The 72,089-nt window shown below is 33.0% G+C and overlaps 2 protein-coding genes across 2 annotated transcripts; one reads left to right on the top strand and one right to left on the bottom strand.

The window, feature by feature from the left end:
* Nucleotides 1-19,160: 19,160 nt before the first annotated feature.
* LOC139482633 (rhomboid-related protein 4-like) lies at nucleotides 19,161-36,783 on the top strand. The gene is made up of 5 exons (XM_071266564.1): nucleotides 19,161-19,513; nucleotides 24,979-25,337; nucleotides 29,275-29,424; nucleotides 32,596-32,658; nucleotides 35,840-36,783. The coding sequence occupies exons 2-5, from the start codon at nucleotides 24,983-24,985 to the stop codon at nucleotides 36,235-36,237; spliced, it is 966 nt and encodes a 321-aa protein (XP_071122665.1). The 5' UTR covers nucleotides 19,161-19,513; nucleotides 24,979-24,982; the 3' UTR covers nucleotides 36,238-36,783.
* An 18,376-nt stretch (nucleotides 36,784-55,159) lies between these two features.
* Nucleotides 55,160-65,507, bottom strand: LOC139482626 (uncharacterized). The gene is made up of 5 exons (XM_071266553.1): nucleotides 65,398-65,507; nucleotides 59,359-59,491; nucleotides 59,052-59,173; nucleotides 57,793-57,940; nucleotides 55,160-55,551 (listed from the first exon to the last, which is right to left on the bottom strand). Exons 1-5 carry the CDS (start codon nucleotides 65,459-65,461, stop codon nucleotides 55,434-55,436), a joined length of 585 nt encoding a protein of 194 aa, XP_071122654.1. The 5' UTR covers nucleotides 65,462-65,507; the 3' UTR covers nucleotides 55,160-55,433.
* Between the last annotated feature and the right edge of the window lie 6,582 nt (nucleotides 65,508-72,089).

The following is a 72,089-nucleotide window of genomic DNA, read 5'->3' as shown; positions in this document are numbered from 1 at the left end:
ACTTTAATTTTTTTAATAATTTTTTCAAATCAACTTGGATTTCATCAAACTATGTAGCTATCTTAAATGTATACTAAGCTTACTAAATCCCAGGTCATTTTGTTTTTTGTTGCATTGCTGTCAAATTTAAGAATTAAATTAATCTAGGTCAAAAAAGCTAGAATTTGCAGTTCGAACAAAATAGAGATAGTACACTTTAATTTTTTTTATAACTTTTTAAATTCAACTTGGATTTTATTGAAACTATATAGCTATCTTGGTGATGTATTCTTCTTACTGAATCCCAGGTTGTTATAAAGTTTGTTATATTGCTGTCAAATTTAAGAATTAATTTAATCTAGGTAAAAAAAGCTAGGATTTGCAGTTTTGACTAAATAGAGATGGTACACTTTAATTCTTTTCATAACTTTTTCAAATCAACTTAGATTTTCATCAAACTCTACAAATATCTTTGCATATATTGATCTTACTGAATCATAGGTTGTTATTTTGTTTTGTGTATTTCTGTCAAATTTAAGAATTTAATTAACCTAGGTCAAAAAGCTACGATATTAGAAATATATCTTTTCTCATAATTTGGGAAAAAGTATATATAAAATATTAATATAATTGAAGAATTGAACAATAATTTTAATGAATATATGATTATTTATATCAAATAAACATAATATAAAATTTTCATTTTTTTGCGAAGTTTCCCTTTAATGTTTTATTCCTTTTGATATACACTATATAAATATATCAAAAAGGGATGAAACATTAGAAATTATTAAAATAGTTCTTCTGATTTGTGGTGATTTATAAAGCAATACCTTCTGCTTTGGGCAAACTTATTAAAAAGATCACATCTACCAGAGAGTTTTAATTTCTAAATAACATTTATTCAAAGTTGCAACATCCTGTTAAATCTAAATCACAGGGCTTTTAATTCACTAGATAAGTAATACACGAGAGTAGGCCTTTCTTTTTACCTGTAAAACTCACGTGTACTGATGTAATTAAATCATGTATAGTGTCATGTCATTAAATTTGACCAAAAAATATTTTAAAACTTCATAACTACCTGGGATTTAGTAAGATCACAAAGGTAGCTAAATAGTTTTAATAAAATCCAAGTTGATTTGAAAAAGTTATTAAAAAATTAAAGTGAACCGTATAACCAAGGCCAGTACTATGCTCGTTCCTGACCTGGTTACTCATCTTGCTAGGTTGGGGGAACTAGCTGGTAGCTTTCATATGAATACATGTTAACGTAACACAGATTCAAAGTTCAATATATAATGTTTATTAAATCAGCATTCAGTATGATAGTTTATCAATCACAATAATCACAATAATCACATAAGTTCATGAGACATAATAAAACAGTATGTCTAATATAAATCCAAGTCTATAACACAAGTGTCCAATACGTGACTATAAGGCAAATCTGCCAAACTGCATGGTCAACTAATATATATTGTATGTTTTATAATTCAATTTACATAACATTAATACTCATTTATCTAATTTACATAATAATGCTATTTTATCTATTTTCCCAAATATCAGGTCTTTGTGACATAACCTAAAATCTTAAAAAGTAAGAAATCCCTTTTGTATATATAGCACTTCTCTAATCCTTAATTCTCTATTGTTATTTAGGCCTCAGGGGATTACATAATAATTTGCTTTACACTTTATCTAAAATTGTGAAGATTTATATTAACTATTTATCAAGTAAATTAATTCTTAAGCTAGTGCTAAATATCTTAACTAATACTAAATTATAACAATTATTTGAATTCCACATTTTAACATTCTTGCATCTAAAATATACTGGTTATACCCTTCCCTTCGTCGCCAAGATTGCTCCTGCAATCTTCAATTAAAATACAAAATGTATCATAAAAAAATATATAATATTTTACACATACTATATATAGCAACAATTGAATTACTGATTCCTGTTAATAAAATATAACAATATATTGTGAAACAATTGAATCACTGATTCCTGTCAATAAGACATTACATATAAAAATTTAAAAAAATAAAAATATGGTGAAAACATTAATTAATTTATGATTCCTGTAATAAAACATTACTAAGTTTATATATACATGTACATGTTCCTGGGTGGGGAATGGTTTAGATTGTCCATATCAGGGAAGTTCTCTGAAGTTCACTAATATTGACAAGTCCAATTCTCACATTATTAATGACAATGAGCTCATTGGCATACTTCATGAAGTATTTCTAGGTGCATAAAGGGGCATAAAAATAGCAATATATAGCTGAAATATAAGATTATTAATATATTATTCATATCGGTCATCATCTGCAAGTTAAACACATAATTATTCAAATTATATCATCTTCTTATATAATGACCATAAGACATATTTAGACATATACATTTTTATATGATTAATCTGTGAATAATCTGGAAAGAAAATATATAATTAAAACAACAATAAAGCAATAGTAATGATCTCTATCAAAACAAGCAAGCATTTAAATAAGCAAATATAAGTGTCTTCTGTACACATATTCAATATAGACCATTAATGTTCAACAGTACAATCTTCACATTTTTCACCATTGGTAGTCAAATAAAAGTTACTAGTTTTCAACGATATTGTTTATACATCATGATACATGTCCACCTGGTTTCTTCTTTTGTTTGATCGTCATAGTAATTTTCCAGATATTACTACAAAATTTCATATCACATTGTCTTTTACTCTTCATCAATATTCATGTTAGGTTAATAAAATGTCACTTCAGGTCACAAATCTCTGCTAATAAGTTTTATAATATCAAATAAATTTTCACTAGGTAATATGATATGTTCATTATTGTTTGTCTTTCTTTAATTTTAAATGCACAATTTGGTCACTTCTATGGGTCCACCATTTCTTTATCTGTGTGTCCACCATTTCTTCATTTTGTGGGTCCACCATTTCTTCATTTTGTGGGTCCACCATTTCTTCATCTGTGGGTCCACCATTCCTTTATCTGTGGGTCCACCATTTCTTTATCTGTGGGTCCACCATTTCTTCATTTTATGGGTCCACCATTTCTTCATCTGTGGGTCCACCATTCCTTTATCTGTGGGTCCCACCATTGGTAGGTTACTTCATGAATGTAAGTGCAACCAATATAATAATCATACATGACACCAATTAACCCTAATTTATCTCTTATCATAATTAATTCATTTGAATTGGGGAATTTTTATTTATTTATCTCTTAAATATTCACTAGAATACTACAATTTTAGGTCAGTAACTGAACTACCTATTTATAAACATTACAATAAATAACATACTACATGTAAGAATTTCTAATTCTCTTCCTTTTATATTTTATCTTAATTCCCTATACTTTCTCGTCTTATTTCTATTTATTTAGCAACTGTACGCCAGTTTATTTTGTACTTTCTTATTTAGTACTCCTAAATTATTTTATCTCTTTAGTAAAAAATCTTTAAGTCATAATAATAAAAAACACAGCTCAAAAATAGTGATGCCTTTATACAATGTATGTATAGGGACCACTTGATAGTTCTATTTGTATCATTGATAAAGTACATTTTGTATAATCTGATTAAAATTGGTTTAAAAGTACATCAGTAGATGTGCCGTCTACCTGCAATATTTAAGGATCTAATAGAAAGAACTACTAATGTATTGAATACATTTGTCCAGCAGGATTAAATTAACAGACACTATAACTTCTGAAAATTGTGTACTTTAACCAGAAATTCAGAACAAAAATAACACTTTTCAACGATACAAAAGAATAAGCATTGTCACATTGCATTTATGAATGCTTATAACACTACTTGAATATCTTTAGTTATAACATCTCATCCACTCATCTTCATATTTATCTTGAAAAATTTTAAGAAGTCCCGGAGGACAAGTTTCAAAAGGCACCCATTCTGGATCATATATATGTCTTTGCTCATAGTGTATAAAACATTTTGGGACATTATTTTCTATTTTAAAATGTGTAATGTGTGAGCCTGTAACAAAACATGCTGGTCCCATATCTTTTGTTTGTGAATTCCCTGTAAGGGTCAACAAAATGTTATAAAACTGGTCACCATAAAAATAAGCAAGCAAATTTGTAAAAGCATGCTGATCTTCCCCATTTACTCTGTTTAAAGGTTGATAATGTGATATTCTATTATTTCTCAATATGGTTTTGACAAAAAATCTGTTATTTTCTAGTTTAACAGCTTGCACTGGAAATTTATCCCAATTTATTTTCGGTCTTTGTTTATATTTTACATCATTGTTTTGGTCTATTGCAGTTACATTTTGTGGTTCATTTGAAGGTTCAAAAAATTTATGTTTGTTTTCTAGTAATGGTCTTTTTCTCTTTTTACCAGTATGCGTTCTGTTTTCATGAAATTCTCTTCTCATATTTTCTGGAATTTTATCTTGGTGTACCCATTCTGTTTTTGACATGTTTTTAATTTTCATTTTGTAGCATAGTTTCTTGTTTACCCATGCCGATGATATAATTTTTTCAACACCATCAGGTGTAATTTGTATTTCTGTTGTAGCTTGTTGAGCAGTTTTATTTGTATTTTGCTTTTCATTTAAATTGTCAGGAAGCACTTTTTTACTTTGCTTTGAATTTTTAGATTGATGAGTTTTGTTTTGATTATTCCTGGGTGCATGTTTGGGTTGAGAATTATACATTGTGTCTTGTGTTCGATTCTCTGTGTTTTCATTCTGGACTTGTTGATTTTCATCTTCAGCATCCTCATCTTCTTCAAATGGATCATCATTATCATCTAGGAGGTAGTCAGGGCGGTCTGTTTTACTGTTGAATACTTTTAGACGACTTGCATTAACTAATTTCTTTGAGATTTTGTTATCGCTGTCCCTTCTTAGCTTAAAAGTATTACAGTCTTGGGGTCCAAGGTTTGTTTTTGTAAATGGGCCTGTCCACCTAACTTTTAATTTTGGACTTTCACCTTTTTTAACCTTTTTACAAAATAGCATTACTTTGTCACCAGGTAAATATGTGGGTTTTACTGCTCTTTTGTCATGCTGTGTTTTGTATTTTGCTTGTGCTCTTTTTGTGTTTTCTGCAGCAACATCCCTTGTTAATAGGAGGTCCTTAATAAATTTATTGAGGTATTCTCTGTGGTTTTTAGGCAATGTTGACTTTGGAATTAAGGCAACATCAATAGGTGCTCTCATTTCTTGTCCAAAGAGAAGGTGAAAAGGTGAATACTGAGTAGACTGAGTAGCTGGTGTCATTCTATAAGCCATCATTATAGGTGCTATATAGTTTGGCCAATCTGTCTGTTTTTCCAGTTGAGTTCTCAATGACTGGACAATAAACGAGTTCATCCGTTCACACGCTGCATTTGTTTGTGGATGATATGCACTTGTATAGTGGCGTTTGATTTGGAGAAGCTCACATAAAGCTGCAACAAGCTTCGAAAGAAAATTGGCTCCTTGATCAGACACAATACAGCGGGGTGCACCAAAACGAGCAATTATCTCCCTAAAAAGGATGCTGGCTACTTCTGTTGCTTCTTGTGTCCTCATGGGAAAGGCTTCACACCATTTGGATCCGCTATCAACCACTAACAGCAAGTAACGATATTTTTCTGGAGTCTCTGGGAGTTCTAAAATATCCATGTGCCATCTGGAAAAAACTTCTTCTATTGGCATTGGTTTTAATGGCACTGGATGGCTGTGTGTATCTCTTTTAGATCTTTGGCAGATTTCACACGTCTTAATGTATGTCTTGATATCTGTATACATGTTTGGCCAGTAGTATCGTTGACGTACAGCTTCATATGTCCTTTCTTCTCCTTGGTGACATCCAACAATATTATCATGGAAAGCTTCTAGTACCTCCTTCCGTAGGGTTCTTGGTATTGCCAGCTGCTTAACCATGTTCTGGCCTTTTGGTAGACTTCTTGACCTTGCATTAAAAAAATGATAAAGTATGCCATTATCAATTTCATAATGGAAGGCTTTCGCATCCAGTTGTCTAGCTTTCTGTCTTTCTTGAGGTAATTGGCCTTCTAATTTGTAACTAAAAATTTCAACAAAATCTGGGCAATGTCTTTGAAGGTGCCGAAATGTTTTACGTTTCTTAAACTGTTCTGGGTCAATGTTTTCTAATGTTTCATCATCCTCATTACCAGTATCTGTTATTGTAAGAATGTTTGGTTGCTGTTCGTCATCTCCTTTATAATCAAATGTTATGATTTCGTACTTCTTATTGCTCATGGCTGCAACTGTTTGTTCAATTTCATTCTGCGGAAAATTTTCTGGGCCTATCTTTTCATACTCTCTTCTTGACAGGGCATCTGCATTATTTTTCTTCCCAGGTCTATGCATTATTTCGAAGTCATATCCTTGAAGTTCAAGTGCCCATCTACCCAGTCTCCCTTGTATATTTTTAATTGTATCTATCCAACGAACTGTAATATTATCTGTATAAACTGTAAATTTGTTTGTGGCCAAATATGGATTAAAATGTTTAATTCCCTCTTTTAGTGCTAACCCTTCTTTTTCATTCATGTGCCATTTTTGTTCATTTTTGTTTAAAGATCTACCCCCATAAGCTACGACATGTTCAAGTTTTGTGTTTGGATTTTGTTGTCCAAGAACATAGCCAATAGCATAATCTGATGCATCCACTGACAACACAAATGGTTTTTCAAAGTCTGGGAACACTAAGATTGGAGCTGAGACAAGGCTGTGCTTCAATGTTTCGAAAGCTGCTTGACAATCTTGTGTCCAGATAAATTTCTTATTTTTCTGAGTTAATTGAGTAAGTGGAGTTACAATTTTTGAGTAGTTGTGCACAAATTTTCTGTAATAATTACATAATCCTAAGAAACTGCGAAGCTGTTTTATATTTTTAGGTATTGGGTATGTTTGCACAGCAGATGTTTTTTCAGGGTTTACTTTAATACCATTTTTGGACAAAATATGACCTAAATAGTGTACTTCTTCTTTTGCGAAATGACATTTTGTTGGATTAAGTGTAAGATTTGCTTGTTTTAATTTGTCAAAAACTAATTGTAAATGTTTTAAATGTTCTTCAAAATTTTTACTGAAAATCAAAATGTCGTCAATGTAGACCTAAGCTACTTTCCAGTTCAATTCTTTTAAAACTTTTGTCATGAGCATTTGAAAAGCCATTGGTGCATTTGTTAACCCGAAACTCATTCTTTTGAATTGGTAAATACCTTGATGTGTTACAAATGCAGATTTGTGTTTTGTTTCTGGATCTAAGGGTGTCTGAAAAAATCCACTCATGAGATCCAGTACTGAATATATTACAGCTTTTGAATTAGCAACTGTGTCAAAAACATCATCTATGCTAGGAATACTAAATTTTGCCCTTAATGTGCATTTGTTAAGCCTACGATAGTCTACCGCGAACCTATACTCTTGTTTTGCATCCATATTACTTTTCTTTTTGCGAACTAATACAATTGGGGATGACCATGGAGAGTTTGATTCCTCTATAATGTCATTTTTTAACATTATATCAATATGTTTTTCTGTTTCTTGCCTCATTTGTGGTGTTTGCCTGTAGGGCATTGATTGTACAGGTGGTTCATTACCTGTATCAATTCTGTGGTAGTGGTAACTAGTTTTACCTAACTCTGTAATGTCTTTAGCAAAAACCTTTCTATTCCTTGATAGAAGCTCAGTTAACTGTTTTCTTTGATTTGCATTTAAGTTTTCATTTATTTTTATTCCCAACTCTTTTTCAACATTCTGATATTTATTAACTTTAATAGATTTTTCTTTTGAATTATTATCATTTAAGGCAAAAATACCATTTTTGTCTACTTCAAAAGCCTTGGCTACTTTCTTATTCCTATATAATGTTATGCTTAATCCAGTAGGATTTAGAATTCTGTACAAAGCCTTTCCATTTTGTACATTAACTACCACTTTTGAACCAACCAAATTTTTAATATCATTTGAAAAGTTTGGTTCAAGAATTACTGTACTGTTATTGCGATGCCTTACAGAAAGCCTAACGGGTATAATCATTTCACAGTGTGGGGGAATAACTTCTACTGCTATAGTTTTTACATGTGCATAATGTTCATCCATAGTCTCTATATTATTTAAAGGTACATTCAATAGATTTTCTTGAATTGCTAAGGTATTATTTTCAAAATTTATGTGAGCTTTATTAGCTTTAAGAAAGTCTATTCCTAAAATTATATTAAAGGTAAAATTCTCAAGCACTGTTAATTCTTGATATAGAATTAAATCATCTATATTTAATTCAACATCTACTTTTCCTAAAATTGGATAGCTCATTCCACAAGCAGTAAAAATTCCAGATTGTGTACTTTTTTGTATTTTGATGTTTTTCAAACATTTTTGTAAACATTTTAATGATATACAAGAAATTGAAGCACCTGTATCAACTAACGAATCAACTGTTTTATTACCTAATTGCAAATGTATAATATTTTTAGAAAGGGGGGCTATTAGAGCTAAGGAGGGGTCAGGATAAACTGAATTAGACATGTTGAGTCTTTTTTTAGAGGGAAAATCCTAATAATAGATCTTGACAACTTTAATTACAAAATAAAGTAAAATTTAAAGATTTGGTGTCATATAAGATCATAAATAAAAGGTTGACTCACCTCTGCACACTCAGGAAAATGCACTGTTTCCTATATGGAGATATGCTGACTCTTGTCTTCAGGTATTCAGGTTTGCATCCTACGTGTATCCCTCCTTAGTACCGGAAAGCTGGGTCACTCCGCCACGTATAACCAAGGCCAGTACTATGCTCGTTCCTGACCTGGTTACTCATCTTGCTAGGTTGGGGGAACTAGCTGGTAGCTTTCATATGAATACATGTTAACGTAACACAGATTCAAAGTTCAATATATAATGTTTATTAAATCAGCATTCAGTATGATAGTTTATCAATCACAATAATCACAATAATCACATAAGTTCATGAGACATAATAAAACAGTATGTCTAATATAAATCCAAGTCTATAACACAAGTGTCCAATACGTGACTATAAGGCAAATCTGCCAAACTGCATGGTCAACTAATATATATTGTATGTTTTATAATTCAATTTACATAACATTAATACTCATTTATCTAATTTACATAATAATGCTATTTTATCTATTTTCCCAAATATCAGGTCTTTGTGACATAACCTAAAATCTTAAAAAGTAAGAAATCCCTTTTGTATATATAGCACTTCTCTAATCCTTAATTCTCTATTGTTATTTAGGCCTCAGGGGATTACATAATAATTTGCTTTACACTTTATCTAAAATTGTGAAGATTTATATTAACTATTTATCAAGTAAATCATTTCTTAAGCTAGTGCTAAATATCTTAACTAATACTAAATTATAACAATTATTTGAATTCCACATTTTAACATTCTTGCATCTAAAATATACTGGTTATAACTATCTCTATTTTGTTCGAACTGCAAATTCTAGCTTTTTTGACCTAGATTAATTTTATTCTTAAATTTTACAGCAATACAACAAAAAATAAATGAAATGGGATTCAGTAAGCTTGATATATATGTAGGACTCTAAAGTGCGATGGGGACGCTAAAGTACGATGGTCACGCTAAAGTGCGATGGTATACGCTAAAGTGCGATGCCTTCACACGCTAAAGTGCGATGGTCCGCGAAAGTATAGACGTAAGAAACGCATTTGGATTATGACGTTTACAGTCTTTTATACAAACCAAAAATGTACATGCCGTAAGATAAATTTTAAGAATATTAAGTTTGATTAACATCTTGTAGACCAAATGTCCATGACTTAATCATTTTAAACCAAATCGGACTTCGTCAGCTGAAGCAAATATATTTTTTGTTTTAGGGTTCTGGAAGAAGGACTTATATCTTGCAGTCGACCATTTTACTATAAATACAAAATAGTATACAAAAACGTATGTATTTTGCTTCTGTTTGAAGTGAACGGATACATATGAACCAGTATATATGTTGCAGCTTACTTTCCGGTTCACGTTAAAATATTGTCAATTTTATTGAAAAGTGACGTCGGTAAAATAAATGGTCATGTTTTCATCTCATGTGTAAATTGTAAATTGTCGGCTAAAACTTAGGTTGTACATTGCAGGAAAAATAACAAGTATTTGTACTCGATACGAAAATGGAGAAAGCTCGGAGACAAATAAATTTTACGTATGCCGACAAAGAACTTTTTTTTGTATTTGTCATTTACAATGACGACTGTAAGTGGAGGTGTTCACATCAGGGATAGACTGTGTGGACGGCAAGCGACACCAATTATTCAAATATTTTTTACGCCCGACTTTAAAAAAATTATTTAAAGGAAATATAGATTTTTTTTACACTCAACTAAACTTTTTAGTAGAAATTACGTGGTTGGTCTTCTAAACTTTGTAAGTCCATCGCACTTTAGCGTAATACACCATCGTACTTTAGCGAACAAGCAACCATCGCACTTTAGCGTGAGACACCATCGTACTTTAGCGTAGACCATCGCTCTTTAGCGTGACCATCGCACTTTAGAGTACCATCGCACTTTAGAGTCCTACATATATGTAAGATAGCTGCATAGTTTGATGAAAATCCAAGTTGATTTGAAAAAGTTATTAAAAAAGTTAAAGTGTACTATCTCTATTTTGTCCGAATTGCAAATCCTAGCTTTTTATACAGAGATTACTTTAATTCTTAAATTTTACAGCAATACAACAAAAAACTAAATGAAATGGGATTCAGTAAGCTTGATATATATGTAAGATAACTGCATAGTTTGATACAAATCCAAGTTGATTTGAAAAAGTTATTAAAAAAATTAAAGTGTACTATCTCTATTTTGTCCGAATTGCAAATCCTAGCTTTTTATACCAAGATTACTTTAATTCTTAAATTTTACAGCAATACAACAAAAAACTAAATGAAATGGGATTCAGTAAGCTTGATATATATGTAAGATAGCTGCATAGTTTGATGAAAATCCAAGTTGATTTGACAAAGTTATTAAAAAAATTAAAGTGTACTATCTCTATTTTGTCCGAATTGCAAATCCTATCTTTTTATACCAAGATTACTTTAATTATAAAATTTTACAGCAATACAACAAAAAACTAAATGAAATGGGATTCAGTAAGCTTGATATATATGTAAGATAACTGCATAGTTTGATGCAAATCCAAGTCGATTTGAAAAAGTTATTAAAAAAATTAAAGTGTACTATCTCTATTTTGTCCGAATTGCAAATCCTAGCTTTTTATACCAAGATTACTTTAATTCTTAAATTTTACAGCAATACAACAAAAAACTAAATGAAATGGGATTCAGTAAGCTTGATATATATGTAAGATAGCTGCATAGTTTGATGAAAATTCAAGTTGATTTGAAAAAGTTATTAAAAAAATTAAAGTGTACTATCTCTATTTTGTCCGAATTGCAAATCCTATCTTTTTATACCAAGATTACTTTAATTCTTAAATTTTACAGCAATACAACAAAAAACTAAATGAAATAGGATTCAATAAGCTTGATATATATCTAAGATATCTGCATAGTTTGATGAAAATCCAAGTTGATTTGAAAAAGTTATAAAAAAAATTAAAGATGCCTATCTGAATTTTTATATAATAATTTTTTTTTTTACATATTGTAAAATTAAATTCTTTCATTTCACAGCAATAAATCAAACTAGCTAATAAGCTTGAATTTTGTAAGATCAATATTTAATTTAGTTAGATGGGCTGATTTACACCAGTCAAAACTAAATTTGAAGGTCAAGACTAGTCGAGACAGGTCGAGATTAGTCGAGACAGGTCAAGACTAGTCGAGACAGGTCGAGACTAGTCAAGACAGGTCGAGACAGGTCGAGCCTTGGTCAAGACCATTTCAGACTACACAAAGATCATCAAGTACTGAATCAGACTAATTAAGTAAAGTCGAGACCTAGTCGAGTACACTTAAGTACAGTTAAGTACAGTCGAGACAATGTCGAGACTAGTCGAGTAAAATGTGTGCTCGATTTTACTGGTCGAGCACAAAAACTGGTCAATTCAGACTCTGAGGAGTTTGTAGTGTATTTATTATTAATTCCAAGTTAACGATATTTCAGTGAACGCCGTGAATAGTAAACTTGTAATTGATATTGAATAGCAAATACACTTTATTAATTGTATGGTCAGAGTATACAAAAAGCGCGAAATAATTGTCCTGTTCCGAAGTATCGAAGAAATTATGCTTCCTTTCAGGAAGTAACTAGATAACAACCTTTGAAACCATTTGCGTACGAATCTACTTGTTAAAAATAGAACGGCTTCCCCGTATTTATTTCCGGTGCTCTTTTTGAAAATGATCGCTCTTTTTGAAAATCAAAGTAGAACAGGAGGGGAGAGAACAGGTAAGCTAAATAGTAAAAACATGTAGAACTAGAACAACGCAAATATGGAACAACCCCCACTCCAACAAACACAGGATACAAACAGGTTTTACAGGTTTGTATCTTCTGATGACTAACCTGTGGAGCCTGGTTTTATTGTAGACAGACACTTATAGATCCATCTGTGATCTCCAATATAACCACATAATGGACCAGAAATACTCAAGACACCAAACAGATTTTACAGGTTAGTATCTTCTGATGACTTAACCTTTAGAACCTGGTTTCATTGTAGACACTTGTATATCCATCTGTGATCTCCTTAAGGATCACATATATAATGGACCAAACATTCTCAGATACCAAACAGGTTTTACAAGTTAGTATCTTCTGATGACTAACCTGTAGAACCTGGTTTTATTGTAAACAGACACTTATAGATCCATCTGTGATCTCCTTAAGGACCACATAATGGACCAGTAAATGTGTTTTGAAAAATAATGAAGGTCCATATCAAAATAATGTAACCCTCACCTACATCTTATACATAATTGACTTAGATTAAGACCTGAAATGAGGTTCTCGACTTAGACACATTAAATCCTACATAATTGTTATTTCATCAACCAAAGAGTGTTTCAAAATAACAGATAAACATTTATCTGTGCATTGAGGTAGTGGTAATACACAAACATTGTATAAGTTTTGAAAGATATCACTCAAAATTTCATACAAAACTCTTCAAATATATACTACATACATGTATTTACTTTTTGTTAATTATCCCATCGTTATTTCAAATGCATGATTTGTATAGATTATTTATTGACACAAAAAAGGGAGCAACACTTTGATTAAAACAGCACATCATTTAGTAAATTGGTAAATTGCTATGAACTTAATGTCACTATCTTTATTAAATGTTTCTAATTATATATTGCAGTTTGCTGAGAAATATCTGGCTGGACAATCTCTGCTTGGTATAACTCAGGAAGAAGTAAATAATAAAAGGGTAAATAGTTATCAAAAGTACCAGTTAAGATAGCCCACACACTGATGATGTTTGAAGGTATTATAAAAATAACTATATAAATCAATACTGAACATAATAATAAATATATAAATAACAATATTTTACCCTCTCAATTACATATTTAATCCATTAGAGGGATGATTATTCTCATTGTTGAATACCACAACACTGACAGAGAAATTATGTTTTGCATTTGGATATTGTGTGAAGTAGAAATCAATGTTTCAATTGAGTTTACCACATATATTCTTTCAGTATCACATATTTTGAAGGAGTATCTTAAATATTGTTTTGGATAATATATAATATAATAAGTGCTTTGTTATTATTTTAATATCTCACAAATTTTAATAAACTCCTTTCTTTACAGGACACATGGTGGGATGCTGTCCATGCTGTGGATTTCGAACAAATGCTGATGAAAAACAATTGGTAATCATTTATACTCTATATATTATTCATATTCTTGTCTGATCTTTTCAAATTGATCATGCATAGAGATCAACATAATATTTTTTAACAAAAGCTTTTACATAATTATCTATTTTCTATTTTTTAAAGACACATTACTTAAAGGCTTTACGTTAATATACATGAACATTATTTTTTACAGATTCAATGCAAAATATGCCAAAAATTGGTCCACAGAAAAACCCATTGTGTTGGTGAGGCTTTTGCAGCTGGCACCAGCAATGAAGACTTTGTTTGTGAAATAGACAGAACAGTTGAATAAAATGAGCTATTTTGTAAATAACAATCAATTTTGAGATATTTATACAAAGGGATGGTCAACCATGTAATATGAGTTTTGTTTTACTGAGATCAATTGTTGTACAGTTATATTTCTGTGTAGACCATACTGCCAGGTTACTGAAGTTAGTCTTATGCCTGAACTAGCCTCTGTACCTGTTTATACATAAGGGAGAGTCAACCATGTAATGTGAGTTTTCTTTTACTGAGAACAAGTGTTGTACAGTTATATATCTGTGTAGAACATACTGCCAGGTTACTGAAGTTAGTCTTATACCTGAACTAACCTCTGTAACCTGTTTATACATAAGGGGTAGTCAACCATTTAATGTGAGTTTTTTTTTACTGAGAACAAGTGTTGTACAGTTATATTATGTGTAGAACATACTACAAGGTTACTGAAGTTAGTCGTATGCCTGTACTAACCTCTGTAACCTGTTTATACATAAGGGATAGTCAACCATGTAAAATGAGTTTTTTTTTACTGAGAACAAGTGTTGTACAGTTATATTTCTGTGTAGAACATACTTCCAGATTACTGAAGTTCGTCTTATGTCTGTACTAACCTCTGTAACCTGTTTATACATAAGGAATATTTAAACATGTAATGTGAGTTTTGTTTTACTGAGAATAAGTGTTGTACAGTTATATTTCTGTGTATAACATACTGCCAGGTTACTGAAGTTAGTCTTATGCCTGTACTAACCTCTGTAACCTGTTTATACATAAGAGGTAGTCAACCATTTAAAATGAGGTTTTTGTTACTGAGAACAAGTGTTTTACAGTTATATTTCTGTGTAGAACATACTGCAAGGTTACTGAAGTTAGTCTTATGCATGTACTAACATCTGTAACCTGTTTATATATAAGGAATATTTAAACACGTAATGTGAGTTTTGTTTTACTGAGAACAAGTGTTGTACAGGTATATTTATGTGTAGAACATACTGCCAGGTTTCTGAAGTTAGTCTTATGCCTGTACTAACCTCTGTAACCTGTTTATACATAAGGGATAGTCAACCATGTAATGTGAGTTTTTATTTTACTGAGAGCAAGTGTTGTACAGGTATATTTATGTGTAGAACATACTGCCAGGTTTCTGAAGTTAGTCTTATGCCTGTACTAACCTCTGAAACCTGTTTTTACATAAGGTATAGCTATAGCCAGCCATGTAATATAAGTTGTTTTTTTTACTGAGAACAAGAGTTGTACAGTTTTATATCTGTGTAGAACATACTGCCAAGTTACTGAAGTTAGTATTATGCCTGTACTAACATCTGTTACTTGTTTATACATAAGGGATAGTCAACCATGTAATGTGAGTTTTTATTTTACTGAGAATAAGTGTTGTACAGTTATATTTCTGTGTAGAACATACTGCCAGGTTACTGACGCTAGTCTTATGTCTGTACTAACCTCTGTAATTTGTTTATACATTAGGGGTAGTCAACCATTTAATATGAGTTTTGTTTTACTGAGAACAAGTGTTGTACAGTTATATTTATGTATAGAACATACTGCCAGGTTACTGAAGTTATTCGTATGTCTGTTCTCACCTCCATGAACTGTTTAAAAGTAAGAGATAGTTAACAATTGTATATGCGTTTTGTTTTACTTAGAAGTGTTGTGTGGTTACATAACAACGTAGAACATACTGCCAAGTTACTGAAAGAGGGGCGAAGCATACCAGAAGGACATTCAAACTCATAGATCGAAAATAACCTGACAACGCTATGGCCATAGTCGTATGTCTATACTAACCTCTATAGTCTGTTTATACATAAGAGATAGAAAAACCGTGTTATATGAGTATATGTGTCTGCTGTCCGAAGTGTCTGTTAATCAGTCCTCTGTGGTAGTGAGTGACAACTATAGTACCTGATTATGGTGGTTGGTTCTTAGAAGACAACAATCTGTAAAACCTGGTCTGTGTCTATGGGGTCTTATAATCAGTCATCTGTGGTAGTGTGTGACAACTATAGTACCTGGTTATGGTGGTTAGTCCTTATAAGATACTAACCTGTAAAACCTGGTCTGTGTCTATGGTCCAAAGGGTCTTATAATCAGTCTTTTGTGGTAGTGTGTGACAACTATAGTACCTGGTTGTGGTGGTTAGTCCTTATTAGATACTAACCTGTAAAACCTGGTCTGTGTCTATGGTCCAAAGGGTCTTATAATCAGTCCTCTGTGGTAGTGTGTGACAACTATTGTACCTGGTTATGGTGGTTAGTCCTTATTAGATACTAACCTGTAAAACCTGGTCTGTGTCTATGGTCCAAAGGGTCTTATAATCAGTCATCTGTGGTAGTGTGTGACAACTATAGTACCTGGTTGTGGTGGTTAGTCCTTATTAGATACTAACCTGTAAAACCTGGTCTATGTCTATGGTCCAAAGGGTCTTATAATCAGTCATCTGTGGTAGTGTGTGACAACTATAGTACCTGGTTATGGTGGTTAGTCCTTATAAGATACTAACCTGTAAAACCTGGTCTGTGTCTATGGTCCAAAGGGTCTTATAATCAGTCTTTTGTGGTAGTTTGTGACAACTATAGTACCTGGTTGTGGTGGTTAGTCCTTATTAGATACTAACCTGTAAAACCTGGTCTGTGTCTATGGTCCAAAGGGTCTTATAATCAGTCCTCTGTGGTAGTGTGTGACAACTATAGTACCTGGTTATGGTGGTTAGTCCTTATAAGATACTAACCTGTAAAACCTGGTCTGTGTCTATGGTCCAAAGGGTCTTATAATCAGTCATCTGTGGTAGTGTGTGACAACTATAGTACCTGGTTATGGTGGTTAGTTCTTAGAAGATACTAACCTGTAAAACCCAGTCTATGTCTATGGTCCAAAGGATCTTATAATCAGTCGTTTGTTGTAGTGTGTGACAACTATAGTACCATGTTATGGAGGTTAGTCCTCAGAAAGTAACAAACTATAAAACATGATCTGTGTCTGTGCCCTGAAATGGTCGTTCAAACATTCCTGTTAAATAGAGTTCAACAACTACAGTTCCAAGCTTTGGTGGTTATTATCCGTAAGAAGATACTTATCTGTAAAAACCTGGTTAGTGTCTATGATACAAAGGGATCCAACTTTTAGTGTCCTGAAGTGTCGGACATAAGTAGTTACAAGACTTTCTTTTCAATTTCCTATATTGTTTTTTTTCAATCATCTTTCTCAGAGTTAAAACGATTTTTTATTCGTTTGATAAAGAATAAATTGTAACTGTGTTTATGGGACAGAGATGATGCCCCTGCTTGCATATACAATGTAACTTATTAAGGCATACCTCAAGCACAGTAAAGTAGCACTACCCAAATTTGTACTTGATAAAAGTTTTGTTATAATAACCACTTTGATTGATTGATTGTTGGTGTTTTAACGTCTCTTTAAAGCTCCACATGTTTGCTACTTCATGGCGGTCAGAAACCAGCTGAGTGTCCGGAGAAAAAACCACCGACCTTCAGTAGGATGATAGTTGAAAAAAATGCAGGACAAGAGTTTTGAGTAACGAAATAGGCAGAATGAGAAACTTTGCTCAAAAAGGCAAGATGACAATATTAGTAAAACAAGTCAGGGTAAACTAATAAAAAAGGCAGTACAGAATACAATGAAAAATAAAAAGGCAGTACAGAATACAATGAAAAATAAAAAGGCAGTACAGAATACAATGAAAAATAAAAAGGCAGGTCAGGGATTACAACTAAAACAAATCTTCCTCGCACCAACTCCCCCTTATTTAAAAATCAAATGTTTTCTCCCTAATAAGTAATGAACACTTGTTTCATAATATGTGTTCGAGACAAACTAAAGTTAGAGAACAGAAACGAAAAAAAAAAATGCTTATTTGTTTCATTTGTAAAGGGGTTATAACTTTACAATAGTAAAAGTGACACTTCCCAAATTCAAACTTGATCTGTGTTTTGTGGTTTAAAGCATGGAATATTTGAATTTGGGGGGTGGGGGGGGGGGGGGGGGGCGGGGGTTATATATCTGGCCTGTATTTTGACGGAAAAAAATGATCTGGCCTATTCTGTTACTAAAAAAAATATTCTGGCTCCATCTTCAGCAAAAATGACAAGTTTGATGCATTTTTATTCTGTGCTCGGTAAAAAGACCACCTACATAATGTAGTGTAATAGTACCTCACTTTTAGTTATATGGACAAACCGACAGGCAGGACGGAACACACTTGGTTAATCATATATACATCCCACCACACCACCAACTTCATTTGTGAGAGGTTTTATATATATACAACATCTAGTAACTTACCCTGTGTTTCACTTTAAATTTGTCTCGTTTTATATTAATGTATAAGTGAAATTGTCGGGCAATCTATGAGAGATTTGTTAGATTTCTTTGCCAGCTGTTCATATTAAATTGTTCATATTGCCTCGCATCTGTGTGACTTCTATGATACAACTGTGACGATATTGACTAGCTAACAATTCTGCTCAAACTGGTGCTACGGGCTGTCTTGCAACTTTCATTGAGACGAAAATGATTTCTCTGTGTTGAAAATCTCACTGTAATTTTCAAGATGAAGAGCAGCTGTTTCTTTGCTGCAAATTTATTAGGTAAATGTCTTGATTTTGTGCCAGGCAAATTAAACTTTTAAAAGTAAAAAAACGGAAACGAATAAAAACAGTATATTTTTAATTGTTTAGGCGCATAACCCTAGAATGGTATAAATGTAAATGACGCCACAAAAATTCAAATGTGATCTCAATTTTGTTGGTAAAAGGGGTTGTGTATAAGTTTCATAACATTTTGTTGAGGCAAACTCAAGATAAAAGAACGGAATTTAATTTAGTGACGTACGGACGTACACACGGACAAGGCCGGTAAAACTTAATGCCCCTCCACTTAAAGTCAAATTTCATTGAGTAACTCGATGTTTTCTTCACTTAATAACGATAATTGCTATCCTATTCTTTTTTATTATAAAATTCCGGAAAAAATTCCCCTAACCGACATTAACCAGAGTCTTAATAAATAGAAGGAATTCCGATCTAAATAAAGAAAATTATTGACCTGGCTACCGAGGTTGTTATTTAGTCAAATTATGTGTAATTTTAAAGTCTAAAACGGAAGTTTTGCCTTATTGTTTAAAATTATAAATACATAATGGGTAGGATATCATGAAAGACGTCTGGCGTACTAAATTATAATCCTGGTACTTTTGATAACAATTGAACACTTTCGTTTCGCAAAAACAGTCACTGACTTGAAAAAGAAACTGAAAGTAAATGTGCATTATTAATAGCCTGGGTTTTCTTAACTTAGTTTGATCGAGACGACTTTCTTCCATTGACAACAGACAAGGCTCAGTGACAAGGTAAGAATCGAAAAGATCATGAGAGCAATTAGACAATTTTTAGTGGAGTCAACTTTTATATATAAAAAAAACCGTTATATAAGAGATGCATATCAGTGGCGGATCCAGAAATTTTCATAGGTGGGGGCCCACTGACTGACCTAAGAGGGGGCCCGCTCCAGTCACGCTTCAATGATTCCCTATATAAGCAACCAAATTTTTTCCCAAAAAGGGGGGGCCCGGGCCCCCTGGCCCCCCCCTAAATCCGCCTATGCATATATATACAGAGTTTATATGCATTTAAACAATGATTTATTATTGAAGATTAATAATTTGTAGGTCATGACAGTCTTTTAAAATTTACAATATATTATTTGATAAGATATGTTTCAAAAAATGAATGGATAACCAAAGATATCCTTTTTGTGGTATTATCGAAATTCTGAATCACTATCATTTATAATAAAAGTAATGATAGTGTATATATTTTGTAGGAGATTTGTAAATGCCGATCGATTTGTCCTATATTGATATATACATGTAAATACATGTATGTAAGGGAATGTTTATAGATACAAAATGCGTATCTAAATTTGGGTATACTATATACATACATATATACACAACTCGTCTAAACATCAACCCAACAATGTCAGATCTGTTAATTTGCTTTTGCAAATTGTTTGTTCTTCCCTCGCCGGGATTCGAACCCATGCTACTGTAATATCGTGACACCAAATCCGTATCCGGTGCGCTAGACCACACGACCACCTTGGTTCACAATAATAAAGCTTTCGGTGGCCGCGTTTTACCTTTCCTCGTCAGTTTTAATCTAGCGTCATAATACAGTACATGATATATAAGGCATGAAGATGTTATTGTTACATATCAGCTAAATTATCTATAGTAAAGGATCCTACAAATTAATGCAAGATACAGTTACAGAAAATAATTATATTTATAAGTATGTCTGAGTCAGTGACAACTCTACAACAGATTTATCCATCGGATCACCAGCAATGATGGTAATACATGGCTGTGTACATAATGTATATACAACTCGTCTTAGCATATATATATATATATATATATATATATATATATATATATATATATATATATATATTTGGACCCCTCTCCAACGAAATTTGTTACATGACTATAAAAAATGCGATTTTTATCCAACGCAATCATAGGTTTAAACGTTGTTTTCAATTTAGACTTGTCTATTAAAAAAAAAGAAAAATACTTTTTTTTATTTTAAAACATCTTAGAACAATCATGTGTCCCTAGTACACGGATGCCCCATCCCCACTATCATTTTCTATTTGCAGACCGTGAAATGGGTAAAACTCTCATTTGTCATTTAAATTAGAAAGATCATACCATAGGGAACATGTGTACTAGTTTCAAGTTGATATGACTTCAACTGTATCAAAAAGTACCTCGACTAAAACTTTAACATGAAGCGGGACAGACGGACGTAAGAACGAACGGACGCACTGACCAGAAAACATAATGGCCATAAATGGTGCATAAAAAGCTAGTTATGTTCAAATTAAATTGCAATATGAGTTAAATGTTTAATAATTCAATATGAAAACAAAACAAATGTTTTCATCTATAGATTCTATTTCTTTATCTAGCTGGAATGTTCATGGATTGGGACAAAAACACAGAGACCCTAATTTCTTGGAATTGATAAATCATGATATGAATATAGTGATAGAAACTTTGAAAGGGGTGGAACCTCATATCCAATTATCTGAATATAATTATTATTGTAAGCAAAGAACTAAAGCTATTGATGACGCAAAAAGAAAACGAGGGGGAAGTAATGTTTACTATAAGAAAAAAATGAAAAAGGGAATTACTTATCTTAAAAATGTAACCAAATCTCAGAATATATTGTGGATGAAACTTCATAAGTAATTTTTGGACTTCACGAAGATATATACATATATGTGGCAATCCCGGCGAGGGAAGAACAAAAAAATTGCGAAAGCAAATTTACAAATCTAACATTGTTGGGTTGATGTTTAGACGAGTTGTATAAACATAATGTACACAGCCATGTATCACCATCATTGCTGGTGATCCGATGGATAAATCTGTTGTAGAGTTGTCACTGACTCAGACGTACTTATAAATATAATTATTTTCTGTGACTTTATATACCTACATATATGTAGTTGTTTTCTTTCAGAACGATAGGTCATTCTTTTTCAGAATCACCCCGGACGATACCATGTTTCAATGAAATATGCTCCAAGGCATTAAATAATGACCTGTGTGAGGTCATTATTTTCCTTGATAAAAATGCAATCTATAATCTACTTCAAAATCATATTCGTCTGATAGTTTTTCGTTGCCGAGTTCAGAATTTACTTTTTGAAGTTCAATCAATGATAGGTGTAATAAAACTGTCATTGCCCACATTTTAATTTTTCAAACAAATAACGTGAAGTTTTGTTAATTTATCGCTCCAATACAGAAACATTCTCATATATGAGATATAGAACTTTACTGTAAACTATCAAAGAATAAAGCCAGATTTAACATAATTTTTTGTAAGATTTTGAAAATCTTATTGAGTCACACTGCATAGGTTGATTGATTGTTGGTTGCTTAACGTTCAGTGGCAAATATTTCATGCATGTTCAGGACGATACACACTGAATGGGAAATCATGATGTGACCTATATGTATTTGTATTCGTCTTCGTGTCAGTTGTTAACTTTATTTAATTCATGTATACCTTTTACTCTATCAAATTATCAACTTATATAAGAATAACGTTCACGTAACTCACAAAAGGGGTGGATGACCACTTTTCCGCGATAGAAATATCATTACAAAGATAAAATAAAAAACATAGCCCCCCCCCCTTGCCCCTAAACTAAGTTGGTACAATAAATTACTTATACTGTGTTTTGTATTTGTCATTCACCGTTATCGAAAGGAAACAACTTATTTTTGTCTTTCTTCATGCAGTTACAGTAATACTTTTATTTTATACGGATGATAATTTTAAAGGTTTATATCTAGATTAATAAGTGAGTTTTATTTCACATTCTAAATGAGCCGTAGGGCGTATTAAAACCTGAACGAATTAGAAAGGAATATCCCACTTTAGTGTGGTCGGTAAAATAGGATGCTAAATTTTGCAAATCTTTATAAAAAAAATGATATTTGTTGACGATATATACTAGTAAGTCAGATAATGTATATTTTAAAGTTTTTCTTGTCGTAGAACACACCTCGTCTTTGGGCAATCCTGACACCCCGGGGTGTGTTCTACGACAAGAAAAACCTTAAAATATACATTATCTATAACGTATCTTGCATTAATTTGTAGGATCCTATACTAAAGACAATTGAGCTGATCTGTAACAATAACATCTCCATGCCTTATATATCATGTACTGTAGTACGACGCTATATTACAACTGACGAGGAAAGGTAACACACGACCACCGCAAGCTTTATTATTGTGAAGCCCAGGTGGTCGTGTGGTCTAGCGGGACGGCTACAGTGCAGGCGATTTGATGTCACGATATCTCAGTAGCATGGGTTCGAATCCCGGCGAGGGAAGAACAACAAATTTGCGAAAGCAAATTTACAGAACTACATTTGTAACATTGTTGGGTTGATGTTTAGACGAGTTGTATATATGTGCATATATAGTCCACCAAAGAATTCCCCCCATTATAATAATGAATATGAAGATTTGGAATCAGAAATAAGTTTTCTTTCTAGTAAAGGAAAATGTATGTTATGGGTGATTTTATCTCAAGAGTACCAAATTATTCTGATTTTGTAGCAAAGGAGGAAAACAACATAAATTTAACTCATATATACTACTAGTAAGATTTTCAACTGTCTAGAAAAAGTAAAGATAAAATCATAAATTCGCAAAGGAAGGGATTAACTAGACCTCTTTGTTTCTGTTCAACTCTGTATTCTAAATGGGAGATTTATTGGAGATTTGTTAGGAGATATGACATTTTTAGCATGAAAGAATGCAGTGTAGTTGATTATACAATTACTAGTGAAAGTCTTCTCTCCTCAGTGAATTATTTTATAGATAAAACTCCGTCATACTTTTCCGATCATATCCAAATTGTTACCCATTTAAAATGTGATTGAAAACTACAGACTCAGTAATTTCGGACATTGATATAAGTTTATCGCACAAATATATGAGAAAAAGATGTTTTAAAAAGAAAAAATGAATATCCTACTGGACAGGCTCACTTTTTAATGACTGAAATACTTCTTTTGTTCAAAACAATAAAAAAACCCTTCTAAACTTAAAAAAGAGAATTTCAACTCGATGTTTTAAATAAAGTAGACAACATGTCACAAAATGAAAGCGAATAATTTTGGAAACTTAAGAACAATAAAAGAAAAAAATATAGGACAAGAATGAAGATAGTATGCTCGATTTAAGTCAGGGTTTTCATCCCTTTAAAAATCAGGATCAACCTGAAAAGATTGAGAAAAATGATAAGAAAAGTATTTTTGAAGAATTATGTAAAACAGACATGTTTTACATAGAATCATATTCAAAACAGTGTGGCTGTGGCCATTGATTGACGACCTAAATTATCCCATTGACTGGGACAGATTATGTGAACGTTTGTCTGTAACTACCACTGCTCATGCACTTACTATTACTTATTATAGAATTGAAACTGTGGGGTCACCAAAGGTTCTTAACGCCTTTAATAATAAAATAAATCGAAAAACTAATCAGGAATAACCTTTATGTTTTGATTTATATTATTGATATAATCAAAACAAAAAAATCATCGTGTTATTCCTGAATAATTTAATTTTGGGTGTAACGCGTCTTCTGATTGGCTGACGTTATTTTGTTATCAGCCCAAATACATAATTTAGTCATGTGATCGTGACGTCATCAATGTTTTTTAGTGGTTTTCTACGGTTTAAAAGGAATAGAATTAGATTATAAGAAATGACTGTAATATTTTTTCTGTCTTTTCGAAATAACATAAAAAATGTGGTGCACACTGTTAAATAACCCGCTACGCGCGTTATTCGGTGTGCACCATATTTTTTATGTTATTTCTTCATAGACAGAAAAAAAATATTACAGTCATTCCTTAATTAATTATTCGAATTACTTTATTTAGGTGTTGAGAACCTTTGGTGACCCCACAGTTTAAGTGTCTTTAACAAGTACATAGTGAACAGTGGTCGTTACAGACAAACATTCACATAATCTGCCCCAGTCAATGGGATAATTTAGGTCGTCAATAAATGGCCACAGCCACACTGTTTTAAATATGATTCTATTAATATCAATTTTGTCATTAGCAAATTAAAACATAACTAAATTGTATCTTCTTTTGAGGCGGGATGTATAGAGACACATACACGTTAATATTTATCTCTATAGAAGTCGCTCCTCACTATCCTACAACTTGTCTTAAATAATAAAGGATCTTATTTTTTTTTAGCACAATGATTGTTGCGACTCTGGCAGTAGGGCTACACTTGGCCGTTTATATTCAGCTAAATGGTTGGTTTCCGACCAAAGAAAAATTGAGCGTAGTCCATGTCATATACCATCAAGAATGGCACCTACTAGTACTGGCAATATTTTCCCATTCAGAACTGATTCAATGGTCGATTCTCATGATATCGTTCGTATGGAAAAGTCTCATATTAGAGCAGATATTTGAGAGTACAAGCTTTCTTGTCATATTAGCAGTATCTAAAGTGTTGACGAGCTTAATCTACATTGCAGTAAATATGGGTTTTGAAAGGGTTTATGAAGACGAATCATACAATACGATATATGCAGTAGGATTATCAGGTAATCTTATCTGGACTCGTTCAAACTTATTTTCCAAGATTATAAATTAAAAATCGTGCTAAAAATTAGGAAACAGTTGTATTGAAGTAACAGAAGAAGTATTGTGGTCCCTTTATTGTCAATTAAAAGGGATACCTGCAGGAATTAAGCAAAACAATTGTTTTTCGAGTTTATTTTTGAAAATATCTGGAATTTCAAGGATTTCTTTGTATATTTATCATATAAGTCATGTTACAGGATATTACGTAATTATATGAGAAAAACATAATTTCTTCTAGTTTTAAGTCTTTAGAGATATGTAAAATTGGCTGTAAAGATGAAACCAATGACAGACTATTGTATTGAGCAGTTTTCTTGAAAACAAAACTTTACGACAAAAGAGATGATTTCCAATTGTGAACTTTCCATTTCTAAGTAGCAACATTCCAGCAGCACCTGCATACGGGGTATATATCTCCCAATTGATACGATATTCCCGTGCTTGCATTTCCTATCATGATTTTCTTGATAGAGGGTTACTGCTCACAAGGAAGCTATTAAACCAAGAGTTCCAAATGGTGAAGTTGAAATCATCACATGTGGAGCAGGATCTGCTTACCCTTCCGGAGCACCTGAGATCACCCCTAGTTTTTGGTGGGGTTCGTGTTGTTTATTCTTTAGTTTTCTATGTTGTGCCATGTGTTCTATTGTTTTTCTGCTTGTCTTTTTCATTTTTAGCCATGGCGTTGTCAGTTTGTTTTAGATTTATGAGTTTGACTGTCCCTTTGGTATCTTTCGTCCCTCTTTTTTTCTCCTATTTGTACATTCATAACGCAATTGACGCTTCATTTATTCTCGTTTTACTATATAAGATGATATAAAGGGTGCATGATTTAATACCTTTGATAACTATTAATAACGGAACAAACAAAATGATGCAAAAAGTCAAATTTTGACCTTAAAATATAGCAAAAATTTTGTAGGATATATATATATATATAGGGTCAAGTGGTCCTAGGTTTGTAATTTTTAGTCATACTCTGTTTGTTATGTTCAATTAATGTTGAAATTTATGAGAAGGTCAGCTAAATTTTTTACACATTTCAAAATGTCAAAGTTAAAAGAGATTGTTTCATATTCTAAATATGACAACAACAAAAAATCAAAATGTATCATATTTATTGTTTCTGCAACAAGGCAGTAAAACTTTAAATTCTGTCAAAGATCAGATATTACTTGTACAATGAACCCGAAGTATGACAAAGAACGTCTTGTCCTACATTGTATGTTGTTTTCAATTTTTTCCTCTAAAAAAAGGTTCATCGGACGGTCTGCGAAAGTATAGACGTAAGAAACGTAGATAGATTCTGTCATTAACAGTCGTTTATAAAAACCAAAAATGAACACGCCGGAAGACAAATAACAAATAATTGATCAATAAGAACTTTTCATCTAAATGTCAATGACTTAATCAATTAAAACCTAACCGTGCTTTGTCGACTGAAGCAAATATGTATTTGTGTCGGGTGCTGGAAGAAGAACTTGTATCCTGCTGACAACCGTTTTACTAAAGGCCCCATAGATACAAGTAGTATTCGCATAGAAATCCTGTATCCTGCTTTTATTGGAAGCGAGCAGATGCATTTGAATCATCGTTTATGTTGCAGTTTATTGTGCGGTCCCCGTTAAAATGTTCTCACTTTTATTGAAAAGTAACGTCGGCAAAATAAAGGTAGATCTTTATTGCGTAAAGTATTAATTGTCGACTGAAACGTTAGTTTGCACTTTGCTGGAAAATATAACATGGATGTATAGTCGCTACTAATAAGGAGAAAATTAAGCTCGGCAAACATAGCTTTTCTCTCTCATTTAAATTAAACAAATAAATGTTACATATTCCGACAATAATCGAATTTTGTATCTGTAATGTAAAAAGGACGATGTGTTCGCATTAGTGATATGCTACAACGTGTGAACGTTAAGCTACACCAATTATCACAATATTTAATACCCCAGAATTGTCAAAAATCATTTACAAGAAATATAGTATTCTGTGATACCAAAATTACTTTTTAGCAATTATGAGCCGCCGTGGTGTAGTGGTTAATCCATCGGACTATTAACACAAAGGTTCCTGGTTCGATTCCCGTCTGAAATGAAAATTTCAGGGACTGAATTTTCGGCGCTCCCTTGACACCATTTGCGAGTATGGTCTTGGGGAAACGATGATAGTCCGTCGGACGGGGACGATAAATGGCTGACCCGTGTTAAGAGAGAGACCCATATCTCTTGCACGTTAAAGACACCCTTGTAGATTTCGAAAAAGAGCAGACTAATGCCGCTATAAGGCAGCACTCGCACCCACAAAGTGGAAAGGGATTAATATAAGTTGCAAAACTTGTTTCCCAATCCACTATAATTAAATATGTTTAAACTAATTATTAAGTGGTCGGTCTTTTAGAATTATTCACTTTACACTACAGTTAAATTATAATGCCTTTCACATAAGGTATACCTTATAATACTAGATTATACAAAAGGACTATTTTTACATTAAGTATTCTTTAACGTGTTTTATTAAGCCCTCGAACCTTACCCTATTGGTCCATCGGACTTTAGCGTGATATGCCATCGTACTTAAGCGAACAAACAACCATCGCACTTTAGCGTGATACACCATCGTACTTTAGAGTCCTACATATAAATGGACTGACTTTAAAGACGCAACACTAATTATTTTGTTTAATATACCCCTGCTTTGAAAAGGGGGGTATACTGTTTATCACCAGCCCAGTAGTCAGCACTTCGGTGTTGACATGAATATCAATTATATGGTCATTTTATAAATTTTCTGTTTACAAAACTTTGAGTTTTTCGAAAAACTAAGGATTTTCTTACCCCAGGAGTAGATTACCTTAGCCATATTTGGCACAACTTTTAGGAATTTATGATCCTTAATGCTCTTCAACTTTGTATTTAGTTTTGATCTGAGCGTCACTGATGAGTCTTATGTAGACGAAACGCGCGTCTGGCGTATAAAATTATAATCCTGGTACTTTTGATAACTATTTACTTATGTCTGTCCATCCACCCGCCAGTCCGTCCGTGCCATGAATATTTTCGTCGCATTTTTCTCAGGAACTACTAGACAAGGATTTCTGAAATTTAGTTTTAGGGTTTATATAAGTTAGTTATACCGTGTGATGCGTTTTCAGATTCATCACTTGACGACTTCCTGTTTACCGAACACTTTTATCATTTTACACATAATAGCCAAGTTGAAAATATTTGTCACATTTTTCTCAGAAACTACTAGACAAAGATTTCTGAAAATTGGTTTCAGGGTTATTATTAGTCAGCTACACAGTGTGATGTGTTTTCAGATTCATTCGATAGAAGAACGACATATTAAATTCACCAATACCAATGTAAAGCTTGTAGTAAATTGATTCCAGAGGAACTAAATGTAGTACATGACATGTAGAATATTACCTTTTAATGATATAACCCATGACTGTTGGATGACAAAATTCAATTTCTTGGTATTCCGACTAAAGAATTTTATAAATCAACTTGCAGTCCAACTGGTCCATTAGCATTTTGCGGGAATTTGAAGTTCATGGAAAACTAACGTTATACACCACAATAAATACCACCTAAACCGGACTTTCAGGTGTACACGTACGTATATGCACAAAAGCGATATACCACACTTTTCTAAATTGATACAACCACATGCACCACAAAATTATGATGCGGTGAAGAACTGCAGAGGTTACTGGAGATCTATAGCATTGCTTACTTGCTTAATCCTGTTGCCCCTTGGTGGAGCATAGGCCACTAATCTATAGCATTAGGATTGCATTATCACAAGGTCAATTGAATTTATAGAATATTCAGACGAAGGAAAAAGATTTCTTCGCTTTAAATGCTATGGATTTTATTATTTAAATTTCAGGTGTAACATTAGCACTGAAAGTGTTAGTGACTTACTACAGTTTCGACTTACCTCTTAAAAAGATTTTTTATTGGACAGTAGAACTAGCCATTATACATGCCACTATTAGAATAATTACGCCGGCGATATCTATAACTGACTTACTTTCAGGTAATTTGATTTAGTTCGCATGTTTTCTTCAAATATTTTTAAGCAATAGACAAAACAAGTAAAAAAATATAAATTAGACAATATCAAACGTAAAAATTATCAATGGCGTTTGGAAATGTAGCAAATGGATTTAAATTATTTAGTACCAAACAGAAAACAATTAACTTGCGAAAAGATGGTGTACCGCAAACATGAGGTGCAAAAAAATTAACACCAAACAATGTTTATATACTATGTCATGTATGTATATATGCTCACCACAGAGTCAAATCGTTAACAACCATGCCACTGCCACTACCCAACTTAAGCATCTTCCGAACATTTGAACTGGTACTATATACTGGTTACCGAAATTACACAAAAAAACATTTAAATTCCGTTTCATCTCCGCATGGAGTAAGTGTTCTACGACTAATCTTTCTGTGCTTCTAACTAGTCTACCTCCCTTACTACTATCAAAGAACTGGTTATTAACTTTTGTAATGAAGCTTGTGAAAATAATGGTATTAATTATTTTTGTATTGTTAAAAATTCTTTAGAGGTTTTAGATAAAATTCATGCTTTTGATGGTCCTTATAGTTCTGTTGACAGTTATGATTTTTCTACTCTGTACACTACACTTCCACACAATCTTACAAAGAAAAAGTTTTTGTATTTGATAAAATGTTTTTTTTGAAAAATATCATTGTAATTTTATTTGCTGTAACTAGTTTAAAGCCTTTTGTGTAACGAAAAAGGAAAGTATGCTAGATACACTTACTGGAAACGTGAGGAAATGATTGAAGCTTTAAATTTTCTGCTAGATAACGTTATGTACGTTTCGGCGATAAAGTGTATCGTCAGGTGGAAGGTATTCCTACGGGCACTAACTGTGCCCCTTCAAAAGCAGATGTATTTCTATATTGCTATGAATCTCAGTTGATGACCAAACTCAATAAAGACACATCATTATTGTATTTAGTTGATACATTCAACAATACCTTTATCTGGATGATCTTTTTTCGTTAAATAATCCAGAGTTCTCTAAATATACTTCGGAAATTTACCCAAAGGAACTTACTTTAACTAAATCTAACATAAACAGCAGCAGTTGCCCTTTTCTAGATGTAGACATTTCAATTTCTAACGGAAAACTACAAAATTTACGACAAAGGAGACGATTTTTCATTTCCTATTGTTAATTTTCCATTTTTAGACGTCGATGTGCCTTTGGCTCCATCATACGGTGTTTATATATCCCAACTCGTTGTCTATGCCACGGTGTGTTCTGATGTCATAGATTTTAACGAACGTAATTAATGCATTACTGGGAAATTATTGTGTCAAGAATTTCGATACCATAAATTACTGAAAACCTTTACTAAATTCTTTCATAGATACAAAGATTTTATTAATAAATTTGGCTGTACACATGTACCTGTAGAAAACTTATTAAAATGGTCTTTCACATCCTAAATTTTACGGTAATATTGTACTTAAAGCGAGGAAATCACTATGTGATCCGTGTAAACTTATCAAACCTTTAAACAAACCTATAAGTACGGGTTATCGTACCAATATTGTAATTAGATCTCTGAATATAGTTTACATTGGCACTAATATAGATTTTGTCATTAGCAAATTAAAACATAACTAAATTGTATCTTCTTTTGAGGCGGGATCTTTAGAAACACACACACGTAATTTTTATCTCTAAAGAAGTAGCTCCTCACTATCCTACTACCTGTCGATAGATTTATTTTTGGCATTGGATAAGTCATGTCTTCTCTAACTGTTCCTGACGTTAAAATACTAAATCCCTGGGATGTGTTTTAGTTGATTTTAGTCTGTGACGCATGATTTGTTTTATTATTAACTGTTTTTGGCTTTTAACTAGCTTTCAGTAACTGCGAGTACTCTCAAATCGTACTTTCTTGTTAATTCGACCTTTTGATACTATTAAAAATACTTTTTTGTTAATTTATATTTATATAGATCTTGTCTATATACCAGCTTTAATTATTTAGAATATCTACTAATTTTCACTTCTTCATACTACATTTGTATGTTGTATGAACGTCAAGATTATTCTCCTTAAATCTGTACAGGGAAGTTTTAGTTGTATAGTTTTATTGTTGATATTCACCCCTTATGTATCTAGTGTTAAATTAGGTATTTATATGACAAACCTTTCTTCATATTCCTAATTATTGGAAGATTTTATATAGACAGAAGTAGTATACCTAAAACGACAAAAGAGGGACGAAAGATACTAGAGGGACAGTCAAACTCAAAAAAAATTGAAAATAAACTGACAACGCCATGGCTAAAAATGAAAAGGACAAACAGACACACAATAGTACACAGAACATAACATAGAAAACTAAAGGATAAATAACACAAACCCCACCAAAAACTAGGGTTGATCTCAGGTACTCCGAAAGGGTAAGCAGATCCTGCTCCACATGTGGCACCTGTCGTGTTGCTTCTGAGATAACAAATCCGGTAAATAGTATAATTCGGTAGGTCACATTTATGAAAGGGATTACAGTTATTTTTCATTTACCTGTATATATTATGAAAACCGTGGTTTTTTTTTCAAAAGTGATTATTTTCAAAGGGTTAAATATTTCGCGGTGGTGTCTTGCCATGGCTTTGTTTGGGCTTGAATGTTTGTCCCTAATATGTTATTAACTATGTATTTACATTCGGGTTTCGCAAATCAAATTTATTCGTTCATAGTGTGTTAATTTACGTTTTTTTTTATATTGAGTTCAGCCTTCCAATTGATATTTTATCGTGTGTTTTAATTTCTATGTTGTGATGTTATACTATTGTTTTAGAAAAAAGGAGAAGGTTTGGTACCATGAAAACGTTTAATCCCGCTGCAAATGTTTGCACCTGTCCTAAGTCAGGAATCTGATGTACAGTAGTTGTCGTTTGTTTATGTAATTTATACGTTTTTCTCGTTTTTCATATATACTAGACCGTTGGTTTTCCCGTTTGAATGGTTTTACACTAGTAATTTTGGGCTCTTTATAGCTTGTTTGGTGAGAGCCAAGGCTTCGTGTTAGAGGCCGTACATTGACCTATAATGCTTTACTTTTATAAATTGTTATTTGGATGGAGAGTTGTCTCATTGGCACTCACACCACATCTTCCTATATCTATATATATATATATATATTTCAGTTCAACTTGCTGGTTTTATCGCTGGATGCCTCACCCTTATCATAGTTAAGATTATTCAACCAGGTAACTTAAGAACATCAGATGTTTAATGTTTCGTTAAATCAAGTAAAAGAACAAACAGTAAAATATGCACAGAAATAAAAAAAAAAAAAATCTTTTGTCATTTAAATATTATAAACGGTTAAGAATAACATTTAATATGAAATGCAAAGCAAAGCAAGGCAAGAATTGTGTGACGAAACAAAAAATAAAAAACTGCTTCTGTCCTTAGTTGAAAATGTTTTAAAATGATTCGATTAGTATCGTACGGTCTAATAAAATGCCCAAACAATGTACAAATAAACTCATCATAGATACCAGGAATAAATTTTATATATACGCCAGACGCGCGTTTCGTCTACAAAAGACTCATCAATGACGCTCGAATCCAAAAATGTTAAACAAAAAAGAGCCAAATACGGATATCTTGGGTAAAATGATGCAAGTTTCTTTTAAATATAATGTTATGGAAATTATTGAATAAATGCATGTATATACTAAACTTAGTGTCTGTGCATGATATATTTTTTGCACGTATTACAATTTCGTAACGTAGAAATTACAACATTTGCACTTAATACAAATTCATAACGTAGAATTTACAACAAAAATTTCATTGTGTGATTGTTGCTCGAAAACTTAGTATTTGATAAATTTTAAAGTATTGCTGCCTAAATTTACCGACCTTGACTTTGATAAATAATCAACTCATGGAGCAATTTAAAGAATCATGAAACAAGTTGGAATAAATGAGTTGATACAGCAATATTAACTTTTATTTAAAATTGTTCATGCCTTCCAAATAATTAAGACATCAATTCAGATGATTTTGTGTTTTAATATTTCTATAAATATCAGTTAATTCAATCTACCTTCGAGAACTTACATCTGACGTTGGCATTATTTTTATGTTATATTTTATCGTTGTGTGATGTAAAGTTTGGTTCTTCGAAACTTTAGGACAAAGGTGAACTTAATTTGGTGTATGGAAATGTGAAAACATTTCAGTATGACAGGTTTCATCTGACGGTTACACCACTGGGTCGATGCCTCTGCTGGTGGACGTTTCGTCCCCGAGGGTATCACCAGCCCAGAAGTCAATGAATATCAATTATGTAGTCAATTTTACATATTTACTATTGGCAAAAGTATGACTTATTCCAGGCTTAGATAACCTTAGTCGTATTTGGCACAACCTTTTTTGAATTTTCGGTCCTCAATGCTCTCAATATGGTTATATTTATAAATTTACTGTTTACAAATTTTAGATTTTTTTGAAAAACTAAGGCTTTTCTACCTCAGGCATAGATTACCTTAGCTGTATTTGGCAAAACGTTTAGGAATTTTGGTCCTCAATGCTCTTCAACTTCGTACTTTATTTGGCCTTTTTAACTTTTTTGGATTCGAGCGTCACTGATGAGTCTTTTGTAGACGAAACGCGCGTCTGGCGTATATACTAAATTTAGTCCTGGTATCCAAATCCAAAAAAGTTAAAAAGGCCACATAAAGTACGAAGTTGAAGAGCATTGAGAACCAAAAATCCTAAAAGTTTTGTCAAATACAGCTAAGGTTATCTATGCCTGGGCGTCAATGATGAGTCTTTTGTAGACGAAACGCGCGTCTGTCGTCTCAAATTATAAGTCGGTGACTTGAAAAAAAAAATCAATTTTGGAGCAAGAGGGAAAAGTTAATTTTCAAGTGAGTTTTCATGTTTCACATGATACAATAATATACTGTTGATTTATTTATGTTCGTGTATACCAAATTCTTGAATTGAGGTAATAGTGTATATTTGATTTTGTGGTTATGACAAACTCTGCATTCAAACCTAAATAAAATAAAATGGGAACTTCGTTGAACATTTTAATTCGAGGTTTACTTAAAAAAAATCAACGAACATTCTTGTTCAATCCTTTTTATTTCAAATATGACTTGTAGAGAAAATAGAGCTAACCGTCATAATCAATCAACGGAACAATTGAAAAAACAACTGCCATATTCATGATATGGTACAGGAATATTAAATGAACATTTATAGCTGACTATGCGGTATGGGCTTTGCTCATTGTTGAAAGCTTTACGGTGACATATAGTTGTTAATTTCTGTGTCATTTTGGTCTCTTGTGGAGAGTTGTCTCATTTGCAAACTAACCATATCTTCTTTTTTATATTGTTTGTTCAACCTGTATTTATATGGAGATAGATAATTCTCAAATTTGTATTTGAACTGTTATAGTTCCGTACGCGTTATATTGACAAAATTAAAACAGCAAGCTAAATAGACTCATAAAAACCAGGACAAAAAAATATATTTATGCCAGACGCGCGTGTCGTCTACCAAAGACTCATCAGTGACGCTCAAAATTTAAACATGCTTACAAGTAAATTAAACAAATACGCCAAAATATAAAGGTGTTGAGGTAGCTATTTATTTTGACAATAACGTTACCAAAAGTAAGTTTTTTTGTAGTTGATAACACATATCTAGTGTACTATGCACTTTTCACGATGAAGTGAAAATTAAAAAAATGTAAGTACAAGCTTTGTGTCTGAATCGCACTTCTGACTCACTTGCACAATAAATGCCGAAAACTTTGTACTAGTTTGGCTTTATTAATATTTTGATATGAGGGTAACTGATGAGTCTTTTGTAGTCGAAACGCGCGTCTGGCTTACTAAATTATAATCCTGGTACCTTTGATAACTATAAGTCACGTCAAACATAACAGAACGAAGTTAAATAACGGGGAAACTATAGTAATTCAAAAGATAAACAACTTCATTTTATATAATATATAAGTAAAGACCATTTTGTATTACGTGTGAAGTTTTTGCTCAAACACTGATTACCGAGTTGCAGCTGCAAATTCTTGCATACGTATGTATTGAGAATGTACTCCATACGCGGATGAAGGTTGATTATTGGTGCTAAGGTGAGACATATCAATCACAATTCAAAATTGAAATGGTGTCGTTTTTCATCGATTCTGAGATGAACACTTTTGCCAAGTTCGAGGTAAATGTTTAGAAATAATATCTAGTTGACTGGACGCTTTATTTTGTTGTCCCGAGTAGCTGTTTTTGCTGTTTTGCGTTTGCCTTAAACTGATATCACCCATCTAAATCCCCACCCCACAGCAAGTTGTAGAATACTAACAACCATTTTAAAGTAACAGTTTTTTTTTTTTTACATTTGTTTTTTTAGATAATATTTTCATTGTCTGCAACGCAGGAAAAGTACCAGTTGGTGTAGAAGTAGAAAAATGCGTACCTGTACAAGAAAACCGGACATCTCTGCTTAGTTTTAATTGGGGTAACTTCCTTGAAAGAAGACAAATAGAGTCAAATTTAATGACTGTAATCGACCCTGGCAGATATTATTATTTTCATATGAGGGAACCTTTTATCGGCGGAAATGTTATTATAAAAAGACCGGGCATAAGATCTCTAGTATCTGGTTCCAAACATTTACAACATAGAAGAGGAAGAGGTATGATAATTACTTTGGAAGGAAAGCTAGAGTACAGCAAACTTCATGCATCATGGACATGTGAGAACGGTACTGACCATAAAGAAGTGTTTAATAAATGGAATAAAGATTAAAGCAGTTGAAATCGATTCCACACAAGGATTCACTGACGATATGTGAAGATGTAACACACAAGCATAAAAGACTTGTTTCTGCTGAAACCACAACAGTAAAAGGACATATTTTTTTTACTAATTGTTCAACGTGTTTTTTTATTTGTTCTACTAAATATGCAGTCACGTAAAATTGAGTATTCATTCAAAACTACATGTAGGTAATTGTATTGCGAATTTTGTTGTATGAATGATAACAACATGCACGCATTCCCCTCTACATTTGTACTTTTGAATATAGGTAGGGACCTGTTATTTAATATTTTTTAAAGGCGCATTAGCAGCCATGTAGACAAAATATTATAAGACGATTCTTTTGTTACAAACATTTATAAAAACATAGTATTGCAATAATATTTTGTTATTATCAATTAATTGGCTAGCAATTTAATAATCCATTTGTATTGTGCAGCTGTATGTGTTTTTTTATTCTAATATGACGTGCTTCTTTCGCTTTGTGAACAAACCCATGCTCTAAATCCAATAAAATTTGTTTGCACATGCGTATATTGACTTCTTCAGAATAATGAATTTTATCAAATTATCATGCACTTAATATATTTCCTCAATTTTAAAAGACTTTCAAACTCTTAAATGGTGCACGTGATGTTACTAATTCATTTAATATGACTGTAATGTGCAGCATTCCGAAATTGACATATTTGACCTAGATACGACAACCGTTCATGCTGGCTGTTCAAACTCCTCCCTCAAAAAAATCTCAGTGCCAGCCTTTTCCTCTCAGTGTACAAACAAAAAAGGAAGGTTCATGGAAGAGCCTACACAAACGCTTTTACACTTATACTTATCGGAGATTGGCCTCTTCAGAATCGAAATAATTGATGCAATCTATACTTTATTGCAGTTTTACCATGGTTAGGCTTTATATTTGTGTTATTTTAGCCCTCACTATCGCTCGGGGACAAATAATCACGAATATAATGCCTACCTGTGTTAAAACTAGAATAAAGTATAGCTTGTATCAATTATTTCTTAAATAAAATAATACTTATTCTTATACCTTATTTCATTGAATCTGTATCCATATCAACTTAATAATCTTACCCTTAAGCGTGTCAGTCTTAAGCGTGTTTATGTATACAAAATAAATCAAAAGTTCAACCAGAAAAAAAGCTATCAATGATTTAGCTAGCACACAAGAAATCATTCATTTATATTTACCTGTAAATATGAATACGTTTCGAATGAGTCGAAACTTTACACAATTATATTGGAGTCCTAAACATCTGTTCTAGTGTAAATCTCGTCAGAACATTCATTTCTAACTTTTAAAACATGACAATGTATCAGAATAATTCCCGGAAATGTTTACATTGTTTTAAAATGAAACTGATTCTACAGAAACATTCAATGCCTTTTTCAATAATATATCTTTATCGGATGGAAAAAAAATGGAAATGAAAAGCAAAACAGAAAAAGGTTTGATACTATACTATACTATGCTTCACTTGTACATGTTGTATTTACTGTATGTTTGTTGTGCAATAAAGTGCTAAAGGTTTGTTAGCTTTCAGAAAGAGATCTTTCAAATTGCTTGACAAAACGCGCTTCTTTCGCAAATATAAAATTTAATCCTGGTGTCCAGAAGAGATAAAAAAAAAATTGTCGTAATATGTATATACAAACACAAACGACAATCACAGATTACCGACTCCTGACTTGGGACAGGAACATTCATTAAGCCCAAGCCCATAAACTTGGACAGCGGTGTAACAGTACAAAAAAAAATACAAACTGTTTAAATCAGTTAAAAGCAGAATAAAACTTATATATAAACAAAACAGACGTGGCAGGGTATTTATACATCTACACATTCAATAAAAAGACACTTAGTACAGATATGAGAGTAGAATGACCAGATTATTGGTCACGTTTTCATATCATTTAGTTTTGGGGGAAACTAGCGGAAACTTTGATAAAGTGGATGAGAATTAAATATGTAAACTTTCCTGCGACTCGGACTTTATCAAAGTTTCCGCTAGTTTCCGAAATTTAATATAATTTTATATCTAGAAGCTAATGACATAACTTTATCTTATCTTTATAAGGTAATAAGTCTAAATATTCTTCAAATTCAAAGTTTTCTTTAAAAAGTTAAAACATAATGCTTTGGGAGAATTTTCCATTTCTGATTTCCATGTATGCTGAAATTGGTAAAATATTATCTAATGGTCAACTTTTTGGATTAAAACTAAAGTTACTCTGATTTAACCAAATATTTGAAAGTCCATATTTATTCAATAGATTTTTTTATACAAATCAACCATTCAAAATTTTAAGAGTACTAACTGATCTTCTAGTTAGTATTACCATAACTTTTGATCATCTAACCAAAATACAACATTGTTTTAGCAGTCAGTAAATAGGTGTAAAAATTCATTTCAAAATTAGTAATTACTCGTAATAACTGGGCCGTTTAAGGAATTACTTGTATTAACTAAGTGCATCGGGAATTACCTGTAATTCCTAAATTTTAGTAATTACATGTAATTCCTAATTTCACCTATTTACTGTAACATATATATTAATCATAAAAAAATAACTGAATAACATCATAAAAACAAATATAACAAACACATTCAAAAGACTGATTGACGCAGAAAATGATCCAATCAAATATCTTTGTATCCAATAATGTGAATTCGCGTTTAGTCGAAAGCGGGGATTACGGATTAAGGATTAAAAACATGTTTCATATAAGTTTGTCAAGAATGGCTTCCGGCAGTTATCACATAGTTTCAATTTATTAATATATTGTTTGTTACACAATTTTATGTTTATCATAAAGACGGATATAATCTTTGATAATTAATTTAAACGAAAGGATTACAGTTTAGTGCAAAATACAATTAACTTTTAAATAGTGTACTATACAATAAACTATTGAATAATTAAAAACCAATGACGACTCGAAATGATAATTGAATTATAAAAATATACAAAATCCTAAACGTGAACTTTGAACGAAAAATATTCGGGTCATAGTAGTCGAGATTACTGACAGCTTGTTCAAATCGAATAACAACTTATGAAAAAGCACTAAAATTTAAATCAGTACACATCCAATGGATTTAGTGAAGAAATTATTCAGTCAGAAAAAATGCACAATGTTAAGATGCCGGTGTCGACAGATTGGAAAGCCATGCAATGCATAGTCTTTCATCTGCAAAATAAAAATATATACACTGAAACATAGCTGAATGATTTTGTTGAATCGTGTACGGTACACAAATAAAAAAACTGTATGATAGATTATTTTAATAGATAAAGATGTAAGACTCAGATCAACGTCTCTAATCACAGTCCGTTCCTCAAATCGGCGTCCAAATCTAACTTCACAATTAAAAAGAATTCCATTTTGACGTCAAATTGTATATCCCTATAAATGACCGTCAATGTTTGGCGGCTTCTATAATTTACGTCAAATTTTTAGCTTCTCTAATCGATGTCCGTTTACTGGAGTTATCAAGCGTCGTTAGAGGCTATGCGACAAGAACCTGATGAAGGATACTTTTGAGAGAAAACAAAAAAGAAATAAGTAAAGATCCAAACGTCGAGACTTTTTGTGCTTATATGTCATATCACATTGAAATAGTCGAAAAAACAAAACGGCAAAAGGGGTCCAAAAACATCACAGCAGAACTGAAACTTCGATTGTCTGGTATAGTGGTTAAGACAGTTCTAGGTAAACATTTTTTTATTAACAAAATACAAATTAAATATTTAGAATATCTGTTGTTTTTTAAAATGAACATCATAGAAGATGCGTAAGCAAAATTGAGTTATTGGATATGGCCAAAGAAAATCACAAAAAAGACAAAAGAAAAGCAGATAATATATGCGAAGCGCTAAGGACCACAGTGTTTGCTGCTGCCAGAGAAACAATTAAAATTCTATCCAAAACGAAAGTTAAGTGTCAGCCTCGCCCTCTCTTGAACAGAAACCGTCGTGACAACAGCACAACACAAACACATGAAAAAATATATTATGCATCATTGCATGTCATTTATTAATTTGAAAAGATATAACATTCAACACTGTAGATCAACTGCCTATCAAAATAAATATTAATATGCATGTTACAAGTTAGGAGTGGATAAATCTATATGGACAGTTTGAAAATTTATTCGTTGTTAAAACCTTAGAAAACAGGTACATGCAGAAGTGAAATTGCAGTAATTGATTATTTATTGGTATCGGGCATCGATTAGAGAGGCCACAACTAATTGGACGTCGTTTTGACAAACATGATTGGACATCAATTTGAGCATGTGACGTCAGATTTGGACGTTGATCTGAGTTAAACATATGACGCCCGACAAGCAAAAACGACCCTTATGGCATAAATTATGAATTATCAGATTTTTTATTAATTAAACAGAAAATACTTATGCCAACTCAATGTAAAAAAGTTGAAAACGATCGGTGAAAAATTAGTTGAGAAATTTCAATTTTGGTAACACATGAAATGTGTTCTAACGTAAAATTCAACGTAACGTTGGAATCATACACTTTGACGTCGATTTAAGTTTGCAGCAATTTACTACTGGTACTTGACAAAATGTAGCCGGATATTCCTTCCTAGCATATGGACGATTTTTTTAATATAGATGTTCCTACCTAACACGTGCAATTCTGGCTGCAGGAATAACTACAGGACGTTCCAACTTATCGAACTATTATAATTAAGAATTGAATGCTTCTTTTTGTAAATTCACTGGGGTGTAAAAGCGTTGACCGAAGTACATTTTGTATGAAACAGCGGAAGCGCTTCATTCTAAAAATGTGCGCACGGTCAACGCTTTTACAACCCTATGAAGTTACAAAAAGAAGCATTCAATACTTATAATTACATTTTTTTAGCTATGATCAAGAAAACACGAATTTTATATTGTTTTTATTTAATTCACCTGTGCACTTTATTATCGGATATGTTCTTTACGTCGTAACTACAATTCCCTTCCCCTTTCATGAATGTGACCTACCGAATTAGACTATTTACCGGATTAAAATTTTGTAATCACATAAGCGACACGACGGGTGCCACATGTGGAGCAGGATCTGCTCACCCTTCCGGAGCACCTGAGATCACCCCTAGTTTTTGGTGGGGTTCGTGTTGTTTATTCTTTAGTTTTCTATGTTGTGTCATGTTTACTATTGTTTTTCTGTTTGTCTTTTTCATTTTTAGCCATGGCGTTGTCAGTTTGTTTTAGATTTATGAGTTTGACTGTCCCTTTGGTATCTTTCGTCCCTCTTTTATTGTGGGACCACGTGTTATCATGAATGAAAAGTTTTATTGAGTGATGCAATTGCTTACGGAATAACACGTGATGTGCAGTTAGCCAATCAGAATAAAGTATTGTAATGAAACATACATCTAATGTAATTATAGGACGATGAAGAGTATCTATTTCTTTTTATTTTGTTCATTTTTTTTTTTGTAAAATTAATTTCTGATTTATCATGAGCAACGATGAAATAATGGTACTTTCTGATACCATAGAATAGGTTTAATCAAAACAGATAAAATTGGTTTCTAATCTCTCCATTTTCTAAGTAGTTTCATCGTTCTCTTGCTTACAATGTTAACCGACTTATCTTATTGATGATGATTTTTGGAAGAATTCTGCCACATGCGATACAGTATCACAGTTTGATCGTCAATAATTTTTTTAGATTGACAAAATCTACCAAACGTTTAGTATGACCGAAGGCTTATTTTTCTAATATCGTCCAGTTACATGTAGCACACACAAAGCAAGATAGTCAGTCATATACCGATTTCTTTCTCCTACAATAACAGAACAATAAAGACTTTCATTTTTTAGATTTCAAATATAAAAGAATTCTTTTTATTTTGGTAGCGATTTCAGTGTTATCTTAAATGTAATAAAAAAAACACACTGAAGTGTGAACTCCTGATTCTTCCAGGGCACTATCTGTTTTTCATGGGGTTCGTGTTGCTCAATTTTTAAATTTCTGTGTTATTTTTTGTTTCACTCGTTTGATTTTAAGACATGGTCATCTGAGTTTTCTGTTTATGATTTATGATTTCACGCGTGGTGTCTGTTTGTATTTATTTGATATTAAGGATCAACTTAATTTTTACTCTTATTCGATCTTTCTAATTAGGTTCAGATTGAATCAATTCATATTACCAGTTAAAACAGTTTGGCCATTCAAAATCAAATTGACAATAAAATTAGAAATGAAATATAGATTAAAGGAGCTCAATGTGGGAATTTGTCGTGGAAGGTCAGTGTTTTGAACATTTAATCTAAAGGAGTGGAATATATTTTGCCAATCGGGCGTTTAATACTGGTATTAATTTACAGCCGATTCTATTGAGTGTGAAGGCAAAGGTAATATCTTTGTTTAGCTTGATTCGCGGCTAGCTTAACCGTGAAGTCATTTTTAGTTCAGGTAAACTACACTCCTTTAAAAGTAGACTCATCCGACAGATAACCAATCTATCTGTCTGTAAGACCAGTCTACTCCGAAAGGATGGTCGTATACCTTAGCTAACCACATGCACTCAATGGAATCGGCTGTAATTAATTTAATTGTTTCATATTTTTCATATCGGGGTCTTCTATAGCCGACGATACGGTATGTTTTATCTCAATGTTGAAGGCCTATAACTACGACCTGGGACTATTATACTAGTATAAGAGTCCCATCTACGACACACATCAGAATATATAGATGCAAATATTATGTGTGGACAGCAAGGCGACCAGACATTTGTCCATTCTGTTCAGTGGACATATCTAGTCTATAGATGCTCCGTGTTGTTGGCACTCATACTCATCTTCTTATATCTACATCCAGTTCCATTTGTCTGAAATGCTGATACATATGTGTCAAAACCCGACTATTTTGATTCACAAGAAGATAACACTATCTGAGGTTCAGAGTCATGTCTGTTATGAGGTACTGTTTGTGGTAAACCATGCAGACTAGCATAATTTTTCAAATATTGTACCAATGAAAATGTATTTTTTGGACGTCTATTAAAATTTTGATATTTTCTTGGTATTTGGTATTTCTTTTACTGTTGATGTGTTTAATCAAAGATTTTAAACGGGACTCTCGAATACTGTAGATAACAGAAATGTATCTCGACAAACTTACCTGTCGTCAAAAGTTTATTTATACTGCACTCGTTCTATTTGAGCAGTCAAAATGCGTTGACCGTATATTTCTAATGTATTTTATTTCGTTTGAAATAAGGTTTTCCCCGTTTGCTATTTGTAGTTAATATTTACAGATGGGAACTAGTATAACTAGTTCGGATACTGGTTTTGTAACAGTATGTACTATTTATAAGTTTGATGTTAGGTGCAGGAGGCACGAGGAAAGTTTTGGCGGTTTTTATGGGTGGTGTTTAAAGATACTATATAAAGTTTGGGATTTAAATGTATTAGTATCAAAGGTGCTCGCAGTTACGTCGGATTGAAGTTGGTCACATAGGTATATGTGCAGTTGCTGCTATGTTTATTGTACGTACAGGCGTTGGAGGCATTAGCCGGGGGAAAAGAAACGATGCGAAAGAGGAACAATGTTATATGTCATGTGTTTATATAATGTTTCGATTGAAGAAATATGTACAATTCAGTAAAATAAAATATTGTATCGCAAGGGAAAATTCGATGTTACTGCGAGCAACTAATCCTATATCTGTGTTTGTCTTGTTTATAGCCTATTGAATTAGAGATTAAATACTTTAAATTCGGACGAGCAGGGCGAGAATTTAATGTCATATACAGTCACTGACCTGATATCACTTTTCCTCATGAATATTTAAATAGAAATTGTCGAAATTATGTTTAATTATTCATACGACCTCTTCAACCTGTTCTTGTTTTCAATGTAAAACAACGATGTGTTTAATGACTCAAACTTGTTTCTTTTGCAATTTTCGGGAAAACATATTTCACTTTTTAATATTTTTTTGTTTCCAACCTATAAATCATTTTGTTTTATGTTTATTGTTGATATTTTAGTCTGCAACGAATTCGTTCACCATTGATTGCGGTAATGATGTATATTTCATCGTGTTTTATATTTCTCCGTCTGTGTTTTATATATTATATAGTCATACTGAATTCTGGTTTTATTTAACATCATTAACGGAATTTGATGAGACTGTCATCAAACTGAGAGGGTTAGCGTTATAAAAACAGGTTTAATCCACCATTTTCTACATTTGAAAATGCCTGTACCAAATCAGGAATCTTTTTTGCCTTTTTTGAATTTCTTGCTTCCGTTCTCCAACTTTAGCTTGCATCAACCTAATCGTATGTAACTTGCATACAATTCTTCAAACCACAAAAAAATATCCCTGTATAACTTTACCTGATATGCAAGCGGAGGCATCATCTTTGTTCCATGGACACATTCCCTATTTCTTTCTTTATGTTTTTATTTCTTTTAAATATATATTTCAGAACTGAAAGAGAATAATAGTCCAGCGGCTACAAGCATATTTCAGACGAATTGTGCACATCCTGCTACAAGCATTACATTTGGCATAACCCTTCCTCAACTATTACTCTTTTATTTCAGATAGGGAGGCATTTGGAAAAAAATGTCTCTCCCGGTAAAATCCAAAACGGCGGACACCATACTTAAATCGGCCCAATATCGAAGGCTAGTATGTGAAAATGTATTATTATCATACTGCTATTTGGTACAAACATTTATTATGTACTACTTTTGGATATATTATATAGATTAGATGTCTTTAAAAAACCCTATTTCCGGTAAAATCCAACATAGCGGACATTGTACTAGTATAAGCTTATTTTTTAGGGAGGGTGATTGAAATGTGTTTTCACGTGCACGTATTGCTAATATCATTAAATTGTGAAGGAACCTTTCTTTGATGTATCTAAGGAATCAATGTGTAAGACATATGTCTTAAAAACCCTTACTTCCGGTAATATTCAAAATGGCGGACATAGAAATATCAATTTTCTATTTTGATATTCAACTTCTTTTCAAAATGTGAAGAAATTGGTATTTTTTGTGGTGGTCATTAAGTTTTTAGCTTTAAATTATCCTCTAAACCACTAATCATATTCTGTAGATGATATTTAAATAAAAAGTTGAACACTTCCGGTAAAAAAAAACAATATGGCGTAAATGTCAAAGATGAGTCCTCAATCCAAATCTTCAATGTAGAGTTTTGGATAGATTGATTAAAACAAAATAAAATCACTTAAGTACTAATACATTTTAAAAATTACCACTTTCTGGCCAAAAAACATGTTAATTACCAGTCTCCACCACATGCACACGACGCAGGGCAGACTTGATTTTCCACATTAACAACAACCGCGGCAACCTTTCTTGCATCCACAATGTGCAAGCTTCTGACAAAATGATGAGGCCTCAGAAAGAGTTTTTTAAAAGTGATCTTATTTGGCCCTTCGTCATACATTAGCGCCTGGACTGGGTAGCATAAGAGCCAATTTCAAGCTCGTCCCGTAAACACGTGATTTGGTGTATTGTACATTTTGCATGCTGGAAAAGACTAGACTAAGTTGAGGGCATAGTCTCAATTAGCCTTCGCTTTTGCGACAATAGTTATTTCTTGCTTTGTTAATCATGCTAACACACAGTAAACACCGGTGATTTAGGCGGATCAATCATCATTCTTTATGTTAAAGTCACATCTTCAAATGCCATCAATGTCTCCCACGCAGTCTTTTTTCCCATTTTCAAGCAACCAGAGAACCGTATCACAACCGGTAAATACATGGATCACAATATGTGTGTGATATCACTCATCGCTAGTGCATTTGAAAGGTCATTGATAGATATTTATCCAAAGCTTTCTCCCTCCTTAACAAAATCCATAGTTCGTCTATCCCTATGTCACGGAATAGCGAAACAGTAATGACAGCATCATCAGTAACGACTGTTCGAATAATGACTCGTTTAAGTTCCTGTTTCACTGCATCAGACACAATTGCACCATGATTCTAGTGTCAGCCTTTTAATGTGAATATGGTGCTAAACTTAAAATGCATCACGTGGTGGTTAAGATAGAATATATATCCTGAACATGTTTTTCTACAACTACCATATGCATCCAAGACTTCATCTACTCTTGTAACAGTTTCACGGGTTTTTTTTCCCGGTAGGGCATAATACTATATCAGCATACTCGTTATGAAACTGTAACAACAGTGGATGTAGTCTCGTATGCGTACATAGACAATACCGGTAGTTTGAAGGCTGCTACAAGAAACAAGAGCTACAGTTAGGAGAAAGAGAATACATAGACGAATCCAGGAACTGTAATAACAGTGGATGTAGTCTCGGATGCGTACATAGACAATGTCGGTAGTTTGAAGGCTGCGACAAGAAACAAGAGTTACATTTAGAGGAAAGGGAATACATAGACGAATTCAGGGTCAAAACGAATTTCTCAAAATTGGTAAAGTTTTCCGAGAGATGACGACATTAAGAAAGAACTTTTTAGTTTTTAGTCACAGGAGTTTGCTAAATAGATTTTAAGGAAAAGGTAGTTGTAGCAACAAATGCTTAGAATGTTCTGTGTTATCCATCACATGATGGTGTTTCAAGTTTAGCCCCATGTTAACATGAAGAGGCTTATACTAGAATCAAGATACATGTGTCTTATGCAGTGTTACAAAGACTTAACTGAGTCATGACTCGCACAGTCGATACTGATGATGCTGTCATTGCTGTTTCGTTATTCCGTGACATAGGAGCAGACGAACTTTGGCTTGTATTTGGAAGTGGGAAAAGCTTCAGATATATATCAATCCATGACCTTTCAAATGCACGTTTACTTGCAAGGGACTTCATTGTTGACATGGATGGCGTTTGAAGATGTGACTTTATGATTTAGAATGATGATTGGTCAGGCAACATCACCAGATATGGATTTTTGATAATGTCATTGATAAAACGGGATATGTGGTTTTGTAGTAAGATCGAAAAATTATATATCAGCAAGCCAACATGTTTTTTGGAAGAGAAAAGACTTATTGATGCTATTTAAAAGACTCGGTCTTGTGTTTTTCAGCATGTAAAACGTGCAATATACCATGGCGGTTGTGGATGAGTAACAAGCTTGGAATTGATTCCTATGCTTACTAGTCCAGACGCTTATGAATGGCGAAAAAAAAGGATGCATTCGAACCCTTTTGGACAACTCTTTGTGAGGCCTCTTCACCTTATCAGGAGCTTGTACATTATTGATGTAGGCAACAATACCAGGTTCTTTGTAAATGATGAAATTCAGCTCTGCGATTGTGAATAAACATGTATTTGCAGTCATAAATCAGTAATTTAAAAGATGTTTTAGTACTTGAGTAATTTTATTTTATTTTAATCAACTCTCCATCAAAGATATGGACTGAGGACTCATCTTTGAAATTTACGCCATATTGGTTTTATTTATCGGAAGTTTCAACTTTGTATTTAAACATTAACTACAGAATAGAATAAGTGGTTTAGAGGATAACTTAAAGCCAAAAGTTTAATGACCAGCACAAAAAAATATATTTTCTTTACATTTAGAAAAAAAGTTGAATATCAAAATAAAATAATGATATTTCTATGTCCACCATTTTGAATATTACCGGAAGTAAAGGTTTTAAAAACATATGTCATATACATTGTATCCATTAGCAGCATCAACGAAAGGTTCCTGCACAATTTAATGATAGTAGCAATACGTACAAAAGACATTTCAATCAACCCTCCCTAAAATATAAGCTTATTTTAGTACAATGTCCGCCATGTTGGATTTTAACCGGAAGTAGTGTTTTAAAGCAACTAGTCTATATAATATATCCAAAAGTAGTACATAACAAATGTTTGTACCAAATATCATTATAGCAGCATGATAAAAACACCTTTTCACACACTAGCCTCTGATATTGGGCCGATTTAAGTATGATATCCGCCATTTTGGATTTTACCGGAGTGAGACATTTTTTTCAAATGCAGCCCTATCTGAAATAAAAGAGTAATAACTGAGGAAGGTCTATGCCAAATTTCATGCTTGTAGCAGGATTTGCAAAATTTTTCACAAAGCTGCCGTACTAAAATATTACAAACATGCCATGAAGGCCAGGAGGAATTCTGATAAGTATCTATCAATTACCATGGACGCTTTGGATCAAGCTTAGACTATGCATTCACATTTTACAGCAACACCAAAGTTTGCAGACGGAATGTGGAAGCTAAAAATACATCTTCTTGGTGCCATTGTTTATGGGATAGATGCCTAGGTTTTTTTTTTTAAATATTCCAACGGCCTCATGGTAGCAATTTAACTGTATCAACACTGCTCAACATTCTGTTAATTATGAAAGATTCATTGCCGGAAGTTCTATACCTTCAGGTGGATAACTGTGGAAAGGAGAACAAAAACTGGTATTATACTTGTATTCAGAATAGTGACAAATGCAATGCACACATACAAATCAAATCTTTAAAATTTTCCACCGTCTTATTCAGATGTACCTATTTCATTAAAATGATAGTGATTTTCTAAAAAAATTACTGTTTTTATTTAATTCTAGGTATCATAGTTATAAAAATATGTGAGCTGTTTTTTTATAACAAATTAGCCAATATATCATGTTTATTGCAACAAAATATTAAAATGCATTATTCCCCGATATTGTAAATATTCGATCTTCGAAGTTCTTTGAACCACGTGTACATTAAAATCAATTTTTCGTATGGTTGGCTATACTCATGAAGACATAGATCAAATGTTTTCAAGGTATTGTATAATCTATATTTAAAAGACTAAAACCTGATGTTTTTGAAACATTTCTAAAGTCCTTGCTGTTATTGTCACTGGAAGTATGGCAACCACATATCAACTTAATGTAAATGTTAATTTATGAACATCTGTACACATTTTGTAACAATTAGTTACACTTCCTCATCAGTATCAAAGTCTGATGTCCATGTTATAGTTCATATTATACACTCAATTAGCTGCAGTTTAAAACTATTTATAGCTTATTCCATAGTATCAAATCTTAGTATTAAAATGGGGGATATTCCATGGACCTTGCATTTTCTTTAAAATGCAATCAAATTACACCAATTTTATAGGGGTTACTACTAGTTTATCAATTAAGAATAGCTAACCATGGATATTATTCTGTTGACAAATCCGAAACACACAGACTTTCCGTTCAAATTCAGTAAATTTATCTCCCTTTAATTTTCAAAGGACTTTTTTAATACAAATATTAAATACTTTCTAGGACTCCTTTGTTTTTGTTATAGTTTAGTTTCATGTTTTCTGATATTGAATGATACTTTTTATTTTAAACCAGATATTGTTTCCAACATGTCCAGATGCTTAGAAAAAGACTCCTGACCCACCTTATATTATATACATGACTCGATTGGAATTCTTAATATTTATTTAATTTTAGGTTGTTCCATTTGGTTGAATCATAACAGCTGAACAACTATGGATTCTTTAATGAATGGATTCCAGAATTGTTATAATCCAAAACCAACAAGTATCCAAACAAGCCACTATCTAGCTCCTATGAGTGGACGTTTGAGGTACCTTGTGTACAAATTCAATTTAGAGAATGACAAGGCAAAAATGATTTTCATATTTTCAAAGCATGGATAACTACTAAGGTGGTTAATTGTTAATTAATGACATTATACACTAGATCCAAAAATCTATACTTTGAACATTTTTTTAAATGGCCAAGATGTAAAAATGTAACTGAGGCATTTAAAATTTTGGGACTTGTTTTGTGTCAAGCATAAATGAAATTCATATTTGAGGCAATTTGGAATTTTTTGTTTGCTCAATTACTCTTTCTCTATTTAAACTTAAGTTTTCGAAATGATTTTTTTAAAACTTGCTTCCAAAGGATTTTTTTGTTATATGAATATACAAATGTATTAGTTCATCGTAAATTGTTAAATCTGATTAACTGTCATGGATTTGATTTCAGACTGCAGGAAAATGTGAAATATATTTAAAATATATAATGTTGCAGAACTGTTTTGAGATTATCTCGATAGTTTTAAGCTATTTGAACTGGCTTTGTTTGTGGCTCAGAGACCATAACCTGAAATGACAACAATTTCTGTGCCGGAATAAGTAGTTAACAGGGTGGTCATTAATACTTGATTGCTATTGGATTAATAATCGGTTCCTTGAAGAATTGTTGGAATCGATATATAAATTATTACTTTTTCATGCAGTTTTCATAAGATAAAATACATGCGTGGGTAGTTATTGGTGTATACTTTGTGGAATTGTTAAACATGTTCTAATTATTATCAGTTGTCTATGAACCAATGTTTATATAAATTTAATATCAGGCATTCTTATATCCTTTTCAATAATTTTGTGAATACTGCAAATTTTGACAACTCAATTAGGAAAGATTTTAATTTAAATAAAAAACATTGCAATTCATTGATTTGAACAAATATAACAAATATTTCTATTTTTAGCTCACCTGGCCCGAAGGTCCAAGTGAGCTTTTCTCATCTCTTTGAGTCTTTCGTCGTTAACTTTTACAAAAATCTTCTCCTCTGAAACAACTGGGTCAAATTATTCCAGACTTAGCCACAATGATCGTTGGGGTGTCTAGTTTAAAAAAATATGTCTCTTAAACCTGGCTTACCAACAAAGATGTCCGCCATTGCTAAAAATAGAACATAGGGGTAAATTGTAGATTTTGGCTTATATCGCTGAAACCAAAGCATTAAGAGCAAATCTGACGGGTAAAATTGTTTATCAGGTCAAGATCTATCTAGATGAATCGGAGAACCCGTTGTTGGGTTGCTGCCACTAAATTGGTAATTTTTAGGAAATTTTGCCGTTTTTGGTTATTATATTGAATATTATTAAAGATAGAGATAAACTGTAAACAGCAATAATGTTCAGCAAAGTAAGATCTACAAATAAGTCAACATGGCCAAAGTGTTCAATTGACCCCTAAAGGAGCAATTGCCCTTTACGATTTTTCTCTAAATTTTTGTAATCTTTTACAAAATCTTTTCCTCTGAAGCTACTAAAACCTATTTAACCAAACTTGTCCACAATTATCATTGGGGTATAGTGTATAAAAAATATGTCCGATGACCTCGCCCTTAGCCAAGATGGCCGACATGGCTAAAGGTAGTACATAGTGTAAAATGCAGTTTTTGGCTCATATCTCTTAAACCAAAGCATTTAAAGAAAACCTGCTGTGCATACAATTGTTCATTAGGTCATGATCTATCTGCCCTGAAATTTCAGACCAATCGGGCAACTTGTTGCTGCTGCCACTGAATTGGTAATTTTAAGAAAGTCTTGCAGGTTTTGGTTGTTATCTTGAATATTATTAGAGATAAAGATAAACTGTAAATAGCAAAAATGTACAGCAAAGTACGACCAAAGATGGTCAATTGACCTCTTAAGGAGTTATTGTCCTTTATAGTTAACTTTTAACAATTTTCATAAAAAAAATTCAAAATATTTTTCAGTTTCACTTGTGGGCCAATTACATGATAGATAAAGATAACTATAGGCAGCAAGATTGTTCAATAAAGTAAGATCTACAAACACATAAGCAACACCAAAACACAATTTTATCATGAATCCATCTGTGTCCTTGTTTAATATGCACATAAACCTTGGTGAGCGACACAGGCTCTTTAGAGCCTCTAGTTTTCATTGTCTATTAATATATTAATCATGCAATGTAACTGGTTGCTCGTCTTTATTTAGGTAATCCTAGGGAAGAAAACAAAGCCTGCCAGATTTCAGTCAAACATAAAAGAGGATTGTCTTAATGTTGATTAATTTTATTTTGGAAAACCGCTCAAACTAACAGCCTTAATATATGACTTATGATTGGGTCACATATCTTCCATTATATTTTTATTATCAACTTGAATGAAATCTAGAGATATCTATTTAGAGTGATCAAATTAGGCTACCTCCATAACCCATTTTTTAATCCTCATCTTGAATTTGCAGTTGAAGACCTAACAGCATAAGCAAACATTTCAATGAAAAAGATGACAATCAAAATGAACAGTAAAAGCCTGCATGTATAATAATTTTCATCTTAAAGTATATTAACCTCTTTATTGGCTTCTTCAATACGTGACATTGTTAAATTAATTTGTTACTCCCTTTGCTGACATCGTTAATGGAATGCATGCATGTCTTCTATATGTATTGAAGCAGAATGCTATAATTTTAAGTTTTCCGTTCTTTTGCTTTTAGTAGATCATCTGTTTGTTCACACCATATAGACTCATCATAGATATCAGGATTGAAATTTTTTTACGCCAGACGCGCCTTTCGTCTTCAAAAGACTCATCACACTGACGCTCGATTCGAAAAAAGAACGGAAGTGAAAGAAAGTAAAAATGTTTCCTCAGGTGTTGTGTCTACTCTCTTCACGTCAATGAATTGTTAACGAACGGGGTAAGCTGCATAATATCAAATGAAGGTAGAAGTAATCGTTATCTGTCTTTTTAAGATATTTTCATAAATCCTAGACAAATATTATTAATGTCTATATCTAGTTGTTTTCGTAAAGATTTATTAATTTCACCTTCAGCTACACTGATATTACAAATTCTGTTTTCTCATTGAATTCTTTTATATATATGTTATCTCCTTTTTTCAAGGAAATAATACTTTTCGATTTTTAAAGTTATATTTAAGAATGTATTTTTCTAAATCATGTTTTGTCTAAGTTTTACACTACAATATACATAGATGTAGCATGAGTGCCAATGAGACAAGTTGAACTCTATCCATATCACAATATATAAAAAAAGTCAACAATTATAGGTTAGAGTATGACCTTCAACACAGAGCCTTGCAGTTTTGTACATCAGATGTTCTTCAATTCGATAGAAGACTCACTAGTATTTATTAAATCAAGAGTGGTTAAAGGCCAAATAATGACGAAGTTAAAGAGAAAAGACTGTCAACTAGTCAATGTAATAAATAAATCGTGTTTTAGGGGTGATTTATTTTCCATGCGCATGCCTCAATGATGTTTTCAGACGCGGTTATTCTTATCAGCTGATTATAATGAACATAATATTTCGAAACTCATTACTTTGGTTGTTTTCTTTCAGAAATTTGGGAATCTCTTCATTGGAAATAGATTACCCCTCTTCTCCCGCTTACATGTGACGTTATAACTACACTATAACTGTAAAAATGACGCCACCCAAATTCGAACTTGATCTGTGTTTAGTGGTAATAAACAGTGTGTACCGGTTTCACAATATTCATTTCAAATTAAATTAATTAGAGTACGAAAACCAATGACTTGATGTTAGGAGGGACGGAGGAGGGTCAAACTTGATGGCCTCTTCACTACGACGAGGTAAACAAACCCACTTATATTCAGCACATAAACCATATACTAAGTAAGAATATGAATATTAACTTCCCAACACAATTCCCAAATCAGTGCATTCTCCTGGGACGTTCAACTGTAAATTATTATCTGTTTAATAGCATTTGAGTAGATATCTTAGAGATTGATTAACATACCCAAAGCTTAAAAAATCTAAAATCTGATATATCATAAATAAAGACCTCCAAAAATTCATTTGATATAATAGTCATTTTTTTTTATTTTGCAGGTTGGAGTTGTAATTATGCCGGAATGAAGATGATATCCAATGATTCTAATGATGCTTGCATTTTTGTCCCGACAATTCTGGCTTGTTTGAAGGTTGCAGCATCTCAATTTATAATATTGAGGAGATGTCTTCTGAAATCTTCATGTTGGTTTTGGTAAACTACTGTCGAAAATGTTAAATGCGCACAGATTTTATCCAGAAATTTTTCTAGAAAGGTTAACAAAAATGAATCTTGGGACAAGCATGAAACACATCTAAAAATGTTTTCTTAAGTGTGAAAATTGTAACAATTTTTGTTATTGAACAGATTTTGCATCAAATTTAAAAGTACCAACCCCTAAGGTGACTGGGGAACAGAAATGTTGTCACCATTCGTCTTCCTCCGACCGGCGGTAAAATCCTCAAAGTGTGCCCCTGTGTGGTTCTGCTAGATGTTAACACTTTATTCTTGTCAGAATGGAGTCGTTAAATCTGAGTCTCCAAGAAGCGAGAGTGTCATGTTCTTTTCAATTACAAACTCTTGCAACAACTCTTTTAGAGGTCTGTAGGTGGTTAATTTTCTGTCCTATCCCATAAACCCTCAATTTCCAGTGGCAGTATAAATCTCCTCGAACTTTATTCTGGACGGCCTTTATTTTCAGACATAACTGTTAAATTTATTGATAATTTGTTCTCGTCCTGATCATTCATGATAGTAGTTATCAAAAGTACCAGCATTATAATTTAGTACGCCAGACGCGCGTTTCGTCTACATAAGACTCATCAGTGTCGCTCATATCAAAATAGTTATAAAGCCAAACAAGTACAAAATTGAAGAGCATTGAAGATCCAAAATTCCAAAAAGTTGTGCCAATTACGGCTAAGGTATTCTATCCCTGGGACAAGAAAATCCTTAGTTTTTCGAAAAGTTTTGTAAACAGGAAATTTATAAAAATGACCATACAATTGATATTCATGTCAATACCGAAGTGCTGACTACTGGGCTGGTGATACCCTTGGGGACGAAACGTCCACCAGCAGTGGCATCGACCCAGTGGTATAAATTGTTATCAAAAGTACCAGGATTATAATTAAGTACGCCAGACGCGCGTTTCGTCTACACAAGACTCATCAGTGACGCTCATATCAAACTAGTTATAAAGTCAAACAAGTACAAAGTTGAAAAGCATATTTTTCACTGGAAGTTGAATAAACAACAATCAATTGAATCAGCAACTTAAATCAAATGTGTTTATTTGCATTAGTTTGTTTCATATTATGCATGTTCCTGTATAATTGCATAAGAAGACAGCTTACTTCGGTAATTAATTTTCAATATTCCCAAAACTCCGTATTACAGGTCAAAACTGATACACGTTAAATCTATACATGATGAAAACAAAATTTCCAAAAAAATAGAGAAAGTGGTCAGTAAAGATTATTGAAAGTTTAATACACAACTTTGTGAACATGTATTTTAATTACTTGTTCCACAGTGGAAAATGTTTTGTTCACATCAAACAAATGCCTGGTTTAGCTGCTTCAACTATTGGTAGAAATACATATGCGTTCTCCGGACTGCATGATTTGATGACACCGTGTATACAACTTGCCCAACCATCTACCACTCTAAAAATCGAAGAAAATGACAATTTACAGTAATTATGAACAAACTTTCAAACAAGTGGAAGAAACAATGCGTTTATTTAAATACTTTCATAAGATCGTTGTTTGAAACACAGATATTGAATATCCTTATCCAGCTTTAAAACTAATATTTTTTTTACAAAATACACTCATATCGGTCAAGCAAACACAAATACAAACTTTAAACCCGCTGCATCTGTATGCATCTGTCCTAAGTCCGGAGCCTTTTCGTTTGTCGTGTTTTTTTATATAGGTTAGACCGAAGGTTTCTCCAGTTTTTTTAACGGTTTTACACTGTTGCCTTTATTTACACTAGTCAATTTGAGGCCTTATTTATAGCTTGTGGTTCGATGTGAGCTAAGTCTTCGTGTTGAAAGTCGTATAAAGACCTATAAAAACTTTTCACACATTGTGATTTGGATGGTGGAGTTGTCTAATTGGCATTCATACTACATCGTCTTATATCCATAAACACCATTTCAAATAAAAACAATCCTTTCTTTTAGTACAAATTAATTTAACAAACCACATGTCAAGTATATGCTTTCAAAGTAAAATCTCAAAAATACCGAACTCCGAGTTAGATTCAATTCGGAACTAGATACATGTATTTGACGTTGATTACACTTGTTTTTATACATTCCACCATGAGGCCTGGTACGATATTTGTATTTCAAAGAATACTTAAATTTACGGTTTAAATAAACCCATGAAAGAGTACTGCTAATTTCCAATGGATTCGATCGACATCAAAATAAGTTTCAAAGCTTACTGTTAGTCAGGATGTATTTCGTAAGCACACCTGTAGGTGCTTCGGCAGTGACGCACCATAAACCATAGGTTTCTCATATACTTTAATATTTAAGAAGCTATTTCGAAGTTTGGTTCAAACTCGTTTCTGGAAAGTTGACATTAGTAATGATTTTGGTTTTGGTTAGAATTGCCGTTAAGTACTCGTATATTAAAGTTATATTCGGTAAAACTGGGTATCGAGTATTAGAGATTCCCTGCGATGCCATTTCTTTCTTCAAAATAATTTTGTTTTCGCTTAATTGTTTGAAATAATTAAATAAAGTTTATTTAAACTTCATCAGAAATCCGGAAAGTATTTTCATTATTTCAAAAGTAAATTACAAAAGCAAACATTTAAATCACTTTAATTTGGGCATACTAAAAATACACCTAGCAAAACGTTGTGTTCCTATATGTGTTCCGTTAAACAGTGAATTCCCTTTTCACAGGAATCATGTCAGTTTACCCTTAAATTTTATTTAATAAATATAAATAATTCGTACATAAACATTGTCCAAACGCAACGGGGAACTGGTGGTAGGTCAGCTGTAGGTGTAAGTTGAATTACAGTATGCCTGTCTGTCGACAACCTTTGCAGAACCTTCTATCTTTATATTTTTTTTCTCTTTTTTTTTTTTTGCTTTTTTTGCCCTAATTATCCATAATATGTTTGCCTCATCATATTTAACAGCAAAAAATTCAAATATCCAAAACTTCTGTCCCCAAAGCTGACTGGGGAATAGAAATATAGTCACTTGGTCTTCTTCCGACCAGCAGTAAAAGGCTTGCCGAAGTGGGGCGTCCGTTTGGTTGTGCGGGATGTATCACGTTTGCAGCCACGTCCGGTCAGAATGGGGACGTTACATCCGATGCCTCGTGTAAGAACCCTTGCAACAACTCGTTGAGGTGCAAAATTTTGGTCCCTATCCAATATACCCTTATTTTCAAGTGACAGTCCAAATTTCTCCAACCATCATCCCGGATGTCCTCTATTATTAAAAGACCTACCTATTGTATTTATTGTTAACTTGTTCTCGTCCTGAACATGCATGACATATTTTCCACTGAACGTTAAACAACCAACCAGCAATCAATCAATCAATCCCAAACTTCTGGCTTGGCAACACCTTGCGTTGCAGTAGTAGTTTACAAGCTAGTGTTTTTGCTAAGTCATAAAATCCGGTTCAACCCACCATTGTTCTTAAAATGTGCTGCTAGTCAGGAATATGCCAGTTGTTACCTACATTCCGATTCTAGTATGTAAGCGTTTGCTTCTTTTTTTTATTGTTTCTGTTGTTTTCATCTTATAGATGATGTGTTCCCTCCGGTTAAGTTTGTCGACAACATTTGTTTTTGCTATTGACTATTGAACAGGGGTATATGACTGTTACCTAGTGTCTTAAAGGTTTTACGTCTCATATTAAATCTTACCCACAGTCTACTGGGTCTTTGATTGCTGTGCTTGGAGACCTGTTATTAACTTTTAGCATATATTCTTGCTCTGCATTGTTGTGACACACCAGCAACTGGTCTTGATACACCTCGTCATTGAAGCAGGAGGAAATTAATTCCGTCAATTCTATAATCATAAGAAAATTATGTTATGTTTGTCATCAATACGTGGCGAATTATTATATATTACATAACAATGTTTCCAGTAATATACTTTACAACATAGTATGAGCTGATGGAATTGTGTGTTACTACTAAGAAATACAAAATTGACGATTAAAAAGTTTTGAAATCATCAAGTCTGTTATATTATTGGTTGAAACTTCCATCACTGTCAATAGCGAGGAAAAGAGCAGATAGAAAGCAGACCCTTTAGTTTCTGTAGTATCCTTTAGAAAGTAAAGAGCTTTGCAAGATCTTATTTCTATTGTATCTGGAGACGGTTTGAATAAATTCTAATGCACACGTGTACTCAAACAAATCGGTATTTGGGAGTTTATAATAATTAATTTTCTTTTCACACAAACTCAACAAATAAGCTTTCGATCGAGAAGTCCATCATTTTGACATCATCTTTGATTTATATGGTTTTATAATTAAACAACCAATGACTTATAAAGATCAATGTAAGGAGATGTGGTGTGATTGCAAATGAGACAACAAGCATTGCCCATACCTTGCAGACAGCCATAAAAGGACCCGACATATAGAATGTGAAACAATTTAAAAGAAAAACATCTAACGGCCTAATGTATTGTACAAAAAAACAAATATGACAGACATGAACCAACGACAACTACTGAACTACATGTACAGGCTCCCGACTTGGGACAGACTCATACAGCATGGAGAGAGGTAAAATCCTTTCCCCAACCTAGGACAGTGGTGTAACAGCACAACACAATCACAAACTGAAAATCGTTCGAAAATAGCTACACCCAAAAGATCAATACAGGCCAAACACTACATAAAAATAATGTACACATAGCACAGTAATGAGAGTACGCCCAGTAACTGAAAGCTAGTTCAAAGTAAATTACTAATTATAGTTTAATCATATTCTGCCAGATTAAAGTCTTGCTTAACATTCAGTGACGGAACTTTTTCAGAATTATTTAGGGGAATAGACAATTCCAAAAGTAGGTCATACAAAATATAACCACTACAATTGCCATTGGTAAACGAGTGTTTGTCAGACGGGCAAATTCGGATTCAACTTGCAATATTATCATGCATACCTGCTTTATGAGTGATGCATACTGGATTGTACATGTTTTCCATCATTCTAAACATATGTTGCTGCATGTCATCGCATCTTGCTCCATGGTTCTTAATGCAAATCAGCATTTCCGATAAGTATCTGGAACAATACACAGAGTTAAATAATTTAAAAAAAAATGTAAAGAGAAAGAAAAGTGCAAATAGGTTTATTAGTTACAGAAATTTCTTGACTAATAAATAATTTCAATATAATGGAGATTATGTTGTATGGATTGATACTTAGTATAATGAATACAGTTGACTTAAATAAAAGAAAATACTCACGGACAGAAAACGTCAAGAAAGTTTAAATGCATAATCATCTTCCATTTGGAATTTTCTTCGTTGAATTCATAATCTATCAACTCATCTCCACTAAATGTTGCATTTGGACATGCATACACTTCATCACAAGATTCTAAAAGTAGAAACAAAACTCTTGATACAGAGTTGGTGGCTTTTAATGTCAAAATGTATGTTATTAAATCCATAATTTAAATATAGAAAAAGAGAGACATACTAATATTCCTATAGAGCAGATAATATGCCTTAAATGTAAAACATTAGAAAACGAAAACATTTTTTATTAGATTGTTAATTAAATAGGGAACTAAGAAACAACTTTTTTGACAATTTGGAGTTTAACTTTTCTGTTAAAAGATTTATCTGATGAAGAAAAGTTGATGTTTATACTCAATCCATCACAAGTAAATAAATTGAGTGTCCTTTATCAAAAGGTCATTAGAACTGAGGACAGGGGAGACTTGACTATTAACTGTAAATGAACTATTATGTATATATGCAGGCGATTTGGTGTCATGATATCACAGTAGCATGGGTTCGCATCCCGGCGAGGGAAAAACCAAAAATTTGCGAAAGCAAATTTACAGATCTAACATTGTTGGGTTGATGTTTAGACGAGTTGTATATACATTATGTACACAGCCATGTATCACCATCATTGATGGCGATCCGATGGATACATCTGTTGTAGAGTTGTCACTGACTCAGACGTACTTATAAATATAATTATTTTCTGTGACTGTATATTACATTAATTTGTAGGATCCTTTACTATAGATAATTTAGCTGATCTGTAACAATAACATCTTCATGCCTTATATATCATGTACTGCAGTACGCCGCTAGATTAAAACTGACGTGGAAAGGTAACACACGGCCAGCGAAAGCTCTTTTTTTGAGAGCCCAGGTGGTCGTGTGGTCTAGCGGGACGGCTGCAGTGCAGGCGATTTGGTGTCACGATATCACAGTAGCATGGGTTCGAATCCCGGCGAGGGAAGAACCAAAAATTTGCGAAAGCAAATTTACAGATCTAACATTGTTGGGTTGATGTTTAGACGAGTTGTATATACATTATGTACACAGCCATGTATCACCATTATTGATGGCGATCCGATGGATACATCTGTTGTAGGGTTGTCACTGACTCAGACGTACTTATAAATATAATTATTTTCTGTGACTGTATCTTACATTAATTTGTAGGATCCTTTACTATAGATAATTTAGCTGATCTGTAACAATAACATCTTCATGCCTTATAAATCATGTACTGCAGTACGCCGCTAGATTAAAACTGACGTGGAAAGGAACACACGGCCAGCGAAAGCTCTTTTTTTGAGAGCCCAGGTGGTCGTGTGGTCTAGCGGGACGGCTGCAGTGCAGGCGATTTGGTGTCACGATATCACAGTAGCATGGGTTCGAATCCCGGCGAGGGAAGAACCAAAAATTTGCGAAAGCAAATTTACAGATCTAACATTGTTGGGTTGATGTTTAGACGAGTTGTATATACATTATGTACACAGCCATGTATCACCATTATTGATGGCGATCCGATGGATACATCTGTTGTAGGGTTGTCACTGACTCAGACGTACTTATAAATATAATTATTTTCTGTGACTGTATCTTACATTAATTTGTAGGATCCTTTACTATAGATAATTTAGCTGATCTGTAACAATAACATCTTCATGCCTTATATATCATGTACTGCAGTACGCCGCTAGATTAAAACTGACGTGGAAAGGTAACACACGGCCAGCGAAAGCTCTTTTTTTGAGAGCCCAGGTGGTCGTGTGGTCTAGCGGGACGGCTGCAGTGCAGGCGATTTGGTGTCACGATATCACAGTAGCATGGGTTCGAATCCCGGCGAGGGAAGAACCAAAAATTTGCGAAAGCAAATTTACAGATCTAACATTGTTGGGTTGATGTTTAGACGAGTTGTATATACATTATGTACACAGCCATGTATCACCATTATTGATGGCGATCCGATGGATACATCTGTTGTAGGGTTGTCACTGACTCAGACGTACTTATAAATATAATTATTTTCTGTGACTGTATCTTACATTAATTTGTAGGATCCTTTACTATAGATAATTTAGCTGATCTGTAACAATAACATCTTCATGCCTTATATATCATGTACTGCAGTACGCCGCTAGATTAAAACTGACGTGGAAAGGTAACACACGGCCAGCGAAAGCTCTTTTTTTGAGAGCCCAGGTGGTCGTGTGGTCTAGCGGGACGGCTGCAGTGCAGGCGATTTGGTGTCACGATATCACAGTAGCATGGGTTCGAATCCCGGCGAGGGAAGAACCAAAAATTTGCGAAAGCAAATTTACAGATCTAACATTGTTGGGTTGATGTTTAGACGAGTTGTATATACATTATGTACACAGCCATGTATCACCATCATTGATGGCGATCCGATGGATACATCTGTTGTAGGGTTGTCACTGACTCAGACGTACTTATAAATATAATTATTTTCTGTGACTGTATCTTACATTAATTTGTAGGATCCTTTAATATAGATAATTTAGCTGATCTGTAACAATAACATCTTCATGCCTTATATATCATGTACTGCAGTACGCCGCTAGATTAAAACTGACGGTAAAGGTAACACACGGCCAGCGAAAGCTCTTTTTTTGAGAGCCCAGGTGGTCGTGTGGTCTAGCGGGACGGCTGCAGTGCAGGCGATTTGGTGTCACGATATCACAGTAGCATGGGTTCGAATCCCGGCGAGGGAAGAACCAAAAATTTGCGAAAGCAAATTTACAGATCTAACATTGTTGGGTTGATGTTTAGACGAGTTGTATATACATTATGTACACAGCCATGTATCACCATTATTGATGGCGATCCGATGGATACATCTGTTGTAGGGTTGTCACTGACTCAGACGTACTTATAAATATAATTATTTTCTGTGACTGTATCTTACATTAATTTGTAGGATCCTTTACTATAGATAATTTAGCTGATCTGTAACAATAACATCTTCATGCCTTATATATCATGTACTGCAGTACGCCGCTAGATTAAAACTGACGTGGAAAGGTAACACACGGCCAGCGAAAGCTCTTTTTTTGAGAGCCCAGGTGGTCGTGTGGTCTAGCGGGACGGCTGCAGTGCAGGCGATTTGGTGTCACGATATCACAGTAGCATGGGTTCGAATCCCGGCGAGGGAAGAACCAAAAATTTGCGAAAGCAAATTTACAGATCTAACATTGTTGGGTTGATGTTTAGACGAGTTGTATATACATTATGTACACAGCCATGTATCACCATCATTGATGGCGATCCGATGGATACATCTGTTGTAGGGTTGTCACTGACTCAGACGTACTTATAAATATAATTATTTTCTGTGACTGTATCTTACATTAATTTGTAGGATCCTTTAATATAGATAATTTAGCTGATCTGTAACAATAACATCTTCATGCCTTATATATCATGTACTGCAGTACGCCGCTAGATTAAAACTGACGGTAAAGGTAACACACGGCCAGCGAAAGCTCTTTTTTTGAGAGCCCAGGTGGTCGTGTGGTCTAGCGGGACGGCTGCAGTGCAGGCGATTTGGTGTCACGATATCACAGTAGCATGGGTTCGAATCCCGGCGAGGGAAGAACCAAAAATTTGCGAAAGCAAATTTACAGATCTAACATTGTTGGGTTGATGTTTAGACGAGTTGTATATATATATATATATATATATGTGTGTGTGTGTGAATTATAGGTATATTGTTTACTTATTTTGTATGTCACAAACTTAATGTTTAAAGTTTATATGGCAAATATTTGAATTGAATTGAATTATTTACTTATATGATCTTTTATATGTCCATTCGTTTTTGATGCGTTTTGTTATTTGATTTTGCCATGTGATTATGGACTTTCCCAATTGATCTTCCTCTAAGTTCAGTATTTTTGTGATTTTACTTTTAAATGCATATGAATATTTTTTTTATCATTGTGTTAATAAAAGATCATAAATGATTATAAAGGATGACCATGGTGCTGACCACTGAAATACTTGTCACGAGTATTCCTATCGTATAAATAAATATGGCACTCTTTCTACATGAGTAATTGGTCGTAGGTGTGTATTAATACATCCTGTACAGCAAAAACAGATACAAAAAATAGTGCACATGCAAATCGTACCTCTTATGTTACTGTCCCTAGTCACCCCCTGTGTATACAAATCACACAAAACAATTAAATAAATAAAACTCGATCTTGTACCGATCTACACGACTGGTTAACGAATGACAAACTTGTATCATTTATTTCCTGAAGTCTTGTTTACAATTACCATATAATGGGGTTCAACGTGGACTAGTTAGCAAATACCGTTTAGTGAAAATAATGAATATCAATACAATTTATAGATATTGGAAAAAAAAATTGTCGACTCATTCAGTGCAGTAATGCAAACTACCAATACAATTATCAATGCAATTTATAATATGTTAACATCCGTAACTGATTCAATCATTATATAGCTTTGTCAATATAGACACTGCAATTTCCCATAGGAACTTCTTTTACAGCTAAAACTTTTCAACATTTACTATGCAGTATTGTAAAAAAAATGTATATCATGGAATGAAAAAGTTCATTTGCACTGCTATTTTTTGCAAAAGTCCAACATAGGGTTGTGCTTAAAATTTATTCGTAAAGTCTGCAATACCCTTCCCTTTACTCTTAAGTCTTTGTGAGAATTCAGTTTGTTTCTCTTCTACTGCCTTAAGTATCTGGTTTCAAAAAATATACAAAGGACGAGGAAGATGCTGCTAATTAAACTCATCATAGATACCAGGGTTGAAATTTTATATTTACGCCAGACGTGCGTTTCGTCTACAAAAGACTCATCAGTAACGCTCGAATCAAAAAATGTAAAACAGCCAAATAAAGTACGAAGTTGAAGAGCATTGAGGACCAAAAATTTCTAAAAGTTTTGGCAAATACAGCTAACTAAAGGTAATCTATTCCTGAGGCAGAAAAGCCTTAGTATTTCAAAAATTCAAAGTTTAGTTATCAAAAGTAAGTATTTGCTTACACATTAAGCTTAAGTTTTTTTGTTTTTTTTTGTTTTAAACATTAATATGTGTTATTTTAAAATGGCCCCAAGTATCACTGAAGAGGCATTAAAGAACAAAATTTTACACGTTTAGACTCGCCCCAGGAGTCCGTATGAACATTAATAAATTTGATAGCACATTATTGTTTTATCTGATGTCTTAGTTTATATCTTCTTTCTTTTAAACGAGTTAAAACCCATAAAATTTGCATGACCATCGTAACTTTAAATCTGTCTGTCAATATTCAACCCACTGACAAATAGCCCAGTGGCAAATATTGTACAGATATTCAGGATAATGTTTTTAAAACTTAACAATTATTCTAATAGGTATGTTATATCGCTAACGTTTCTCGTCGCAATAATCTGAATTTCAAATATTTGGGTTTGAGGGTTCCTGATGAAAGGCATACACCATTAAGCAATTATAATTTTTATTGACGCTCGTCATTGATGCAACCTTGCATGTTTCAAAGTTTCTGTTTTATCTTCAAGTTTTAAATAATTACACACCTAGAACACGTAGAAAATAAAAAATTAAAGTAAGTTTTCGAAAATCGAGTTTGCAAATTTCTCCATGGATATGATATCATCAAATATTACGTTATTAAAATTCATTTTAGCGATACACGTATACATTCTTGCCGTAAAACGAACGTTTTGCTCTCTCTATTAACCCACTACAAGACAAGAATTGCTGGCTTAAATATTCGCTGTCGGTCATTTAATATATTGTATTTCTATATATATATATATAAAAAAAAGTATTTAATGTAGTAAATTTAAAACTGTACAACTATTATTTTGTTTCCGTGACAAATGGGGTATACAATGAAACGATTTTACCTAAAGCTGGTCTAAAAATTGTAAAGCAAGATCGTAATATCAATTGAAATTAACATAAATATATACTAGTAATCTTACTTGTGTGAACCACCATGAAATGGAGACAAACAAATATCGCCCCTAACAGCAACATATTGTCCATTTTTCAACGAACACCCTTGGGTTTTACTTAATATATAATATTTTTTGTAGGTAAATTGGATAATTATATAATCATCTCTATTACTTTCAATTTATATTATATTTGAGGCGTAATAACCATTATGAAATGATGATTGATGATATTTTAAAACAAAAATTGCCTCCATAAAAAAATATATGCTAATTCAAATATGTCAAATAGTATTTTTTGAGTTAAGGTTGTTGATATGTTCCACTTTTATCTTAAAGCAAAGTTGCTGAACTATTTTGTGAAATTTTCAAGTCCATGCGTTGGGGTCTTTCGATCCTTAGATTTCCTGTTGGCTATATACATATCGGATTTATATCATTTTACGATACTAATTGGTGTCCGCTATTGCCTCTTACCGTGTGCATTTAACAAAATGTTTTTTTGATGAGTAAAAATATAAACCACTGGATACTTGGTAGTTGATCCTTAATTTCACAAACTTGTATACGTTGGATTAACTTTTTTTTATATTCATTTTTTTAATATGCGCTAAAAAAATAGTTTGTTATTGGACTGGACATGAATAAAAAAAGTGGGTTCCTGACAGATAGCCTTGTGGTACACTGGACATGAATAAAAAAGTGGGTTCCTGACAGATAGCCTTGTGGTACAAATCTCTGCCCCACTCAATAAAAGTTAAATGGTTGCTCCTTAATCAGACGTATTAGTGCACATTTATTTGGAAAATCTAGCCTAAATTTAGATCACAATATTGTGTATTAATACTAAGTTTAATTGGGAAATGATGTCTTGTTTGACGCTAAACGCTATGAGCAATAATGAAGTGACGTAAAATCACGACAGTATATCGCGTCATGACGGTTTAATCTTGCATATCGGTGCACAAGAATATTAATAATTATTTTATAAGAATATTTACAATTTTGAAATACGTTAAAAAGGTCCTCTCAATCGTCAGAAAAGACATTTAGATCCCGTCGACGTTCGCATTTTTTTTTATCGACCTAAAAATAACCATCTGTAATCATAACGATCTCTATTGGTCTTATATGAACAACTGCAATTAAAACTAGAGGCTCTAAAGAGCCTGTGTCGCTCACCTTGGTATATGTGAATATTAAACAAAGGAAGCAGATGGATTCATGACAAAATTGTGTTTAAGTGATGGTGATGTGTTTGTACATCTTACTTTACTGAACATTCTTGCTCCTTACAATTATCTCTATCTATAATGATCTTGGCCCAGTAGTTTCAGTGGAAAATGTTAGTAAAAATTTACAAATTTTATGAAAATTGTTAAAAATTGACTATAAAGGACAATAACTCCTTAGGGGGTCAACTGACCATTTTTGTCATGTTTGACTTATCTTTAGGTCTTACTTTGCTGTACATTATTGCTGTTTACAGTTTATCTTTATCTATAATAATATTCAAGATAATAACAGAAAACGTCAAAATTTTCTTAAAATTACCAATTATGGGGCAGCAACCCAACAACCGGTTGTCGGATCCATCTGAAAATTTCAGGGCAGATAGATCTTGACATGATAAACAATTTCACTCCGTCAGATTTGCTCTAAATGCTTTGATTTTTTGAGTTATAAGCCAAAAACTGCATTTTACCCCTATGTCCTATATTTAGCCGTGGCAGCCATCTTGGTTGGATGGCCGGGTCACCGGACACATTTTTTAAACTACATACCCAAAAGATGATTGTGGCCAAGTTTGGATTAATTTAGCCCAGTAGTTTCAGAGGAGAAGATTTTTGTAAGAGATTACTAAGATTTATGAAAAATGGTTAAAAATTGACTATAAAGGGCAATAACTCCTTAAGGGGTAAACTGACCATTTCGGTCATGTTGACTTATTTGTAAATCTTACTTTGCTGAACATTATTGCTGTTTACAGTTTATCTCTATCTATAATAATATTCAAGATAATAACCAAAAACAGCAAAATTTCCATAAAATTACCAATTCAGGGGCAGCAACCCATCAACGGGTTGTCCGATTCATCTGAAAATTTCTGGGCAGATAGATCTTGACCTGATAAACAATTTTACCCCATGTCAGATTTGCTCTTAATGCTTTGATTTTTGAGTTATAAGCCAAAAACTGCATTTTACCCCATTGTCCTATATTTAGCCGTGGCAGCCATCTTGGTTGGATGGCCGGGTCACCGGACACATTTTTTAAACTAGATACCCCAAAGATGATTGTGGCCAAGTTTGGATTAATATAGCCCAGTAGTTTCAGAGGAGAAGATTTTTGTAAAAGATTACTAAGATTTACGAAAAATGGTTAAAAATTGACTATAAAGGGCAATAACTCCTTAAGGGGTCAACTGACCATTTCGGTTATGTTGACTTATTTGTAAATCTTACTTTGCTGAACATTATTGCTGTTTACAGTTTATCTCTATCTATAATAATATTCAAGATAATAACCAAAAACAGCAAAATTTCCATAAAATTACCAATTCAGGGGCAGCAACCCATCAACGGGTTGTCCGATTCATCTGAAAATTTCTGGGCAGATAGATCTTGACCTGATAAACAATTTTTACCATGTCAGATTTGCTCTAAATGCTTTGGTTTTTGAGTTATATGCCAAAAACTGCATTTTACCCCTATGTTCTATTTTTAGCCATGGCGGCCATCTTGGTTGGTTGGCGGGGTCACCGGACACATTTTTTAAACTAGATACCCCAATGATGATTGTGGCCAAGTTTGATTAAATTTGGCTTAGTAGTTTCAGAGGAGAAGATTTTTGTAAAAGTTAACGACGACGGACGCAGGACGACGACGGACGACGGACGCAAAGTGATGGGAAAAGCTCACTTGGCCCTTCGGGCCAGGTGAGCTAAAAAAATCACTTAAATACTGTACTCCGATAAAAATTCAAAACGGAAAGGACCTAATCAAATGGCAAAATAAAAACCTCATACACATCAAACGAATGGATACTGACTGTCTTATTTCTTTCTTGGCATATACAGGCATTTCTAAGAAAATGATGGATTGAACCTGGTTGTATAGCTAGCTAAACCTCTCACCTCTATGGTAGTGTCATATTATTGAAAACGATGCGTGAACAAAACAAAACATTATAGGTAAATATATCAAAAATACAGCAATCAACATTGTGTTATAATATGAATCACTGAACAAAAACTACAGTTATGTAACAAAGAAGCACAAAATGGCGCATAGATCAAGCATATTAGCCAAAAAAATCGAGACAAGAATACACAAATTTATTATAGTACAATGAAGGGATGTATAAGTACAGGGCCACGTCATACATGTAACAAAGAAACATATCAGTCAAACTAAACATTGTGTATAAATAGAAATAACTAATAAATTGTATGTGTTAATACACTGATAAATATTTAAAGAAAATGGATGAAGTTATTGCTTCTGTTGAATCCCAAGTTTAATAATTTCAATGCGTCCGAAGCGCTTTTCTGGATTTACCTTCATCAGGACACTCAAAGCCACACATTTGAAATCCTAGGATGTATAAGTACCGAAACCGTTGAAGAGCTATATGACAAAATTACCTAAAATTGATAGCCAAATTCATCTAAAGTCAACTTTGCCTGAGGGAGTTGAAACCTTAGTTTCTAAATAATTTCAAAATTTTTAAACGGACATTTTAAGAAAAGTTTTGTTAAATCATCTACATTTAAATTTTGATACTAGTGTTCTTCTAGTTTTCATTCATTTTTGAAACAAAAAACTGTAGGAAAGAAGTTGCATAGTGAAGAAATGCGTTGGTTCCTAAAAAGACAAGATTTCGTAAATTTTTGCTCTGACGAAGAAAACTGTTTCCGTTTGTTTGTACTTAAGGGATCATATCTCTTAATCCTCCCTCTACAGTCCTGGGGTGATCGACTGAAGTCTAATTATCCGTGCATATTTTACGGAAAACGTACAGACATCGTGTTGGTGTGTATACCAATTCATTTTGAACTCTTTCAATCCCCCATAATTCAATTAAAAGGACCGTTTCTTTGTGGGTCCATTCATCAGCCGTGAATGAACTAAACAATGTTGTAGGTGGTGCATTGTTTTTCATTATAGCATTTTTAAGATGATGAATTTGTAACAGAAGGTAGTAGAGTTTCAGGCAGCGGCTCTACAATCTGAACAGATGTACCATGAAAACCAGAATTCGATTTTCCAGCTGTAACTTGAGAAATAAACTTGATATTTATGAATGTTGTCATTAAAACTATAAGCACATAATTGGAAAGGAGTTGATTCTGTAGTATATATTTGCTCAACTATATTAGATAAGAAACGTTTATGTGTCTCATACCAAATCTAGATAAGACAAGGAATCTGTGGAAGATTTATAGTATCTGTCTGCAGTGTCGGTTATTACATGAGGGTGGTAATTCCCTTTACCGTCAAGCGTCAAACGGTCATTTTCGGCTACCGTTAACGTCAAATTGGTTAAAACTTTACCGTGATTCGTCTGATGTCTCATATAATTATCGTTACCGTTATTTTTGTGGAAAAAATAGCGTGATTCGTTAAATTAAGCTGATTTTTTTTATCGTCTAAAAGAAAGTGTACATTTTATCGTCATGCACTAAAATATAAAAATTACCGTTAACGTCATTTGACAAGAATTTTTACCGTTATACGTCATGAAGGTACCCCCATTACTACCCTCTTACATATGGAGTGGTTTGATTCATGCATTATTTGAGTACATGTATGAAATATAGAACTTAAAAACATGGATAACCTTTGTATAAGTCTAGACTTGGAAAAATATTTTATCTTTCGATGAGGTAAGAAACGACCTTTTATTTTAAGGAAATCAAGGGGAATGCCTTTTTCCTCTACAGTTGCTGTAATAAAATGGAAATTCCACAACCCAGGGTCAACGTTTTTTATTTTTTTTGTTTCAAAGTAAAACCTTACTTTATCTTGTTGAATATCGATTTTGTTTAATATTTCTGTAATCAAAAACACTCTGTTTTAAGTCGGACAATACATTTTCTATATCTATAGTTTTATTATTATTTTGTTACCATTTGTATACATCTTTAATCTCAAAAACCATATGCATAGGTATAGAGAAGACGTATATCATTGTAATATGCACATCTGGTCATATTCATACCTGTTTTGTACAACATTCTTCCTGTTTTCTGGTTTTTGCTGGAGTGTATTCTTGACATTGTTTTGCCAAAACTAAGTCAATGTGACAAACAGTTTGAATTTCAAGGAGATAGCATTACAGGTTTAGCTCCTAGAAACTCATAATGAACATGAAACTTTTTTTTTTAAACGCATCATATCTGCATTACTAGCATCTTGTTCAAATTGGCTAAGTTTTTCTAATTTCCTATTTATGGAAATTGTCATGTTGCTTCTGAGTTGTGATATTTCATAAACTTCGTTGTTATAATACATGCATATGACTTTTAATGGAGTGTCCAGAAGTTTCATCCAAATCAGCCAGAGAGCTGAGGGTATTGAATTGTATATCTGAAAAAGAATCAGGTCTCCCATGAATAGTTTTGTCACATGCAATGTATATATCCTGAAATCGACTGTCTTTTTTATTCATTTACAATAATGTTGATAACCAAATGAAATGTGTTAATTATTATCTGAAGATATATCCAGTCCATATTCAGTCTATGGAAGAAGCAATTCGATAAAAACTTTTCTTATATCAACGAGTTGCATTGTGGGAAATTTCAGACGAATGTTAGCATTTGTACGAAGAAAAGCAGATTTCTCGGCATAACGTAATGACTCTTTTCTTAAAACAGGGTGACATTTAACACGACATACGTCTGGTGTATAATTTCCATGAATTATTTTATGTAATATCAAGCAAGGTGTATTTAAACAAGACAATTGAATTGATGGATAAATGAAACATAAATGCACGATTTATCATTTGTAAATGTACACATTCTATAAATATTATGTAGCAAATTCAATGGAATGCAATTGAGATAAATTCAATTGTTTGCTAAGCCAAAATCACCTATAAGTCAAAGATACTGCTATATTTTATTATATCAATGCGATATTTGTCTCATATCATAGCGATGATATCATAAATTTATGAATGCGATACTTTTTTTAATATAACTGCTATAGTATAAAATGAATACGATGACACGTCACAATGCATGTCAAGAAAACTGCAAACATAATTCACAAACTTAGATCATGACCGGTTTATGCCCGCGTCACACTGTCCCGATTTTTATATACGATGGACACCCGAATGCGAAAATTGTAAGTTCGTACGAAGTTGGTCCCGATCTCGTTAAAATACCCAAAAGTGACCGAAGCAAGTACGATGAATAACGAAGTATATACGAGGGTGCCGAAAGTATATACGATAGCAAAAGATGGACATACGAAGGTTAACCGAAGACGGTATTTGAGCTTCATATCTCAGCCGAAGCCTACAAGATGGATCACGAAGGCTACACGATGGATTACGATGATGGCACGATGGCCATACGATGTCTAAAAGACGTCGTGTACAGCTTACGATGCATTTAAATTATATGCCGAAGGCATCACACGTTTTAAATTGTTTGATCAGTATTGAATATATATTATATTGTACATTTAATTTTTGGTTTAATC

The sequence above is a fragment of the Mytilus edulis genome, chromosome 1 (assembly GCF_963676685.1).
Source record: "Mytilus edulis chromosome 1, xbMytEdul2.2, whole genome shotgun sequence".
Classification (NCBI taxonomy): domain Eukaryota; kingdom Metazoa; phylum Mollusca; class Bivalvia; order Mytilida; family Mytilidae; genus Mytilus; species Mytilus edulis.
This window is presented reverse-complemented; position numbering and strand designations above follow the sequence as displayed.

Bases quoted from the DNA above. Each gene is read 5' to 3' on its own strand.
- LOC139482633 (XM_071266564.1), top strand. From the start codon at position 24,983: ATGATTGTTGCGACTCTGGCAGTAGGGCTACACTTGGCCGTTTATATT. The intron at 25,338-29,274 runs GTAATCTTATCT...TTTAAATTTCAG, and splicing joins ATATGCAGTAGGATTATCAG to GTGTAACATTAGCACTGAAA. The intron at 32,659-35,839 runs GTAACTTAAGAA...TTGTTTTTTTAG, and splicing joins AGTTAAGATTATTCAACCAG to ATAATATTTTCATTGTCTGC.
- LOC139482626 (XM_071266553.1), bottom strand. From the start codon at position 65,461: ATGGACAATATGTTGCTGTTAGGGGCGATATTTGTTTGTCTCCATTTC. The intron at 59,174-59,358 runs GTGAGTATTTTC...GTATTGTTCCAG, and splicing joins TTTCTTGACGTTTTCTGTCC to ATACTTATCGGAAATGCTGA. The intron at 55,552-57,792 runs GTAAGATTTAAT...TTCGATTTTTAG, and splicing joins AAAGACCCAGTAGACTGTGG to AGTGGTAGATGGTTGGGCAA.